The sequence below is a fragment of the Eleutherodactylus coqui genome, chromosome 1 (assembly GCF_035609145.1).
Source record: "Eleutherodactylus coqui strain aEleCoq1 chromosome 1, aEleCoq1.hap1, whole genome shotgun sequence".
Taxonomy (NCBI): Eukaryota; Metazoa; Chordata; class Amphibia; order Anura; family Eleutherodactylidae; genus Eleutherodactylus; species Eleutherodactylus coqui.
The window spans coordinates 333,938,639-334,010,727 of NC_089837.1; the positions used below are offsets into that span (position 1 = coordinate 333,938,639).

Sequence of the window (72,089 nt, forward strand, 5' to 3'; positions counted from 1 at the left end):
GGACACATGAGAACAAGGTGCATCCACAGAAGGGGCTGTGACTGTCTGAGGACTCAAAAACACCGCTTGTCTTGCCGCCTGTCCGCGGGTGTTGCAGAATATCACTAGCGATATTCCGCCGCCCGGGAGCAGGGGAGAAAACTGTCAGCCCGGGCTGTACTGCTCAGAGCCGCGGAGCTGGCAGCGCGCTCCGCACTAGTAGGCAGACCGCACGCACTCTACACGCAGCGCCGCTAACCGGTGACTCCTCCTCCACACGTGACTGATCACATGTCATAACGTCATCGCAGGTCCTTTACGCGCTAAGTCTGCTATCTGCCGTCGTCTGCTGAAGGCCGGATACGTGGACCGGACGCCGCCGCCGTCGCTCCCCTACTAGTACGCCGGTTGGTTGTTGTGTGCTGACGTGTGGTGGGTGCCGGGCGCGGTGAGGTGCGGTCACCCCTCCTCCTTGCGGGTGTATGACGGGCTGGGCCCGGGCGGCCGTACGCAGTGCTGTGGGCTCCCTGCTGGAGGCTCCTCCCCGCTGATGCCTCTGTAGAGCTGAGGACCGTCAGCTGTGGCAGTGAGCGCCCTGTGCCTGGCGGCCGGCTGCGGGGAGGAAGGTGTCCTCGGGGCAGGCTACTTACCTCAGTAACCCCTTACTGGCCGGGCCGTATCACCCCTAGTAACGGCAGTTGTTTCCCAGTTACCCACCATGAGGGTTCTTGTTGTTGCCGGGCACTGAGCGCCTGTGTACTGCGGGGCCAGCTGTGTATTACTGTGGGCAGGGGTCACTTCGGACCAGCACTGTGAAGTTTGGGGGGATCTATTGTTTTTGACTACTTGCTAAAGCTCCATGCAGACGGGTGAGCGGACCTCAGGCCAAGAAGCTGTGTGCTGGCCAGCGGCCGGGGATCGCAGTGTGCCCCATTGACGTCAGCGGGAAGCATCGCATCACACGGCACCCAATGACTATAAAGGTGCCATTGTAAACAGTGGGCGCCGTGTTCCGAGGGGCACCAGAAAGTGTGACCCGCAGCCAATCCCGACCTCGCCGGGAAACCGCGGCTAATGTGTAGGACTGCGGTCCAAAGGAATGGCGTTCATATTCCTGCACGGTTCTTTTTTCTGTGGCCCCCAACGCTCGTGCAGCATTCCCCATGCAGTTTAAGGCCGCTCTCGCACATCTGCGACTATTGCGGCGTCTTGAATGCCATGGTAACCGCAGTATAACGCCTCGCAGACATGCGCTCGAACACGGCGCGGTAATATCCGAGCACTGTCTGCTGTGTTTAGCGCACCCGTCACAATGATAGCGAGCGCTGTAGCCTGCGCCTGAAAACGGCGGTAAAATCACAGCGTTTTGCTAACGACATGTGAGAGTGGCCTTAGTCCACTCAGTCTAAGCTGTCTCTCATCAGACTGCCTGTAGACATCGAAGGGCCCCTTCACACGGGCCCCAGCGCAAAAATGCTAGCGCAGCGCAATCGCACTGTGAAGGACGCACTTTTGCGCATATTACTGTACTTATTGCGCTCACGGCCAGTTCACATTGGTACAGTGCCCCCACCCCCACCCGCTGTGATTTTAAAGGTTATTTAGCCTAATGGTTTGCGCAATTGAATGACTTGAGGGCACATTTGCGCACCTCCAATAGACTTCAATGGGGACCTTTTGGTGTGCAAATGTGCGCAAAAATGGATAATGCTGTGGGTTTTTTTCACACACTAAAAGAGTGATGAGAATGAAGCCATCGAAATCAGTGGGTTCTGTTCTCTGCGTACTGAGCGCGCAGATATGGGCGTGTGAAGGCGCCCGGGAAGAGTAGTATTTCCAGGCTATGCACCTACCTCACCAACGGACAGTGTGGGAACGGGACGGGGGAATATAAAAAGATACATCCCGACTCCCTGCACAGCACCAACTTGCTTTATGGCAGGATCCCTTCATCTTTGCATTAGGTTTTTTCTTGGGGGTATGGGAAAAAAACAAACCTCCACAAGAGGTATTCATTTTTGCGGGATGAGTAGTAGTTTCCATTGCTACCATTTCTGGGTACAAGCAATACACCTTTTTGAATTTTTTTAATTGCAGTTTTATGAGACGGATAACAACAGCATTTTAAACTTTTTTATGGCACTTACCATGCGGTGCATATGTGCTAACATCCTTTGGGTCCATACAATTACAACTATACCACATTTATATATTATTTTTTTTTTAGTACTTTGGTACAATAAAAACTTTTATTAAAAAAATCTATTTCCATTGGTGCTTTCTACAATCCGTAACACTTAAAAAATGTTTCTGCCAAATGAGCAGTGGCCCTGTTTACTGTGCGATGCGCTGTAGCCTCCATTGGTGCTATCTTGGGGTAGAGGTGACTTTGATTGCTCTTCATTGCGTTTTTTTTTTTTAAGTGGATGAATGAAAGTTAGCAATTGTAGTGTTTTTTTCATTTTTTTTCTATTTTATGCCATTCTCTGTATGGGATAACGGATAACGTGGCGATATGTTTTTTTTTAATTTTTTTTCCCTTAATGAGAGGTTTGCAGGGGAAATTTCTTTTTTTTTATTTTTTTTTTTAATCTTTTGTGTTAATAAACTTTATTTTTATTTTTTTTTTGCTGAAAATCCCAGCAAAAGAGCGCTACAAAGTCGTGATATCGCATAGTGATATTGATGCCATTTTCTCGTGGCGATATCGCCTGTGTGAAAGAGGCCTTAACAACATATACACATCAAAGGACCCCACTGTCACAATATAGTGCCAACATTCAAAGCCCCCCCCCCCCCCATACCGTAGTAGTTTAGTAATCGCATCCAGAGCTCCCCATCACAGTATATGAATCAAATTTAGGCTGTGCTTGCTCTACATGTAATCATTAATGGGGTTATCCAGCCTATAAAATTAATTGCCTATCAGGATAGTTTATCAATACCTGATAAGTGCGGGCTGTCACTCGGGATCTTCACTGATTAACTGATAGAAGGGGCCATGCGAGCGCTGCGGCCTCTTCGGCCTTTACAACGGAGCATGATTCTGTCGGTGCTCAGAAAGCTGTATCTCTAGTGGCCTTTCTCAGTACTACAGGCTTGACCCACTGACGTTTAACAAGTGCACAGAATAGCCGGTATAAATAATATGGCATTCTGAGCACTGAATAACTTCTAGATTTCCTGCTGGACTGTGTGTGGCTCGGGGCCAGATCATCTAGTACTGTGTTCCCCAACTCCAGTCCTCAGGGACCGCCAACAGGTCAGGTTTTCAGGATTTCCTCAGTATTGCACAGGTGATGTAATTCTTGTGAATGCATCAGACATTGCCACAGGTGTTCTTACTATAGGATATCCTGAAAACATGAGCTGTTGGTGGTCCCTGAGGACTGGAGTTGGGGACCCCATATCTAGTAGATATGCCTAGCCTGTGACACGTTTGTTAGGTGTAGAGACAATACTTGCTTACTGCTGGTTACAAATTGCAAGATGACAAACAAATTCTTGTATCCATTTGCAAAAATCTAGAGCCTGTTAATGACCTTTTCAGTTACAATCTGGTGCACTGGGCTTCCACATGCACTAACTTTGGGAGAATGTTGTCTGCTACATTTAATCATATAACCCCAATTCCAAAAAAGTTGTGACACTGTAAAATGTTACTAATAGATCTTAGACTGAACATGAGTGAACAGTGTGATGCAGCAACCAAAAAGGCAAATACAATTCAGGGATGTATTAAGAGAAGCATAGAGTCTAGATCATGTGAGGTCATTATCTCCCTCTACTCTTCCTTAGTCAGACCTCATCTGGAATACTTTGTCCAGTACTGGGCATACCAATTAAAAAAAGACATAGACAAACTGGAGCAAGTTCAGAGAAGAGTTACCAAGATGGTGAGCGGTCTGCAAATCATGTCCTATGAGGAACGGTTAAAGGATCTGTGAATGTATAGCTTGAAAAAAAGAAGGCTGAGAGGAGACTTAATAGCGGTCTACAAGTATCTGAAGGGCTGTCACAGTGCGGAGGGATCAGCCCTATTCTCATTTGTACAAGGAAAGACTAGAAGAAACTGGATGAAACTGAAAGGGAGGAGACACAGGTTAGATATTAGACAGTGAGGGTGATCAATGAGTGGAACAGGTTACCACGGGAGGTGGTGAGTTCCCCTTCAATGGAAGTGTTCAAACAAAGGCTGGGCAGACATCTGTCTGGGATGATTTAGTGATCCTGCGCTGAGCAGGGGGTTGGACCCGATGACCGTGGAGGTCCCTTCCAACTCTACCATTCTCTATGTAAAGAAAAATAGAATGCCATGATTTAGAAATCTGATATGACCATATTTTATTCACCATAGGACACATATCAGACGTTGGAAGTGAGCCCTTTTTTTTTTTTTTGCATTTAATAAAAAAAATATCACAATTTAGAAATTGATGGCAGCAACTTCTCTCACAAAAGCTGTGTCAGAGTAACAAAAGGCTTAAAAAGTAAGTGGTACTAATGGAAAAACAACTGAATGGTCAGTTTTCAACTAAGTCACATTGCTATGTATAAAAAGAGCATGTTAGAGAGGCAGAGTCTCTCAGAAGCAAAGATGGTCAAAGGGTCACCAATCTGTGAAATACTGCATCTAAATCTTGTGGAACAATTTCAAAAAAATATTCCTCAACGTAAAATTTGGAAGGCTTTGACTATCCCTCATATCTGCAGTACATAATCTCATCAAAAGATTCAGAGAACCTGGAGGCATCCATGTACACAAGGGACAAGACCAGCTGTCAGTATCGGACATTCGAGATCTACGGGCCCTCAGGTGGTACTGCATTAAAAATAGGCCTGATTTTGTAATGCAAATCACTGCATGGACTGAGGAATACCTCCAGAAATCATTGTCTGTGAACACAGTTCACCATGCAATCCACAAATGCAAGTAAAGCTGTATCACACAATGAAGCAGCCATATATCAACACAACCCAGAAACACTGCGTCTTCTGTGGGCCAAGGCTCATTTGAAATGGACGGAGGCAAAATGGAAAACTGTTCTGTGGTCAGATGAATCAAAATGTGAAATTCTTTTAAAGAACCACAGATGCCGTGTTCTGCAGCCAAGAGGAGAGGGGCCAGCTTGTTATCAGCACACAGTTCAAAAGCCTGCATCTCTGATGGTCTGGGGTTGCGTTGGTGCCAATGGCATGGGCAGCTTAGGTTAGGGTGGTTCCACATCTGTGTCAGTACCTCCAGACGTAGGTTCCGCCTCGGATCTGGTTGCAAATACCAGAAAAAAAAAGTCGCTGCATGCAGCACTTTTTCTTCCATCCCAAAACCAGCAGCTTGGTGGAAAATAGGCGGACCCTGTTTTGGTCAATGGGCTGTTTGGTTTTGTCCAAAGACTAAACTGTTCTACTGCGGGAATTCCCCTTTTCTGCTCCCCCTAACAATGCAGGGAAGCGAAATCCCTAGTGCAAGTGTGAAATCACCCTTACACATCTTGAAAGGCACTATCAATGCTGAGTAATATATAGAGGTTTTAGTATACCATATGCTCCATCCAGACAACGTCTCTTTCAGGGAAAGCCTTGCATGTTTCAGCAAGACAATGCTAAACACATACTGCATCCATCACACCAGCATGGTTTTGCAGAAGAAGAGTCCGGGTGCTGAACTGGCCGCCTGCAGTCCGGACCCCTCACCAGTAGAAAACATTTGGTGCATTTTGAAACGAAATATCCAACAAAGACGACCCGAGACTGTTGAGCATGTAGAATCCTACATCAGACAAGAATGGGACAACATTCCTTTTTCCAAAACTCCAGCAGTTGGTCTCCTCACTTCCCAGATGTTTACAGACTGCTGTAAGGAGAAGAGGGGATGCTACACAATGGTAGACATGGCCATGGCCCAACTTTTGTGAGATGTGCTGCTGCCATCAATTTCTAAATTTTAGTACATTTTTTAAATGAAAGTGAAAAATATTTTACCTTCACCTTCTGATATGTACTATTGTGAATAAAATATAGTTATAGATTTCCAAATCATTGCAATCTAATCTTCTTTGATTTAAACTCCTTATGCCAATTAGGCCTTGGAGAAATCAATAACCGTAATAATGGTACCCCACACTGTAACTTAAAAAATACTACTAGTGACTGCGCCCAGTCAGCTAAAAACAAATTACCTTGTGCCCCCACAAAGTAAATAATGCAGTGTGTCCAGAGAAATATAGTGCATGCTGTGCCTTCAAAAATAAATAGTATATACTGTACCCATTCACATGAATTATATACTGTGCGACATTTCATAGTTGGATCCGCGGCATTAAATCACTATGGAAAGCACAGCCCGATGTACATGAGCATGAAATCCATAGCCATTTTCAGCTTGCGTCTAAAAATCGCGGCATGCCGCAGTGAACCTCTCGTTAAGATAGGCTCATCGCTGTGACCTTTAGTGCTCGCCCTGTGGTGGAAAATCGCTTACGCTATTCCGTCACGGTTGTAGACAGGCGGCCTTAGGATGCCCATACATGCTGTGGCTCTCTGATGGCTTCCAGGCAGTACCTACACTTGGGCAATAAAACGATGACAAGTTCTGGCGTTCTGCAGAAATGTGCATGTGTTTACAGGAGAGCGCCGCAGTGTGTGGGTAACCCATACCTAGTTTCATGGAGTTCTAAATTAGATAAGTATTTAGATATGCCCCCTTTACCATATATAAAGGCACCTTTTTGCCCCTTTTACATATAATGCTACCTCTTGCGTGCTTTTAGATATACCACCGTTCACCACTTTAGATATGCCACCGTTTACATGTATATTGATGCCATCTTTTGTCCCTTTTTCATATTGATTCCACCTCTTGCCCCCTTTTTCATATAGATGCCAGGTCATGTCCCCTTTTTTCATATCGATGCCACCTTTTGCATATCTATGCACCATTTTGCCCCCTTTTTTTTTATATAGCTGCCACCTCTTTCCCCCCTTATAAATATGTGCTTTAAAAAAAATAAATAAATAAAATGGCTGCACTTGCCTATCCTGCCGCTCCCTACCTGCTGTAGCCAGGGTTGCTGTGCCCTGCTGATTTCCAGGTTGTGCGATCATGTGACACATAATTGCTAAAGTCAATCCCCTCAACATTAGTGAAGTCCAGAATGTCAACAGCGATCATGTGTGTCACATGATCACACAACTGGGAAGTCAGCGTGGACAGTGGCTTGAGTGGCTGGGGAGCAACAGAGAAGGTGAGTATATACAGGGGTTTTTTTTTAAATTTATTTTATTCAGACTTTAATTAAAATTACAATCTGGTGGCCCAACTGCAGTGCCTGATCCAGGAGCCCGCTCTGCTACCCCTCCTGGACCCCTGTCTCCAAGTGAAGTGGGCCTCAGCGCCTGATTATGCATTGAATGATGCAACTGTGTGTATGCTATTAGATTAGATTGTTTATTTAGATTTGTAACTTGGATAACAGACTACATTTTATTAGTAATCAATTCAGAAATCCAGGTAATTCCAAAGGGTCCACTTAGGCCAGCTGCACACAAACAATCCAGATTCCGCATGTGGGTTCCTACAACAGAATCTGTCTGTGACCCCAGCCGGCGACTCCCGCGTACCTGCTTTTTCTGGACTGCAGTTGACTGCGGCCGCTCACTGTCAGACATGCGCAGTACAGTTGTTTTGTTTTTTTTCTTTCAATTTTTGTTTTTCTTGTGCTGTCTCTAGGCAATGATGTGGGTATTCGCAGGCCCATCCACAATGTCAATTGCAGATGGCATGCGGGTTTGGACGGCTTCCATTGACTTCAACGGAGGCCGTCTGCAGCAAAATGGAGCATGCTGCAATTTTGTCCCCACCGTGTACGAGATGTCATAGATGTGAATATGCAAGTGTTATTCCTTATTATTCTGTTATTAATGTTATGTTTTGCTTGCATTTTAGAGGATGAAAATCTGCTCTTACTGACTACTTCTGGATTGACCTGTATCCTCTACACTTAGCCATGCAGAGCGACGTCAATACTACTGAGGAGTTAGAATTTCGTATTCCACACAAGCGCCGAAAAGTCAGCAACTTGATGTCAGACACTACAGTATGTATCTCGGTAACAGATCACTGCTGTTGCCAACTGTTTATACCCACTAATAGTATTCCAAATAACTCTGTGCTGCAGGCTATGATTAGTATTATAAAATGTACATCGTTGGGCTAACTTCTCTTTTTCCTCCTTCTTGAAACTGTTTGCTCCAATACACTTGCTATCTGAGGGTTTCAGGACTATAAGGGTGCATGAGTGTGAACATAGTCTTTAAAAGCAGAGTAAATCCTTGCCGGACTCCAGAAGGGGGCAGTAAGAGTCCTGCTTACCCTGCCTACATAGTGGTTGACAGACTTATGCATACATATACTGATACAGGGAAGGCTATCAATTACTGCAGTACTTGGACTCTCTCCTAGGAGTCATGTCATGATTCTGGGAGTGTTCACATCATGGTTGTCTGTTTCCTCTGGATGCCACTTACAGCACTCCGAAAAAAGCTGGGACAGAGGAATGAGCAGTTAGAAATAATTGAAGGTATTAATGAATCGGGTTATAGTAATGTCTAATTCTCTCTTTTTTTTATTTACTGGAAAACACTTTGAAGGCAAGCCATTTTTTTCATTCTTTCATCCTTACATTTTAAGAGCCATAAGATTTGTATGTTTTTTTTTTTCCAATGTAGATGTATAAAGGCTTGTTCTTCATTGGATGAGTTGTATTTTTTTCAGTGGCATTATTTTTTGATACATATCATTTATTGATAAGTTTTTATATTTTTGGAGAGGAATGCAAAAAATCCAGCCATTCCATCGTTATATTAGTATTTTCTTTCTGTTTACCGTAACAATAATAACATGAAATCTATTCTACAGGTCAGTATACATTTTTGGCGATTCAGTTTTAGCACTTTTGCACAATAAAAAAGAATCTAGGAAAAAATGGGTGACAGAACTGAACAGAAAGATTTCCTTTTGGTTCCAATTTTTGATTTAACAGGTCAGTTTTTTTAAATAAGCAAGAGTAGAAGGTTAGAAAGTCAAAAAATAAAAACCGGATCTGTTAAAAACGGTTGTAAATGGAAACAATCTGATTAGAAACCGTATGTTTATTTTTTAACAGATTTATCAGATCCTTTGAAAACCAGAAGTTATGATTTATGTTAAAATTCTGTCTCGCTATCTGTTCTGCTTAAAAAAAAAACCAAAAAAAAACAAAACATCCATTCAAAACTGAAATCAAAAAGCTTATGTGAGTTTAATTCACTCGCTGATTCCTCTTATACTTAGTTTAACATGCTTTTCTCATCTGTGTCATTGGGGTACACAGCAAGACTTTGGGTATAGCTGCTACCACTAGATGGTAGACATGAACTACAAAAAGTCTTAGTTCCTTCCACCTGCTATGCCCCTCCTGTGCGCACGAAGGTAAATCAGCTTCAGCTTAGTGTCCGTAGGAGGAAGATCTCCTGCTCTGCAGGTCGTCTCTTACATTTTTTTTTTCCTCTTTAAGGCCGCCTGCACACGGGTGGCAATCCCGCGGCGGGATTTTCCGCGGGATTTCCGCCACTGAAAGCCTGCATAAGAGTGCATTACAATATGCACTCCTATGCAGACGGCCGCGGTTTGGCCGCGCGAAATATCGCACGGCAAACAAACCGCGGCATGTCCTATTTCTGTGCGGGGCTCGCAGAGCCTCGCACAGAAACGTCACTCACCCGGCCGCCGGCTCCGGTCTGCGCATGCGCCGGCTGCCCGGCAGCCGCACATGAAAGAGCCGGGGCCGCCAAGCGCGGGTGAGTACGCGCTCGTCCCTGCAGGCGCTGGGGTCGGGTCCCGCGGCGAGAATTCTCGCCGCCGGATCCGACCCGCCCATCTGCAGGCGGCCTTAGATCAGGAATACAGGGTTGGCACCAGATCATCCTGTTCCCCCACATGAGGAGGGAGAACAGAGTGGCTCTAAACCTCTCTGTTGCTTGCCCTACCGCCAGAAGAAAAGGAGGCACAGACGAGCCCTAACTCCTCTGTGGCCTACCAGCTGTAGGGTCCCCCAATATGGTGATCTTCTGACCACAGCACTCCCTCCCTCACCAAGGGGAGGTGAGTCAGAGGGGGCACTGCTGGACTCTTACTATCCAGGCCAAGATCCTTATTTCAGAAATAAATATCCCAGGTAAGTGTGGAAACTTCCCTCCCATCCACTACGTGGGACACTTTTCTCATTCCCATCCATCATCCAGGGCACTTTTCTCCTTTTTTTTTTCCACCATTTGGGACACATTCTCTCCTTTCTGGGGTTTTTTTAGTGTTTCCTCATGTTCTAGGCAGCTATCTAGTGAGGAGATCATCTTCTCCATCCCCCATTCTCCTCATTTCCCCCTCCTCCTTTCCTCTTTCCCACACCTGTGCTAGGAAGAGGACTCCTCTTTTACCACCTTCATCCTCCTGGGCTTATTTCAGAGCTAGTAGCACCTGCCATGCAGACCTCTACTTCTGATTTAAGCCCTGGCTTCTCAGGCCTACACAGGCTGAAGCTGGAGGGTGAGACTTCCTGTTGGCGCCCTGGGAGGGACAGGACTTCCTCCTTGAACTATATGCAGTTGGCCAGGTCCTGTTCCACCCCCTCTGCCCCAGATCCTTCCTTCTTTCACAGTTACCTGCTCTCACAGGAGCCCTACACATTCTGGGACTCATCTGGTTCTGAGTCCCAGATATCTCTATCCCGACAGCCTTAAAGGGGTTTTTCAGGGAGAATTCTATTGATGACCTATCTTCAGGATTGGTCATGAATAGTTGATCGGCTGCTGTCCGTCGCTTGGAACCCCAACTGATCAGCTGTGCGTGCACCCACTGACAGCACCACAAATACACAGGGGTCAGAGTAGACCTCAGAGGTCGGAGCACAGACGTTCGCTGCTTCCACTCTGACCCCTGTGTATTTGCAGCCCTGTCAGCAGGTGCACAATCAGCTTATTGGTCGGGGGCCTGACCGACGGACCCCAGCTAATCAAAAATTGATGACCTGCTGACTTATCCCGAGGATAGGTCATCAATAATAATCTTCCTGGAAAACCCTTTTAATAATCAGTTTCCACAGGAGCTCTTCACAGAGAAATAGTCAGTGGAGTTCCAGATGTCCCTGTGATAATGGCCTCTTTCAGCAATGTCCCTAGCAGCAGCCACAGCAGCAATTCATGAGATTTCTGATTTCCTGTCTCGGGGTAAGCTGTGTCCTTAGGAGTGTTCTCCCCTCCATCTCCCAATTCTACAGTTTCCTGCACCTAAGTACATAGGAAGCCCTCAGACAAGGAGCAATCAGCTACCCACTGTGTGCCCGAGTACCTCTGTGTGACCCAGATGTCCCCATGGCATGATAGACCTTCGTAACCCTTACTGCCTTCATATCCGCTATAGAGGTAATAACTAGGCACAGAATGCCCAGAGAGCATATTTGTTCTGTGGGTGATACTGTTACCTTAATTCAACCCGAAGGTCAGTTTTCTCCTCCCTTAGCCTTAGCCTATCTTGGGACCAGGCAATTGACATTGGTGACCCCTTTCACCAATGAGACCGACTGAAATCCGCTGGTGTCCAGGGAGAGAGGAATCTCCACACACATCAATGGTCACATTGAGCAGCGCATCGCCCGCACCTGCTGACAAGCGCAGAATCCGCTGCTCAGTTTGCCCCGTGTACATGAGGCCTAATTACTGTGAGACGCTGTTTTAGACATGGTCTACAGCACTACTTTCCATAGGACAAATATTCTATACAGTATGCAAGCATCTGGACAGGCATCAAGGGTGTTTATGAAAACCTGATAACATGGTTTTATAACGGTCACAGATGTCCGTCAATCAATATCTTCATGGCCACACATGACGAGTACCAGACGGCTCATTTCCTCCTTCCGCAGAACAGGTTATACCTTTTGCTTCTTAACTCTGACACAGGGCTAATGTCCACGGGCATTTTTTCACTGCGTATTATGCTTGCGTAACATGCGGTGAATGGAGGCAATGAAAGTCAATAGACTTTCATTCTTACATGCACAGCAGTGTGTGGACACTGTGTCGATATGCGCGTGAAAGAAAAAGTGGTATGCTCCATTTTACCGCTTAACCCGCGTGTACAGCTCCTATTGAACTCTGCAGATGCATGTGCATACACAGAGCTTACGTAAGCCTTGCGTGTCAATCTCTTGTTGCCTAGTAAAATGCTAATTAATCACTGTATATGCTTATTTCCCAGCCTGCGTTTTGTTTCTCACACGTATGGAAACGCGATTACATAGGTAGCCATACTTGCGCAAGAAAACCTGCATTTAGAAGCAAGGAATATGCAAGCTTTGATACGCAGCGTTTTACACATACACGCGTGGACATGAGCCCTAACTCTGTTGTCGCAACCACCATACAGCACCAGTAATCTCTCCCATAGGGGACAGTTAGTTATTCTCTGTACTAGACACAATCATGCAGCTATTCCAGCTTATGCTTGTCCCTACCCAGCAGAGGTGATTGCAGACTGCCCTCTCCTGTCAGGTCATGTGTATGGCATTGATGGCAGTCAGCGCTAGTATTAATCAATTCCCTCTATAGTCAGAATATCTGCACTAGGGTCTGGAAACTCTCGATGGCACCATAGCCAAGGCTGCAAGACATGCTGGGAGAGTCCTGACTTAAAGCCCAAGCTAACACAGCTTCTTACAATATTTAACTTGGAGCTAGGTCTGCAAAGTTTTAACAGGCTTGTCTGGGTAACTCCAGTCGCTATGTTTGGCTGGTGAGTGATTACCCTCCCCTATTTCACCACACACTGACCACACTGTGCAGTCCACATCAGTATCAGTCGACCTCTGCGATATCTCCCATGAGAAGAGTAAATCGTATATTTCTGTCATCAGTAACTAAATAGCATACACATTTATGGAGTGCATCAGACAGGCACATCACCCTACCATACATTCTAGTGGTTGCTGAAAACATTAAAGCCTGGTTTAGACACGATTATCTCTCAAAAGATGTCTTTTGAACGACATTTGAGTGATAATCATTGTGTGCATTTATAGGGCAAGGTGATCGCTGAACGTTGAGCGATCACCTTGCGCTCCGAACAGGGTATGCAGAAGATAAGCAGGGCCGCTTGTCTTCTGCATCCAGCTGTTCTCTGCTCGGAGCACTCAGCTGGTATACCACCGAGCGGGGTATGCAGAACACAGCTGGACTGCTGTGTTCTTTATACCCCGGCTGTTCATGGAGTGCTCAGCTGGTATACAACTGTGCGCTCAGTGCGGGGTATGCAGAACACAGCTGGACCACTGTGTTCTTCATACCCTGGCTGTGTTCACGGAACAGGATACAGCTGAAACAATAGTATCAGCGGTATCCCACTGTGAATTACTGATAAGGCTGATCATTGTCTTTCAGCATGCTGAAACACAATGATCAGTGACGGCTTAACGAAAACTGCACAATGTCAGTGCAGTTACACACAACAGTTATCGCTCAAAAGACGGCTTTGAGCAATTTTTTTTCAGCAAGAATCGTTGTCTAAATCAGACTTAAGTCACCCATTTTTCTGCTAGTAATCATCTCATGCTAAATTACGTTGTTAGCATTACTGCAGTTTCATCCCTTGTCTTCTACTAAATAGAGCTGTCAATGCTGGCAGTTATGTCCCAATGAGCGTGCCTCTGGGTGGAGTAACTAGGCTATCCTCCTGTGCAACATCATATCCAATGTCTCAGTACTTAGATAAAAGCCCCTGGCTCATTTTAATAGCCATCCTTGACATGTCGCCATCACTGCACAATAAATCTTCACTCTAATTGTCCCTTTCAATGGCAGTTTTGTCCAGACTTGTTTGTTAGATCCTCATTCACCCTTGAGATCCAATTTTAAAAAAAGGTAAAAATCTCACACTGCAAATATGCCTTGGGTAGATTTGTCCCCCCCCACTCTCCTATAGAGGTGATCCTTCTTCCAATTTCACACTCCCCCTTTTGGGAACCATTTCAACTGGATAGCACAGATCCTGGAGCTTCTGGCCTTCCTGATTCCTTTAACTGATGGCTTTCCAGTGGGCTGCCTTCCTGCAAAAGGAGAGTCTACCGTAGTCCCCCCTCTCCAAAACTTGGCTACAGATCCCTCCAGAATTCCCCTGATGCTCACTGTCCTGTAACTTTGTCTTCCTTCTAACACTCGTTCACTATATATCCCCGCTGCCCTTTCATTTCTTGTCACAGTTGAAGAACAGTACAGTCCTAGTTTTCTTGGGATGTTAGTCTGAGTTGTGATGTCTTTCAAGAAGCTGCTTGGACACCTAATCCACATGTCTTCCCCTCCCACTCTAAAGTCGAACCATTTTTTTTTCCATGTTCCGGTGTACTGTTCCTCTGCCTGCCCTCATCTGGGTTTTGGCAGGATGTAGTCACTGAAGAGCAAGGGTGTCACGCGCCCTCATCTTCTCTTTTACCCACCCATTGGGAATGGCTTTGGAATGTGTTAACCCTTTCCAATCCAATTTTTATCCTGGTTTTCCTAGGGGTCTTACTCTGTTTCTGCTGTTATACAGTGGCGCTATCTGCTGGCTAAAGCCAATACTGCATGAGGTGACACGTTGGATAGACTCCGACAGCAGAGAGGCTGGCAATATACAGTAAGAGAACCCCGACGGGCGTCTTCCATCATCGGAGCTGTACAGCTTTAAAGCATAATGTCTTTAGACGTCAGACAGTGGATTGGAAAGGGTTAATTCCTGTTTCTCCTACTGCTAATGTACAAACTGAGCTGAGTGCCTGCAGGAGGGAACTAACACTCTTGTCTTAGTGTCTACCTCCTAGCGGCAGCAGCTATTCCGCAAGGTTTGCTGTCCCCCCCCAATGAATCAGACAAGAAATGGATTTTACGATAAGTAACAAAAATATGTTTACCAGTTTGTTTGTTTGTTTGTTTTTTTACAATGTGGCTTTGCTTTTGTCTTTACATATGTAGGTGAATATGCAGGCTGAAGAATATGAAGACGTAAACAGTGCAGAGTATGACTATGAGGCAGAATATGAGAGTGTAAGTTCTTTCCTTTTTATTATTTATTTTAAATGTAAATTGACATATTTACATTTATAACAGTATTATCCACATTATTTAAACTCATAACAAGATCACCCTATAAGGCCCAATGCAAACAGCTGGGTCGTATTCCGACAGTGAGATTCTCGCAGCGGGATGTGACTCTGTGCCCCCTGCAGTGACCCCGGCTTACCTGTCCGGCATCTTCTCTCTGCATCTCGGATGTGCAGGCTAGTGCACAGCTGCCTAAGTAAAACAAAATTATAGAATAAAATAAAAATATATGCATAAGAAGGAAAATAACCCAAAACCGTCGCCGTATACGCCCTGTAATCCAAAGCCATACATATGATATGTTGAAACATCCGAAACAAAAAGGAGGAACCTGTTCCCATACTTTATTTTACCGTAAATCTACTCATTTAAAAAAAAAAACAAAAAAAAACCTATAAATGTTAAACACTTCTTACCGCTTTTTACCCACAATAAAACTAAAAAGCTAATTGCATGTAAGGCATTAAACAGTCGGGAACAGAGGTCCCTCTGCTCCCAGCCAGTAGAGCAGGAGCCCAGCTGCAAGTAGATAACCGAGCCCTGGCTCTTGCCAACACCAGACTAATGCCCCATTTAGACACAATGATAATCACTCAAAAAATGTCGCTGAAGCGACTTCTGAGCGATCGTCGTTTACAGCCCAAGATGATCGCTCAAGGTGAGCGACCACCCTGCGCTGCCAGAGGAGGATGCAGAAGACAAGCGGGGTTATACAGCCGAGCGCTCCGTGCCGGGTATGGAGAACAGAGCTGGACCGCTCTGTTTTTCATACCCAGCCTGTCATCAGGGAGCAGTATACAGCTCAAACAATAGTATCAGCTGTATCCCGCTGTGAATCCCTGATGAGGCTCATCATTGTTTTTCATTATGCTGAAAATCAACGATGAGCAACAGCCTAATGAAAACTGCACGATGTCGGTGCAGCTACACACCACGATTATCGCTCAAAAGACTGGTTTTCAGCTAACTTTGAGTGATAATCGTTGTCTAAATGGGCCTTAACCGTGCCAGCTGTAGGGCTCATTCACACAAGCGTAACTGGGCAGCGTATTATTTGCACACTTTTTAATACACAGTGAATAGAAACCATTGATTTCAATGGTTTCGTTCACATGAGCGTATTTTTGTATGTGATGTTTGATCGCGTAAAAAAAAAAAAGGGCAGCATGTCCTATTTCAGTGCTTTTCATGCACCCCAATAGGCCAATAAAGAGAATTGGCTGGCGCAAATACACAATGAAGATGCAGGAAACTTGCGTATTTATGCAGCAAATGATTGGGCCCTCCTATGCACTGTATTTGCACACACAAAAACCCGCAGGAGCGGGTGAAACATGGGCATAAGCAATGTTTGGTTGCATTAATACACAGCGTATTGGTAGATGGCAGTCAGGTCCTGAGTAGATTGTTAGTGACTTGGCTCAACACTGAGGCTGTTTCAGTCCAGAGTCCACAAGTTTTGGACGGAAGCAGCGGTAATCGCTATAACCATAGTCAGCTGCGTCCCTCTGTTTTTGGTTCTAGTCTTGCTCCTCTGATCCTATGATTTAGTTCTTAGGTGATTGCATACAACATGTAAATAGTTTATATGCTGTATTGTTCCATTTTTTAATTTTTTTTTACTGATTTACAGTGTCAAAAAGTGAGTGTGTGTTTAACCAAGGGAGAAATCCACCATGATCCCACAAGAAAGATATCTAATGTCTTTAGTTAGTATTGAGTCTCATAGAGTAAATGAACGATAAATGTCAAAGACCATGTAACCTATTTGTTTTCTTCCGAAGAATAATTAATTAATATGCTTTAACCTGTTGTTTTGTCAGTAGCTTGGGGTTGCATCATATTTATATAACCAGCGACCAATTTTATTGACATGCCTTGATGTTTACTTAAGGCCTTATGCCCATGGCCGTGACTGACTCCGCTAGCGGAATATTGCAGCGGAGTCCGCCACGGCACCCCCCCAAAACACCCATACTCACAACTCCGGATCCGCTGTACGTGTCCTGCATGGAGGGCCAGCGCGCATGCGCAGTACAGCGCGTGACACACCAGCAGTGCTGGATGACGCGGTGGGCGGGGAAACGTATTCACGCGATACTTCCGTTGTGCTACAGCGGAAGTACAGCATGACGTCCAGCTTCCATTCCGTTGACTACAATGGAAGCCGGCCCCACGTATTCCCGCGGCAAATAGAACATGCCACGATTTCTTTCACGCTGCGGAATTCCGCTGTGGAATTCCGCAGCATGAACATTGAGCTATTAGTTTCAATAGAACCAAATAGTGGCGGAACAACGCCGCGGATTTCTGCCACGTAACACACGGCAGAAATCTGGCCGTGGGCATTAGCCCTTAAAGCTACTTTCTGGTCATGGATAAAGGTGGTCGTACCACTTTCTGACTACACTGTGTATTAGTATGCATCATTAGGTTAAGACACTGTTTTGTTTAACCCGTCCTGTCAGTAAGAGCAGCATGTAGTGTCTTAGATTACCGATACCTACTAATACACAATGTCCATCAGTTAGTCAGAGAAGCGGTGCGGCCATCTTTGTCTGTCTTGGAATGGAGGGTTGCTTTAAAGTTTACAGCAAATAGAAATCCTGTGCCAGAAATATGTTAATATGTACTATTTCTCATCTGCAGGCAAGTGTCATTTCAGATGTGTCTTACTCTGTAGACCAGCTGCCTACACTCACAGAAGTTCTCAGCTATTGCCAGGTATAGAAAAAGAAATTGTGCATGGAATTACTATGCTCTCACTATACAGCAAAGCTACGCCCAAAAATCAAAACCTAGCAGTAGATAATTTGATCTTCTCATATTTTCCGTATCTTTTTGCTTCTTTCATTGTTTCACCTCTCTATCTCCTGGTGGGAACTGGAATTTCATGTTTAGTACAATGTCCTCAAGGCTGGGATTCCACACTACTGCAACTGCATGCGGCTTAAGCACCAGCGGCGTACAGTGGGTAACGGCCATATGACTTTTTTCAGTGAAAGGGCAAAATTGTGCAGCTGTTGGCCACCATAGGTGGGCGAAGTTATGACCACATCCAGTTGCCACAGTGTGGAAGCCCAACATAAAGTTGGTTTTGGTTAAATAGTAAATTGCCTAAATAGTCTAATACAGAAGAAAAAGAGTATTCGCCCTCCTGGATGTCACCTCTCATTTGGCCATACAGCTTTCTAGTTCGCTGGTTTTGACCCACTCTATCACTTCCTTTATTCATTTGGATACGGAAAAACAACTATTGGGAGATCAAAACTTGACACTCACTCCTGTTGCAAAATTAGAAACCCCATATCCCACCATCAGTCTGTAGTAACTTTACTCTAGGCACCAGAAAAGCTTTTAAAGAATCTCAACAATCTAAAAACGTAGGGTTTAGATTGAGAGATTTATCATTCACACAAGCAAACCATGTCAGAATTCACTCATGCAGCCTGTTTATACAGGCGCATACATTGTTTGCATGCAAACCGTTCAGTCATTCACAGTACCAGTGAATAAGAACGAATGAACGAGACAAGGATTTTAATGCTTGCATAAAATAAAAACTAAGCCAGTGAATGATTGTCCGATCGTCAGTGAACGTTTATCGTTAAATTCAAACGATCCAGTGATTATCTTTTTTTTTCTTTGAACAATAATCATTCCGTGTAAATGCACCTTTACAAAATAATAGTATTTAAAGAACTTAGTTTATTTTTAGCTGTGAACATGTATGTTCACAGATAAATGGACCCCTTTATCAACACACTGGAAGCCGGTAAATAAATTCCGGCTAGCAGATTTTCTCCAAAACGAGGATAAGCTCAATTTAGCCAGAAGTCCACAAATTGCAATATATTAAAGGGGTGGTCTCGCGAAAGCAAGTGGGTCTATACACTTCTGTATGGCCATATTAATGCACTTTGTAATGTACATTGTGCATTAATTATGAGCCATACAGAAGTTATACACTTACCTGCTCCGTTGCTAGCGTCCCCGTTGCCATGGTTCCGTCTAACTTCGGTGTCTTCTTGCTTTTTTAGACGCGCTTGCGCAGATGCATCTTCTCCCTTCGGCTGGTCTTGGAAGCATCGGCGTTTTGGCTCCGCCCCCTTTTTGCGTCATCGCGTAGCTCCGCCCCCGTCATGTGCCGATTCCAGCCAATCAGGAGGCTGGAACCGGCACACGTCATGGGGCGGAGCTACGCGATGATGCGTACAAGGGGGCGGAGCCAAAATGCCGATGCTGCCGAGCGGAGCCGAAGGGAGAAGAAGGGAGAAGACGGATCTGCGCAAGCGCGTCTAAAAAGGCAAGAAGACACCGAAATTAGACGGAACCATGGCGACGGGGACGCTAGCAACGGAGCAGGTAAGTGAATAACTTCTGTATGGCTCATATTTAATGCACGATGTATATTACAAAGTGCATTAATATGGCCATACAGAAGTGTATAGACCCACTTGCTTTCGCGAGACCACCCCTTTAAATAAACACTGAAGGTCATTGCAGAAATGCAAACATAGTAATTCCTTAACCCCTTCCCGCCACAAGACGTATATACCGTATTTTTCGCTTTATAAGATGCACCGGTCTATAGGACGCACCCCCATTTTACAGCGGGAAAATAGGGGGAAAAAAATTTAAACTCACCCAGGGACAGCGCAGGGTTAGTGCCGGGTGATGGAGCAGAGGGAGCAGCAGAGGTCCGAAAAAACGGAGCTCCATGTCACAGCGGCGCGTAGGTGCAGCAGGAGGAAGGAAGGAAGCCGTTTGGTGGAGGCAGGGAGCAGCAGAAGTACCCGCCGGCGCTCGCGACCAATCAGAGGTAAGTATGGGCGGCAGTGGGGAGGAGAGAAATCTTCTAACTGATCGCACATTTGTTCGTGCGATCGCAAATTTAACGTGCAATTGCGCTAAATAAATCGCGTTCGCGCATTAAATTCGCGATCGTGCTAAAAATGGCGATCGGAACAAATTTTTGGCACATTCGCTCTATAAGACGCAGGAACTTTTCCCCCCGCTTTGGAGGCGGAAAAAGTGCGTCTTATAAAGCGAAAAATACGGTATACATCCTAGATCGGAAGTGGTTGCAGTGAAATTATGTATATTTAGGTCAATCTTCACTCCAACTTCAACAGCAGGTTGATTGGTGAGAACACTGATTCCCCCCCCCCCCCCATTGGTAACCACATAAATATTGATTGTAAGGTTCTGTAAAGGGTTAACAGAGGACTGGCACTTCCTCTGTGACATTTTTAGCCCTCCGCCATGAAATCATGGAGGGCTTATTAGTTGCCATGGCAATTGGACGCTAATCAATGGTCTCCAGGTCTTCCTCAGCCTGTCACGGGCAGGAATAATGATAATACACTGCAGCACGGAAGTACCAGAGTGTATTATCGGAGGAGTCTTGAGATGGCAGGTTAAAGTTCCATACAGGGACATGAAAAAAAACCAAGTACTATTTGTTGGTCTTTCTAAACGAAAACCATTTCTGCTGCTTTGCCCTTTTTTCTTTGTTTAAAAAAAACAAACTGTACAATAAATTAAGCACACTTTTTGTCATGCATAGCAAATGTAAAAAAGGTTAAAAAAATTGTTTCTAAAAAAAAAAATAAAAAAAAAAAAAATCCAAAAATGCTTTATTTTGTTAATTTCGCCTCCCAAAAAAGCAATAAAAGTGATTGAAAAACTCATATGTATCCCAAAAAGTACCAATAAAAACTACAGGTCTGCGGGCAAAAAAACAAGCCCTCACACGACTCTGTCCATGGAGAAATAAAAATCTCATGGATCTTGTAATGCAGCGATGCAAAAAAAAAAAAAAAAAGGCCTCAAAAAAATGTTTGTGTTTTGTATAAAAAAATTATGAATCTTGGTGTTATGTGATTGCACCAACCCGCAGAAAAACGTTTACATGTCCTTTATACCGCATTGTGAAGCCTAAAAATTCCCCCACAAACAATGGGAGAATTCATGTGTTTTCACCCTGCTTTCCAAAAAGGTTAACACAATAACAGTATATGTACCCCAAAATGATACCAGTAAAAAAAACTTTAGCAGTCCACAGAAAAAACAGACCCTTGAATGGCTATGTCAATGGAAAAATAAATAAGTTATGACTTTTGAAAAGTGTCTGCAGCCAGTAAACCCAGTGCTTATAGGGGGTATAGAGATACAATGCTAGAGGTGTAGATTCCCAGAACGGATGGCTATAGGATCTGTTGTTTTTGTTTTTAAAATGGGCATCCAAAATTTTTTCTAAAAACACTTTTGAAGGTTCTGGACAATCTTTTTGAGTGCATTGCATGTATTATATACAATTGGTTTTGCTTATAAAATTCTGCCGCTTGCAGGAATTACAATAAAATATTACATAACGAATACTTAAAGTGCCACTCCAGCAAAAACACATTTTTACATCCCTGTTCCCCTCACCTGATGGCCTGTCGCACTCTGGAGGTCTCCTATGTATGTTGTAGTCCCTTCTATGCAGTGCAGCCTCCTATCTGATACTTAACAGATACTTGACATCCTGACGTTGTTGTTACATTGACATCAAGTCTATGAGGCATCAGCACAGCTTACATGACCGTCTGCACCATCTCTGCAACACTGCCATTTCCATCTGTATTCTATATTCACCTAAATGAGCAACAGACCATAAGTATACAGTCAGGAGGATGAGCTGTGATCTCCTTCATTATAACCGTGAGACAGGAGCCTCTAATCTAAGTTTGTGCTCCCCTCTGGGCAGTTCCTGTGGTGGGGTCTGTGTAATATCATCACACAGACTGAACACATGAACTCAAGTAAATCTGAGCTGGTCAGAACTGAGATCACATGACCAAAAAGATGCTAGGAGTAGAAAGGAATAACTAACCAAGGTAACGCTAGCTGATTTATATATACTGGGGGTATAGTTACATTCTGAATGGGTAAAAAAAGCAACGGTCCCTTTAAGAGTATGCCCACCTTTATGAGGCAACTTTCACTAAAGAACAGTCTTGTTCTGCGCACTGAAACGCCTAAGCCTATGTTCACACAGGGCAGTTGGGGTGCTGCAAAAACCTCACCAAAAAACAGCATGTGTTTTTGCTGTAGTTTTTTTTTTTGCAGTAAGACTCAGCCAAATTAGAAATCACGGTAAAAGCATGTGTAAAACCAATACAGGGAAAGTTTTTAACTCCCCCCCCCCCCCCCCCCCCCCCCCCCCCCATCACCCTGTGTGAACACTGCCTCATGCTGTATTAGCTTTTGTCCCTGTTCTTTAATATTTGCACCAGATGTTTAAAGCCTTACTGTAATGTCTACATTATATATAATCTCACACATCCATATGGTATACACTCATATACACAAACATACAAGGTTATTACAAATGATCTTCCCAATTTGAAGCCCTCATAACTCATGTTTAATGACACTCCCATAAATTTGATATAGATGAAAATAGAAACTCAAAAATTTTCATTTGGCAAAGCTGTCTGACATAAGACTGTCTTTGTTGCCCATAGCAACCAATCACAGCGCAGCTTTGCTTTCTTAAACCGCTGAGGTAAAATGAGATATCTCAGGTTTCATCTTACAACAGAACTGTGGAACCTGCCCAACCCCGCATTTCACAATGAATTTGAGCTTATACTTGTAGGTGACTACCAAGCAGATGGATTGGTTGTGCAGGTTGTGATTATTTTTTTCCTGGGGGAAGTGTTAAAGATGGAGTCTATATGCCCCCCTTACCACCCACCATGCATGATCTGCGAAAACCCATCCCAGAAGCCATTGCAGCAGTCAGTCGTGACACACTACACTGTGTATGGCAGGAACTGGACTACAGGCTCCATGTGTGTCGGGTGACAAAGGGGGCTCACATGGAACACCTCTGGTGTAGCAAACATGTTTGATGTTGTGCAACAAAACTTTTTGAGTTTCTGTTTTCACTGATATCAAAATTATGTATCTGAGTGTCATTCAACTTGAGTTATGAGTAGAGATGAGCGAACGTACTCGGTAAAGCACTACTCGTCCGAGTAATGTGCTTTATCCGAGTACCTCCCCGCTCGTCCTGAAAGATTCGGGGAGCGCTGCTGCTGACAGGTGAGTTGCGGCGGGGAGCAGGGGAGAGCGGGCGGGAGAGAAGGAGAGAGAGATCTCCCCTCCGTTCCTCCCTGCTCTCCCCTGCAGCTCCCCGCTCCGCGGCGCTCCCCGAATCTTTCAGGACGAGCGGGGAGGTACTCGGATAAAGCACATTACTCGGACGAGTAGTGCTTTACCGAGTACGTTCGCTCATCTCTAGTTATGAGTGTTTCTAATTGGGAAGATAATTTGTAATAACCCATGTGTTTTATATATTTATATATATTGTACACGCATCTATATATACACACACACCTACAAACGTTACATATAAATTATTCACGCCTGAAAAAAATTTACACTTACAATTTGCAAGCTATATGGATCATTTATTTCACACTCTGTAGGGAGACCCAAGAGGTGCGCATTAGGTAGAGAAGTGGAGAACATGGCAGGACTCCTCGGCTCGGCAGTGTGGTGCAGGTACATTCCCCTCCCCTCTTATCTTGTTCTGAATAGTAAGTTAGCTCATACTCGAGCAATCTGTGTGAACCAAGTTGAAATCCCAGCACTCATCTTCTTAAAAACCATAATTTATTTCAAAAACTTTAAAAACATGTGCGCCAAAAAAAGTTACATAATTCAGATATTCTAATATACAAATAGACAAATCTGCTTTATAATTAAGACCCATAGGGTAATGAGTGTCCCATGTTAGAATCCAAAAGGCTTCAGGTATAAAAACCTTACGATTTAAATCACCTATCCTTAGGCTACTTTCACACAGGCAAGGGCGATTATCGGGTCGTGAATCACAGCCCAATATTGTACTTTCCACCATGTAAAAGCTCCGTGCATGCGAGTCGATTTCATGTGAAAATAGCCTTACATCACTGCAGGAAAATCCCTTCACCCCCATTGCTTTCAATGGGGCAGCAGCAGCGCCGGCCCCATTGAAAGCAATGGGAGAACTCTGCGATCCTCTTTAAGAGCAGCAGCAGGGGATTCCTTCATCCCAGCTGGGAATCTCTTCACCCTAGTCACATCTGAAGGGATTCCCCTTGGGGATGAAGGAATATCCTGCCGCGGCTGTCACAGAGGATCGCAGCGTTCTCCCATTGCTTTCAATGGTGCCAGCGCGGGTCCTCTGCGCGAGCGGCCCCATTCAACAGAACAGAAGAGGAGACTGCGCAAGCGCGTCTAATGGAAGGAGAAGGCAGCTTCAGTCGGCGCCATGGAGACGGGGACGCCAGCACCGGAGGGGTAAGTGTATAACTTCTGTATGGCCAATATTTAATGCACGATGTATATTACAAAGTGCATTAATATGGCCATACAGAAGTGTATAACCCCACTTGCTTTCACGGGACAACCCCTTTAAAGCCAATTTACACACAATGATTATCCTTTGAACGAAGAAACAAATTCACATGTTTATTAACAAAAATTGAATAACGTGTGAATTAGGCCACGAGCGGTTTTTGCTTTTTTTTCTCCCCCCCCCCCCCCCCCCCCCAACTGCGTTTCCCGTGGCGATAATCCGGCCGTGGGGCATGCAGTGACCGCTTTCTATCGACTACTATGGAAAACGCAGCCCTGCTGTCCAGGAGCGGAGAACCATAGCGATTCTCCGCTCGCAGGATTTAAATCGCAGCATGCTGCGATTAGATCCCAGCCACCCAGAAGATAACACCACCTCTGCTCACCTGGCAATGAGCTGTATATAGTTGGAAGGAAGCTCAACGCATTTTAGGAGAACGATGCAGTTTATTTTCATGTTTAGAACACAATTGAATGGGATTCTTGAGATGCAAATACCCCCTTTTAAGCATTTGAGTGGTAGAAGATCAAGACTGCTACCCACTTACATTAGGGAAGAAAAAATTGTATCTGACTCCACCAGTAGACGTATTCTATAGTATCTGACATGGGTTCATTCATTGTGAATGGATAGCTTGAATTACACCTTCTTTATTTCTTCCTTTCTCTATTTAAATAAAAACCAAAAACTACCAATGGATGAGAAACCAAAGCAATTTTTTTTGTTTGTTTTACTTTTCATATTGCTACATATTTCTGAATGTTTGAACACATTTTGTTAACGTACAACCTTGTATAAATCCGTTTCAAAGTCTGCAAAATCAAAGTTGCCGTGCTAAACTGGAAGTTAATCCTTTAGATTGTAAAGTCAAGCAGTCTCTACGGAGTTTAATATCTGTCAAATTAACTACATTAGATGTGTCGGTGTTTTCGCTGTTACCTACCATTTCCAGGATACTTGCTTTCTCTTTGATTGCCTCTTATTTCTATTTCTTGCCTCATCACAACTTGTGCACTTCCCAAAGGGACTGCAGTAGCGGACGTTTGTGATGTTCGTTGGACACTTATTGGGTGTAGCCCAGAGCTTTAATCATCTGATGCACTAGAATCTAAATCTGTAGTACAATAATCTTGATTCCTTTAAGATTTAAATCAGATTTTTTTTGACTGTTTTATGTAAAAACAGAATCTATATCATCTTGTTTGTCTTCTATAAACTTCCCTTGTTTATGTTCTTTTATCCCTGGTGGAAGTGGAACAATACATTTTTCTAGTTTTTAAGGAACAATGAGAGCTGATTTCCCATCCACATAGTTTGGCTTTAGCTTTACAGAGTTCTGTAGTTACATATGTATCTTCCTTCTCGTTGCGTTTCAGGATTAATGTAATCAAATTCAGAGCGTGATCTAGGTGGGCCTCGTCCACAGAGAGGCTTCCTTATAAAACCTTAAACTTGGAATGTGGCACCTTTACAATAGCATAGCAATGAGTTAATGGTTCAAAATGACCAGACCTCTTTTTTTGCTTTCTGTGTAGTTTTTTTTTTTTTTTTTTTTCTTTAAAGCTGTTAGTGCTCAAAATCTGCAGGCCATATTTTAAGTTACGCTGTGAAAAAATGCTCCTGCATTTAAAGCTGTACAGATAGTCCCCTACTTGCGAAGAGGTTCCGTTCCAGGAGCCTGTTCGCAAGTACACTTGTTTGTATGTCCGAACAAATGGTTGTATGGAGGGGATCGCGGTTAGATCCCGCTCCATACAACGTCGGGTGCAGGCTGTTCTTACAGCCAGCACCCAGTGGCACCAGTTCAGACGAGCTGCGCCGCTCATTGGAACTGTTAGCACTTTAAATGCCGCTGTCAGAATAGCGGTATTTAAAACGTTAACAATTCTGACGAGCGACGCGGCTTGTTGGATCTGCTGCCGCTGGGTTTCTGCTGTAAGAAACAGCCGGCACCCGATGTTTGGGGGTCCCGCACAGCTTGATAGGTGCTCTGTATAGGCAGCCCTAGGGCCTTTCAGAAGGTCCCCTGGCTGCCTAGCAACCGCACAGCGTCCCGCAATCTGACCGGATAGGCTTGATAGAAGCATTGCATCATACTGTGCAGGACAGATTGTTCGCATCTTGCGAAGTTCGTAACTCAAACATTCGCAAGTAGGAGACTATCTGTAGTCCCATTTGAGCAATACATTTCTGTCTCCATGGTGGAGATGTAATTATCTTGGTTACACGTGAAAAGACTGTTGCCTGTTATATGCACCTGGATTCACCTGTTTGTTCTATGTGAATGTCTGGAATGAAATGGCCTTTTTTTTATTTTTAACTGCACTTTAGTGTCACATCATTCATGCATTTATACTTGCCTGTTAGATTCGTCTCCACTCCTCCCCACCAGGCTTTTTTATATGCTACAGTGTTGACGAGCTTATACAGACAGCAATCATCAGTGATTGATTTTTCATACCCTGACGGCTAGTGAAGTAATTTTTTAATGGTGAGAGGATGGTGACGGGTTCCTTTTTAAACGGAGAATATTAAAGATAGCATTGGCTACTACATAGACAACTGACTGCAATGTTGTAACATTTAGGCAGTGTATGAAATGGTCCTTAAACTGGATAAGAAGATGGATTTGCTCCAGAGGAATATATCAGAGTTGCACCACGGCCGCATGAAGCCACATTTCAAACCTGTAAGTCAAATACATTTTTTACTGCACATGTTATTTTGAATACACAAAAGATCAAAGAACATTATTTAGACTTTTTGAGATTGCTTTGGGATTATGTACAGCACTGTAAGTCTGGGTTCACATGTATTGAGTTTTATGCCAAAACTGTTGCCATAGGCCCCCTGTACACGGGCAGAAATTCCATGTCGGGATTTCCCGCAGAATTTCGGCCCGTGTCCGCCTGCATTAGGGTTGCATTAGATAACGCAATCCTAGTCAGACGGCCGTGATTTGTCTGAGTGAAAACACAAGCGGAAAACAAATCGTGGCATGTTCTATTTCACAGAAATGTCAGTGGTGACGAGCAGGCTCCTCTCTGCGCATGTGCCGGCTGGCCGGCAGCCGACACACAAAACAGAGAGGAGACGCCGGGAGCGGTTAAGCTGCAGGCTTCTGCAGGAGCACGGGACCGCATCCCGCTGCGAGAATTCTCACAGCGGGATCCGACCCGGCCATCTGCAGGCGGCCATAGGAACATGAATTGGGGCAGGGTCTTAAGTGGTATAATCTGCAACTGTGGGTTCACAGTGCAGAAAGAGCACTTGGCTGTTGCAAAACTAGCAAGCATTTACTAACTAATTAATGCCAGAATACTGGCGTAGAAAAGATGCAAATGTTTGTGCATCCCTGATTGCACCAATAATTAGCGACTTTTCTACTTCCTGCACCACCTTTGACACATTTGTGAAAAGTAGGTGTGGCTTTTGGGAGGGCCATGGCTGCCTCAGTCTGACAGACTTGTGTAATTTATGCCACAAACTGGTGTAAATTATGGCAGAAATGTACACCTAGTCGGTAGCAGGCGTACATTTCAGTGAAGGCGCCAGAGATGCCCTGAATACATGTGCTTTACATATGTATCTGTGTACCTGGAGAGAATTAAGCCGCACTTTTCCTTCAGATTTAAGCATTTATTTTATTTTCTCGACCTGCATTCTTTGACATGATCATGAACCTGTAAGTTGAGAAGACTTGGAGAGCCCAGTGGGTGTTTCCTGGGAAGCATATTGTCTTGCTCAGTGCTCCACTGTGCCAGCCTGTGTCTTCTCCTTTGCTAATACTGACCTTGCGTCACAAGCTGTGAACGGCTCTGTCTCAGGATGGAACCAAACCGTTCCGGATGGACTCATTGATTGTCAAGCTGATTTCAACCCATCTGTTAGACTTCCGGTATTTTTTGCCGGATCTGTGATGGAACCTCCGGCTCAAGGTTCTGACGCAGAAGTGAAACCGGCCTTATTTGTAGTTGTTAGCTGTGTAGATATCCTCGTTCTGTACAGATACTGTAGGATGTTTTTTATCAAGATTATTTGCAAAGTTGCTTCATTTTTTATTTTGGATGCTTTTGGCATAAAGAACAAAATGATTGCATGAGTGAATATACCACTTTATGAACCTTGTGTTTTAATTAAAAAAATGTTCTTGTTCTACTATGCCTGCACAGAGGCCCGTTAATTTTCAGCATAGAAGTACTCGGCCACTACCCCATATGAGGTTACAGAAATTTAACCCAAGAGTCTCAAGCTTACCAAGTTTACAGTCTCTGAGAAACACTCCAAGCAATTCTGATGAAAGAAAACTGCCCCATCAGAGCACCACAAAATATAAACCTGTCCCTTCAATGCCGCTTTCAGTAGAACCTCAACAGACTCTTCAAAGATCAAGTCCTCCTCTGCCCACAATTGTATCTACCCATTCTTTGCTGCCAATCATTACTCTATCTGATGAAGATAATAGAGAAGTAAAGATCGCAACCTTGCCTGAAAGCACTTGTTCTTCTCCACCAATCATAACTGCACCTCTTGCAACTTCATCAATGGGTCGAAAAAAAACAAGGGGAACTATTGCAGAGATTGAGCCAGTGTTGGTATCCATTGCTGGGCAAAAAAATGTTACCAGTGAAGAATTGCCTTCATCTTCAGTTCAACTGGTTCCAATATATGGTGAGTTACGCGTGTAACTCTTTTTTTTTTTTTTTTTTTTTTCCCTACAAGCACAGCATTTACCAAATCGTAAAATACAATTTGTATTTGTCATGTGAGGTCTGCTGTTCATTAACGTATAACAATGCCTTACTTAGGGAGTTGTGCTGGGCCTATGGCTTCGATATTTAGGGGGTGGGGATTATTGGTAAATTCCCCCCCCCCCCTTTCCTCCTTTCACAAAGACCCTCATAATGTCACTAAAGAGTCATTCCATCATCATCTAATAATACGTGATGGTAAAAGGCTTTGTGCATTAAAGGGGATATCTTACTTATATGATGTACTTATCTGTGTTTTTGCATTGAACATTCCTTCTCATGCATTTAGAAAGCCTCATACTTCGTTTGCAGGCAGTCCTATATTTAAGTTTCTAGCTCAGGGACTTCCCCAGGACCGATCAGCTGCTCTCTCTTATGAAAACACACAAGATCAACCCCCCTCTCCTCTTTTAGAGATTGTATAGCATAATCATGACCACTCAGTACTACACAGCTCTCTCTCTGACTGTCTCATCCTCTTTTTGAGTAGCTGCTGGTCTGTTCCCCTTCACTGCCAATAAGATCATAGAATTCACTGAGTGAATTACAGTCCTCTGTAATAGTAGCTTTCTTTGATCTGTCTTCCTGAATTCCTTTACCATGCCCTGGCAATATAATACAGTCCTCTGTAATAAATAGCTCAGTAGAAAGGCAGTAAATGCAGGGTCACAACATGGAAGTAGGCTAGGGGAGGAGCTGAGAAACAACCTAAGATTTCAATCCTCCAGTCTGCAGTGCCTTGGAATACAATACAAGCATAGAAATCAAAACAATCAGACATTTTTTAATGAAAACCAATTACAAAAAGTCTGCATTTCCAAAAAAACACTATGATAATAAGAGTGCAAAAGTGTATATAGCCTTCAATTAGTATTGCCTGTACCAAAACAAAATATGCTATACTCGCCTATCCTGTCTCCCAACATATCCCGCATTTGATTTCACAATTTGCAGTCAGCCAATTATAAACCACAGTGTTTAAGCACTGAGGTCTGTCATTGGCTGCAGCAGCCTGTAATGTAACGTAAACTGGCTGCTGCAGCCTGTACACATGTCAGAGGAGACCAAAGCTGCACATGCTGGGCATGCAAGGAGTTGGGAGAGGTGAGTGTAAACTGTTTCATTATGCTTTTGGCACAGGGAACACTAACTGAAAAAATTAACAACTGCCTTAATATGCGACTACTCGCTTATTCCGATAAGTCCTTGAATCATGAGTTTACTGATGATAGAAATTAAACAATTTATGAAGATAAACAACTCGCTTTACTTTACCATTTGCTGTAGGTTCAAGTTTTTCTTCTACTCTACTATTTGCAAACATTTCTGGGTTTAGTGTTTATTTAAACCTTAGACTTTATATCCCACCCACTAATACTTGCAAGGGTCCTGAAAGTAGAGATCTATACTGCTGTTTGCCGAATTGTACTGAGACCCTATAGGGCTTTGTTCACATCTGTGCAGCCTCCAGCACAGATCTAGCACAAAGCCCCAAGCAAAATAGCCTACCACACAGTAAATAAGTAACTATTTTGTTGCTTACGAACTGTATTGTACTTACTGAATGTATTTTGTTTTGTCCAGAATTTCTTGGAGATTCAAGTAGGAGTATCAAAGTCCCAGGCAGCGTCTTGGTAAAAGCAAGACAGAAGACACAGCCAAAGTATGCTGCCCGTTACTTGGTTCGTGCCTTGTTCACTAAAGAAGCATTGTTATGCAGTGCTAACGCAACAGGTTTACAAGGATTGATGGCACTTGATGCCAACAAGGTTGCAGCAATAAGAGGTAATGAAAATTGAAGTAATTGTGAATTATTAACTTTTGATTTAATTGTGACTGAACACACAACTGATATCAGCATGGTACAAGCTAGTGAGAATCCCTAAGGCCACCTGCAGACGGCTGGGTCAGATGCCGCTGTGAAAATTCTCGCAGTGGGACCCGACCCGAGCGCCTGCAGGGATCAGTGCAGCGCTCACCTCTCCCGCGGCTCCAGCTCTTTGATCAGCCAGCTGGCACATGTGCAGAGCAGAGCCGGCGGCTGAGGAGTGACATTTCTGTGCGGGTCTCTGCGAGACAGAAATAGAGCATGCCGCGATTTGTTTTCTTTGATTTCACGCGGACAAAACGAGGCCGTATGCCTCACGCAATCCTATGACAGCTTCTACGGGCGGAAATTCTGCGGGTGCAGAATTTCCGCCCGTGTGCAGGGGGCCTTACTTTGACAGATCCTAGAGTGGTTATAACTAGAGATGAGCGAGCATACTCGCTAAGGACAATTGCTTGATCGAGCATTGTCCTTAGTGAGTATCTCCCCGCTTGGAAAAAGTTGCGGCCATGAGCAGGGTAGAGCGGGGGGGGGGGCGCACGCCGCCGGCAGCGGAATCTTTGCTCCCGAGCAGGCAGGTACTCGCTAAGGGCAATGCTCGGTCGAGCAATTGCCCTTAGCGAGTATGCTTGTTCATCTCTAGTTATAACTTATGGAGAGAGTGATAAAAAAACAATACATGGAGAATAGTTGGAAGATAGTAATTGGAAAATAGCATTACTGCACATATCTTACTTGGGCAGGTCCAACTGACACATGTCCAATTTAAGTGGATCAGAACTCTCATGCATCCGAAACAAATTTCAGCATTTTTATTTATATTAGTAATTATTAGGAAATTAACTCACCAGCATCTTCTGGTGGCGCCACTATCTAAAATAGCATAGTGAAAGGGATTGGAGTTGGTCACCAGTCCTAAACCAGCAGAGCCGGATAGCAGCCGTGAGCTTACAAGACCTGTGGTGATGTCACTGTCATGTGATGAGTCACCAGGGGCTCTAAGCTCCATCCATGATCACATGATGGGGACGTCATCACAAGTGCTAAACCAGCGAGCCGGACAGCAGCTGTGTGGAGCCCAGTGACTGATCACATGAAATCGCTCATTCAGTGCACAGGGATGAAGGACCTCTGATGACATCACCGTCATGTGATAATGGGCAGAGCTCAGAGGCTCAGTGACTGATCACATGACAGTGACATAATCACATGTAACTCACACAGTCACTTACGGACAGGTGGTTGTTAGTATTTTGTTTTATATTTCCTAGAGGAGCATGCATGGCCTCTTAAGTCTCCTAAGTCTCCTCACTCACCCTCTAGGTGCACTTCTGAAGGAGTGATGACACCCCTCCTGACAGCTGTAGCCGGTTTGTGCTACTTACTGCACAAGAAATGAAATGGGAGGGAGCAGAGGTGTGTCACTAGGTTACAAGGCACAGAGTGCAGCAACTGAGGAAAGGAGTGTGAACAGGAAGTATGTATCACACTGAGCTCCCTTAGTCCTCCCTCACACCGGCGTAAGTTGCTGTACGCCACACGCGAGTATGCAGTGACCATACGCTCATGTGATAGAGGCTGTATGCTAGCTAAGCCTCTTCTCACTTCCTATAGTCCGTCTGTTATTAGAGACAGGCATCATTGGATAGCAGACAGCGGACAGCCTCTCAGAAGGAAAGGAGACACCCTAGTAACCAACACCTTAGAGGTTTTTTTTGGAAGCCGAAAATATCAGTTTCAATAAATGAAAGTGAATTGGCTATCCTAATACTGTATTGTAGGTTTGATGAAACAACGGGGATCATTTAATTACTTTTCATTGTGTTTTTCAGAATTTCTAGCATCTGTTTTTCCTGAATGTGATCTTGCTGAATATGGAAAAGACTGGAAAACATGTACCACAAATGTTAATGCCATGATTCGATGTTTGCATTTAGAAACAAAGAAAAGTACAGTAAGTATGCCTTCATTTTTTATGTTCTCTGGATAAAATACCTTTTCCATCATCATAATTGCCCTTTCAATCTGTGTTAGATTACATTTAAAGCACACCTCTGGTTTTGGAACAAAATGCTACCTTTGGGCCGAAGGAGATATGTTACCTGCAGTTGTTCTCTTCAATCCCTCCAATCCACTGGTTTCTGTTAGTTGCTGTCGAAGTTGCTGTCGAATTTTCTAATTTACTAATACACATTGTGCAGTGCTCTCTAATTGGACAGTGTTGGGTATTAGTGTACCTTGACACCACCTGAAGCTAGGGGTTTGACAGGAGGAACATCCCTGTCACACCCCTAGCTCCCAATGGGGTCAAACCAGAAAGGTCCTAGCAGCAGGCTGTGGATAGATTTGTTGCACCGCTCAAGCCTTAAGGCAGAAGGTTACTTGTCTTCTAAGCCTTACATTATTACATGTTAATGCTGCCATGTTACCCCAGTAACAGGGCGTCATCCCCCTGTCAATCTTGGCGCCACCAGCACTTCCTGGTGGAGTCAAGATACACTAATACCACAGTGCTGATCACATGAAGAGCGCTTGCTAATCGGAGAGCCTGTATAGTGCAACACTCCACTACTGTGGAGATTAAGTAGTCTGAAGATTGCGTTAGCAATTTTGTATGATTTTAAAACCAGCGTATCAGTTGGATGGCAGAGAAGAACTGCAGATAATATAACCACTCCGGTCCTGGGTCAGAATTTTGTCCCAAAGCCGGAAGATCCCTTCTATGATTTTTTAAACGGCCCTATGCTTTTTGCTTTGCCCCTAATCTGACCTGCATTATGTGTTTCACCCACAGGATGCTGGTTAAAATGGGATACATTGTTCGATGCTTGCAAATATTGTTTTCTTTTTTACTTCCACTGCACACAGTAGAGAATATCCAATCTCTAATCTAAGGTTCTTGTTTTATTTAGGTTTTGCATTTAATATTTTGAAATAATAATTCCAAGAAATGTGAAAGAAAGGTGGATTTCTCATAGTTATTGGAATAGGTTGTTTACAAATAGTGCAAGGAGAGAAAGGGACTTATTGTTTGTATAGCGCCAATTTATTCTGCAGCGTTTTCAGGTAATTTATTTATATATTATATATTTTTAAGCTTTTCAATATGTTTTAAAATACATTAAAAGAAGCCATCAAGCAACTATATCAACAGAAAAATAAAACCTTTAGGCTGGGGTCACATGAGACATATTCCTAGCGGAAATCTTGCGCTTTTGCCGCAGCGAAAAACCACAAGATTTACGCGGGATAAGCGCAGCTTCAAAACTTGCGGCACATGCTTTTCCATTGCAGCCGGCTCCTCCGTAGAGAGCAGTGCGGCTGCTATGGGAAAAAAAATAGGCATGCTTCGTCACGGGAATCTGTGCCCCAGCGCCGGCTTTGCCGCGATGGATTGTCCGCCCCGTGTGGACGAGGTTTTTGACAAATCTTGTTCACATGGCTGGCTAACCCCGGGATTAGCGACCGCAGGCGGATTTGCCGCAGCGTAATTACGCAGGGAATTTTCACGGCAAATCCATCCTATGTGAACCCACCCTTACAGCTCTTGGAAGGCAGGAATGAAAAAATTATGACAAGCAATGACTGCGACAGGAAGGGGTTATAGGAAAAAAAAAATTGCTGCCCGTTTGTGTATTATTACTGTTAGTATGCAAGTTTTACTGCAGATTTTGTTTACCACCATTTCATGTTTTATAGTACCATTCTTTGCACTAAATACCTTCCTGAATGCATTGGCCACCAGTCGCTGGGATTATGGAAACAGACAATCTGGCTATTTATACACTTTCCATAAACTAGCTGTGCTGCTTCTCTAAATCCTGAAATGCAAAAACATAGTAACTTATTTTGATATGCTATTTATGCAGTTCACTTCTGTGGGAGTTATGAAAACATCATGGAACTGCCAAATCACCTGTGTTCATAGTCTGGGCCGCCTCAAGCAACAGAGGTGAGCCAGGATAGGTTGGAAGATAGAGGGGTCATTTTTCAAGATAGGTTGGATCTACATGATCGAATGAAAAAGAAATGTTACGCGAGATGCAGGGGAATAAAATATCCACTAATGTAAGAGAAAGTGCAGAGCTGGTGAAATAGGATTAAAATCTATAAATCGCTGGGCCCAGATGGAATGCGCCCAAGTATTCTAAGGGAACTAAGGGATGTGATCGCTAGACTGCTATTTCTTATATTTATGGACACTTTTGAGACTGTGGTTGTACCATTGGATTGACGCATTACCAATGTGGTTCCAATATACAAAAAGGAGTCTAAAAATGAGCCTGGTAACTACAGGCCAGTAAGTCTCACTTCAATAGTTGGAAAAATGTTTGAGGGGTTTCTGAGAGATGTCATCCTAGATTACCTCAAGGAGAACAACGGAATAACTCCTCACCAGCATGGGTTCATGAGGGGTCGATCATGTCAGACCAATCTGATCAGCTTCTATGATGAAGTAAGTTCTAAGCTGGACCTGGGAGAGTCTATTGATCTCGTATATCTGGATTTCTCTAAAGCATTTGACACCGTGCCGCATAATAGGCTGCTATATAAAATGAGACAGCTCGGTCTGGGCAAAAACGTGTGTATATGGGTAAAGAACTGGCTCAGAGATAGAAAGCAGAGGGTGGTAATGAACGGTTCATACTCTGATTGGGCCACCGTTGTGGGGTGCCACAGGGTTCAGTATTGGGCCCCATTCTGTTCAATATATTTATCAACGACTTGATAGAGGGACTACACAGTCAAATATCAATATTTGCAGATGATACAAACTTATACAAGGTAATTAATGGCTACAAAAGGACCTAGATAAGCTGGGGGCTTGGACAGAAAAATGGCAAATGAAGTTCAATATTGATAAATGTAAGGTTATGCACATGGGCAGGAGAAACGGACGTCACCAATACACACTAAATAGGGTACTGCTAGGGAAAAGTGATATGGAAAAAGACCTGGGGGTACTAGTGGACTGTAGGGCTTAACTGGAGCAATCAATGCCAGTCAGCTGCTGCAAAAGCAAATGGTCTTGGGGTGCATTAAAAGAGGTATAGGGGCGAGGGACGAGAACATTATCCTTCCACTATATATAAGGCTTATGTCAGGCTTCACATGGAATACTGGGTACAGTTCTGGACACTGGTGCTCAGGAAAGACCTTGCAGTGCTTGAGGGGGTCCAAAGAAGGGCAACTAAACTAATAAACGGAATGAGAGACTATCAAAATTGGGATTATTCATCCTGGAAAAAAGACGGTTCATGGGCGATCAAATAACTATATATAAATACATTGAGGACAATACAAAGATCTCCCCCATGATCTGTTTATACCCAGGACTGCGACAGTAACAAGAGGGTATCCTCTACGTCTAGAAAGCAGATTTCATCACCAACGTACAGTCTCTTTACTGTAAGAGCAGTGAGACTGTGGAACTCTCTGCCTGAGGACATTATTACGGCAAAAATTCATAGAGGAGTTGAAGAGGGGACTGGACATATTTTCAGAGCGCTATGATATTACAGGATATAGACATTAGGTGACCAGCAGGGTTTTTGATCCAGGTCTTAGGAGTAAGGTAGGAACTTAAACGTTGATCCAGGGATTACTCTGGCTGCCATTATGGAGTCGGGAAGGAATTTTTTTTTCTCCAAATGAGCTAAATTGGCTCGTTGGAATTTTGTTTACCTTCCTCTGAATCAACAAGGGGTGGGGGGTTGAAACAGGCTGAACTAGATGGACATTGTCTTCATTCAGCCTAACATACTCTGTTATTATGTTATCTGTCAGACATTTATTGCATATTCTGTGTATAGGAATACCCTTTTAACCCCTTAACGACTGCCCCATCGGGAAACTACGTCCTCAGAAAGTGGGCTTTAATCCTAGAGGACGTAGTTTTATGCATCCTCTTTGGATTAATGCCCACTTGCCTGAGGACGTGACAGCTCCATGCTGTCGGTGCCCGCAGGTAGCCGACAGCATGGAGCTGTCATCCCAGGATCCGGGCAGTGGATGGACGCATCCAATGGATAGCGCCGATCACAAAAAAGTAAATAAAAATGTGAAAAAAGTTAGATATTCAGCTGCCCTGATGGATCGGATCCATCAGGGCAGCTGAAAATACTCACCCGGCTTGTCCGTGGTGTCCCCCGTAGATCGGGTCCTCCCGGACCCGCCGCCGGCCTTCTGCGCATGCGCGCCAGACGATGACGTCGGGCGCAGAAGCCCGGGGGCCACCGGCAAATTTAAAATCTCCTGGCTCCCGGCTCTTGAAGGTAGCCGGGAACCAGGAGGTGTTACCGGGGACCGCTGTGAGCGGTCCCCAGGCCCGCGATCGCCGCTATCCATTGGATAGCGGCGATCGCTAAAAAGTTGGAAAAAAAAAAGTTTCACCTCCCCTCATGGATCGGATCCATGAGGGGAGGTGAAAATACTCACCTCGGGTCCTCTGCAATGACCCGAAGTCGCCCTCTGCGCATGCGCGCCCGATGTCAATCAGAGGGGCTCGAGCCCCGGGAAATTCAAAATCCCTCTGCTCCTGGCTGACATGTGTAGCCAGGAACAGAGAGATTATACCGGGGACATGATCAGTGTCATCCAATGGATAGCAGTGATCATGTAAAGTAAAAAAAAAGTGTAAAAAGTAAAAAAAAAAGATAAAGGGGCAAAAAGTAAAAAAAAAAAGGTTAAAGTTTTTTAAAAAGTTAAAAAAGCTTGCGTTTCATCTCCCTCCACGGATCATATCCATGAGGGAGGAAGAAATGACGTACCTAAGGCCCGCGGATTTATCCGCGGACCTTACCCCAGCTTCTGCGCACGCGCCCGTCACCAATATGGCAGGCATATGCGCAAAAGCTGTGGTAATTTAAAATCTCCCTGCTCCTGGCTACAAAACTTAACCGAGAAGCTGGAGATTTCACGGGGGGGGGGGGGGGGGCGCGGTGAGCGGTTCCTGATCACGTGTTCGCCATAATGCAATGGATAATGACGATCACGTAGAAGTAAAAAAAAGTGAAGGTTCATCTCCCCTCACCGATGCGATCGGTGAGAGGAGATGAAACTTTTTACCGGAGGCCTCCGTATCCGCACCCCGAAGCGATCTTCCTCCGTGAACTTTCCCGGATTCTGCGCATGCGACCGCCGGCAAAACAACGGGCACATGCGCAGAAGTCAGGGAGCGCAGGAAACTAAAAATCCCCTTGCTCCCAGGCGACCAATGGTCGCCGAGAGCCCGGAGCAGTGACGGGTGGCCTCGTTGAGCAGTCCCCGGTCACATGATAAAAAGGTAGCGATCTACCTTTTGGCTGGTCTCACATGACCGGATAGGAATTACGGATTCCGCATGCATCTGATCCGCGGTAATACGCAGATCAATCGCATTGGACTACACAATTCCGCTCACATTAGTGGGTCGGAATTGCGTAATCCACTCACAGAAAAGGGAGCGCAGCAGGTTCTATTTTACCGCGGATATCCGCAACATAAAGCCCATTGTGCTCCATGGTCGTGGATATACCCGCAGCCCATACACAACTACATTGTATACGGGCTGTGGGTACCCTCGTCATCGCTAAGCGGTGCGGGAAATACAAACAACAACAAAAAAAAGTGTACTGCTAATGACCGCCTGTGTGAGTAGTACATAACGCAGCCGTACGCAGGGTTATGGCCGGCTCACAGCTGGGATCCGCTGCGGGCCTCCGCAAGCGGATTCCACCTACGGCTGCGTGAGCCCGGCGTCCTTTAGACCGCTACCTGTAATACGTAATTTACAAGAAGCCCCGGGAACGCTCACCTTCCTGCAGTACTAGGAGCAGCTTGTTGAGCGTCTTCTGTGTGAGACCCCCGCACCTCATCAAGCTTGCAAAGACTCACGGAACGCTACTTTTTACACCCCATACTCGCTACTGAGGTCACGAAATACCCCCCAAAAAGCATGAGAGAAGGGGGGATACCCGATTTTATTGCCCCATGTACCCATCCCAACCAGCCTCCGTAATTACCCCTGTCTTTGGAAATATTACACAGTTCACATTTATTACTTTTATCTAAGATTTGGGGAACGCCGAAAAGGGCGCAGAGTGTGTGGGGGGAGGGGGGATATTTTTTTTTAAGGTGTCAATTTTTATTCCGTACAAGTGGGCAATGTGGCCTGGAATTTATTCAGTTGTGCCCTGCAATCCAACAGGTGTTCCCTCCATTATAGGCCTTGCCATGTTTCCTGTAAGTAGACTAGGGCCACAATGGGTATGTTTTTGAACATGGGACAAACGGGGGTATCCATTTTGGGGTGAAGGTCTTCATTCCTATGTACACTGTACAAAAAAACCCTGTTTTTAAATTGACAAAATTGCCAAAAAAATGAAAATCGTAATTTTTTTCCTTCTGCTTTGCTTAGATTTATTCAAATACTGTGGAGTCAAAATACGCAATACACCCCTAGATGAATTCGTTAAGGGTCTAGTTTTTAAAATGGGGTCATTTGTGGGGGTTCTTTATCATTTTGGACGCTCAATGGCTCTACAAGTGGGCAATGGGGCCTGGAATTTATTCCGTTGTACCCTGAAATCCAACGGGTGCTCCTTCTATTATAGGCCTAGCCATGTGTCCTTTAAGTAGATTAGGGCCACAATGGGTATGGTTCTGTACACGGGACAAACAGGGGTATCCATTTTGGGGTGAAAGTCTTCATTCCTATGTGTGCTGTACAAAAAAAACTGTTTTTAAGTTGATACATCTGCCAAAAAACTGAAAATTGTAATTTTTTTTCCTTTTGCTTTGCTTCAATTCATTCAAAAACTGTGGGGTCAAAATGGGTAGTACACCCCTAGATAAATTCGTTAAGGGGTGTAGTTTTCAAAATGGGGTCACTTGTGGGGGTTCTCTTTGGTTTTGGCCGCTCAAGAGCTCTACAAATGTGCCATGGGGCCTAAAACGCCCTCAAGCTAAATTTATGTTCTGAAAGACACCGACTACTCCTTTTGTTTTGGGCCCCATTGTGCATCCAGACATAAGATTAGGGCCACAATGGGTATATTTCTGAGCACGGTAGAAACGGGGGTATCCATTTTGGGGTGTAAATCCTCATTTTCATGGGCTTTATAGGAAAAAAAATGTCTTTAAAATGACATATTTGCAAAAATATGAAATTTTATTTTTTCTCCTCTAAATTGAATTAATTCCTGAAAAAAAAACTGGTGGGGTCAAAATACTCATGACACCCCTCAGTGAATACATTAAGGGGTGTTGTTTTTAAAATGGGGTCATTTGTGGGGGTATCTATTATTCTGACATTTATGAGCCTTTGCAAACTTGGCTTGGTGCAGGAAAACAAAGTGCTCCTCAAAATGCTGAAAAGTAATGTTAAATTTGTACGTCCTCTAAATGGTTAAAAAAAACACAAGTTTTTGGCCGCCTGCACACGGGCGGAAATCCCGCGGCGGTATTTCCCACGGGATTTCCGCCAATGAAAGTTTGCATAGGAGTGCATTACAATACGCACTCCTATGCAGACGGCCGCGGTTTGGCCGCGCGAAATCTCGCGCGGCAAACAAACCGCGGCATGTCCTATTTTTGTGCGGGGCACGCACTCACCCGGCCGCCGCAGCCGGCACATGAAAGAGCTGGGGCCGCCAGGCGCGGGTGAGTACGCGCTCGTCCCTGCAGGCTCTCGGGTCAGGTCCCGCGGCGAGAATTCTCGCTGCCGGATCCGACCCGCTCGTCTGCAGGCGGCCTTTCAAGTGTGCATTCAGAATAAAGTAAACAGATGGAAATATATATCTTATCAAAAATTTGTACAGTATGTTTAGACATATTTGAGATATTACGGTTGAAAGTGTGAAAAAATGACGATTTTTTTTTCAAAATTTTTCCAATATTGGTACTTTTAATAAATATACACAAATTATATTGGTCTCTTTTTACAACCAAAATGAAGTACAACATGTGGTGAAAAAACATTGTCAGAATCACTTGGATATGTAAAGCCTTTACGGAGTTATGCTACGTTGAACGACGCATGTCAGATTTCCAAAATTTGGCTCCGTCACTAAGGCGCAAACAGGCTTCTTCACTAAGGGATTAATACCACACATGTTGATGGCCCTTATACACCTAGAAATACAGAAAAATATGGCCTATAGAGTGTATTCCGCTGAGAACACCGAAAGTGAGTCCAAATATCGTCTTCTACCAACTTTGAAGAACCCCTGAGAAGACATCCCAGAACTGACAGTGTAGCAGTCCATGAGTCTTCTGACCACATATGGTTTACCCCCTAGAATTATCTAGAAATGTTCTTGAAAATTTGAAAAAAATTGCTGCTAAACGTATAAGCCTTCTAGCATCCTAAAAATAAATTTATGCAAATAAGGAAGATGGAACAATAATTCTGTAGCACCATCTATAGGATGGCAGCATTCCTGCAAATCAATGTCAGACCCTTTATACAGGTCTTTATAACAATGATTGGGAATTGACCAAAAGCCAGAAAACCATATACAGTGTCACATTACAGCCAGTACAATGTGAAGTGTCTGTCAGCACACCTTTGCTACTGTGGATTCTATCTTGATTAGCTACTGTTTATCTCCTGATCTTACTATTTAGGTTATTTAGTCCTGCAGCTGTTAGCTAAGGTAGTTGCTGATGATTGACAGTTCTGTCAGCTTCTCCCTTTTCCCTATATAACCTAGCTCTTCCTGTCTGGGAGTTGCTGATTATTTTCAGTGTTCCCTGATCAAGTCAGTTTGCTCAGTGCTCCTGTATGTCTGGCTTCTGTGTTCGGGTTTGTTCTCTATTGTATCTGCCTGTCTTGTATTCTGTTGTTCTTGTCTTTTAGTTTTTGTCAGTTTCTGTTTGTTCCCTGGTTTTCTGTACTCTGGTTCCCCTTGGACCCCAGACCTGTCCTCGTGGAAGTAGTGCGGTTGTCCCTTTCGGGATGGGTGCTCTGCTGCGAGGTAGGTTCTGTCTGATGGATTCAGAGTGCCCCACTCTGATCATTACCTCACATTTCTGCCACTCCCGCGTCTAGCCACCCGTGTAGCAAGCTATCATGTCAGTCCTGACTGCTCAAGTATCTATAGGGTTTTGTTTGCAATCCAGGACAAATGTAACACACATACAGCTGTTTTGGGGGGTTTGCCCCTCATCTGTGTCTAAAACAAATTGTGCCAGCTTAAATTAGACAATGTAAATGTTAATTAATAAGTAATTTGTGTGGTATGATCAGCTGTCCTACAAGCAGAGAAATTTAATTTGAAAAAAAAATTTTCCCAAATTTTCTATAAATTTTTTTTAAATAAAACAATTGACTAAAATTTTCCAATAAGATGATGTACAAAGCGGACGATTTATAAAATCTTCAATTTTCTGACATAAATCGTCATATGAAAAGGGGCATGGTTTTGTGGAATGGGGTGTTGCCTGAATGCAGCATAGCATGCAAAAAATTAAGCCAAAATCTGGCGTAAATTGAGCAATCTAATTGGTGGTATACTAATGATTAGAGATGAGCGAGCACCAAAATGCTCGAGTGCTCGTTACTCGAGTCGAACGTCCCGCGATGCTCGAGGGTTCGTTTCGAGTAACGAACCCCATTAAAGTCAATGGGCGACTCAAGCATTTTTGTATATCGCCGATGCTCGCTAAGGTTTTCATTTGTGAAAATCTGGGAAATTCACGAAAGTGATGGGAACGACACAAAAAACGGATAGGGCAGGCGAGAAGCTACATGTTGGGCTGCATCTCAAGTTCCCAAGTCCCACTATTAAGCCACAATAGCTGCAAGAGTGCCCCCCCCCCCCCCCCCCCTGCACTGTCAGCAAAAAGATTGCTCTCCTCTGCCACAGCTGTAACAGCTGTGGCAGAGAAGAACGATGTTAGCCCATTGAATTCAATGGAGCCGGCAATACAGCCGGCTCCATTGAAAGCAATGGGCTGCCGGCGAGCGCGGGATGAATTTTCGGGAAGGGCTTAAAAATATAAGCCCTTACCTGAAAATCATCCTAAAATGTGTAAAAATAAAAAATAAATGTATACTCACCTTTCCGCTGCAGCTGGAGTTCAGCCGCGTCTGGCCGGCAGTTCTCCTGAACTGCTCTCTGTCGTATTCAGCAGCCGGGGATTTAAAATTCCCGCCTGCTGAATGAGCTGCCTCTGATCACAGGTGATCTGGTCACAGCCTCACCAATTAGAGGCAGCTCTCACTCACACCCATTCATGAATGGGTGAGTGCTGCCTCTGATTGACAGCTGAGAGCTGCCCCTGATTGGTCCCTGCGCTGAGCCAATCAGAGGCAGCACTCACCCATTCATGAATGGGTGTGAGTGAGAGCTGCCTCTGATTGATGAGGCTGTGACCAATCAGAGGCAGCTCATTCAGCAGGCGGGGATTTTAAATCCCCGGCTGCTGAATACTACAGAGAGCAGTTCAGGAGAACTGCCAGCCAGACGCGGCTGAACTCCGGCTGCAGCGGAAAGGTGAGTACACATTTTAGGATGATTTTCAGGTAAGGGCTTATATTTTTAAGCCCTTCCCGAAAATTCATCCCGCGCTCGCCGGCAGCCCATTGCTTTCAATGGAGCCGGCTCCATTGAATTCATTGGGCTAACATCGTTCTTCTCTGCCACAGCTGTTACAGCTGTGGCAGAGGAGAACGATCTTTATGCTGACAGTGCGGGGGTGGGGGGGGTGGGGGGTCTCGCTCTCGCGCTCGCCGGCAGCCCATTGCTTTCAATGGAGCCTGCTGTATTGCCGGCTCCATTGAATTCAATGGGCTAACATCGTTCTTCTCTGCCACAGCTATGGCAGAGGAGAACGATCTTTATGCTGATATATATATATATATAATTTTTTTTTTTTACACATTTTAGGATGATTTTCAGGTAAGGGCTTATATTTTTAAGCCCTTCCCGAAAATTCATCCTGAGATCGCCGTCAGCCCATTGCTTTCAATGGAGCCGGCTGTATTGCCGGCTCCATTGAATTCAATGGTCAGTGCTCGTTTAATCGAGACGAGTACCGCGTGGTGCTCGTCTCGAGTAACGAGCATCTCGAGCACCCTAATCCTCGAACGAGCATCAAGCTCAGACGAGAATGCTCGCTCATCTCTAGTAATAATCTTTATTTATATAGCGCCAAACATTCTGCAGCGCTTACATAGACAGGGGGACACAGAGACAAAAAACAGTTATATAGTAATCAGTTGATGGAAGCAGTAGGGGTGAGGGTCCAGCTCCAATGAGTTTACATACTTTAAATAATGGGGGGATACAGAAGGTAAAGGGGCTGGAGATATGCATGGTATGGTGAGGTGGAGAGTGAGGGATGCTATACACATAAGCAATGGTCAGACGTGTTGCGGCTGAGTCTGTGTGACTGCAGGGGGGGGGCGGTTGATGGCGGCTATCAGGGGTTGTAGTCAGTAGGACAGGGAGCACGTTATCAGGCAGAGTACCGAGGGGTTTGGTTTAGGGGATATGGTATGCCTCCCTGAAGAGGTGAGTTTTTAGAGCACGCCTGATGTTTTGTGAATCGGGGATTGCACGGATAGTTTTAGGTAGCGCATTCCAGAGGACTGGTCCTGCTCTGGAGAAGTCTTGGAGGCGGGAATGAGAGGTTTGAATTAGTGTGGCACTCAGTCTGATTTTGTTAGTAGAGCCTAGGGCCTGGGCTGGGTGACAGATTGAGATGAGGGAGGCAATATAGGCCAGTGCTGCGCTATAGAGAGCTTTATGGATGAAGGTAGTGAGTTTAAATTGAATTCTATATTTAACGGGCAGCCAGTGCAGTGACCGGCACAGGGCAGAGGCGTCCGAGTAGCAGCTGGACAGGAAGATAAGCCTGGCCTATAACGTTAGACTAGACAGTGTGAAGATGCTGCAGATTTATTATCATCTAGCATGAGTGACTGTGCCCACGGCCAGATTTATGGCATAAATCCATGGCGGAATAACGCAGCTATTAGGTTCTTTTGAACCTAATTGCTCAGTCCTCACATGCTGGATTCTGCCACGGATTTACGCTGTGGGAAAAAATCTCGGTATATTGTATTTACTGCGTTTTTCAGCTGCGGGAGGTCTCCACCAATATAGTGTTAATGGAGACTGCGGAAAAACACTGTAAAAAGTGTGTTTTTCTGCGTTCGCCGGCGGGGACTTTTTTGTTTATCCCCGCGGTGTAAAAACCGCAGGCATATCCCGCTTCGTATGTGGGCAGGAGGCCTAAATCTGCAATCTTTAAGATTCTGTCTAGTCCTTGTTTCCATTGTCTTTTAATAGATTTACTGCAATACGTCATAAATAAACAATCTCAAAATCAATTGGATAAGTAAAATAATGTTAAAGCTACTAGCACATACAGTGACGCCGTTCAGAATAATATGACTGAATCACCTTTTTTATTTGTGTTTGTTTTTACAAATTAAAACCAGATACCGATTGATGCCTGTTTGTTAGTCCTTTTTATGTCGAGAGTACTTCTTTTTTTTCTTTAAATTCTATTTTCTCTATGTAATTATGGGCCCGGCCATTTTACCACAGCTGCAGTAGATGGCATTCAGAGATCTATTCTTTTCTAGAACTACATACACCTTAAGAACTCATGACTCATTGCATTTTATGGGAGAGTGCTCTAGGCATACTCTGAGACCTGTTCAGAGGTCATTGTATAGGGAAGAGAGGAGGTGAGCTGTGACAATCGCCGATTCTGAATGATAAATCTCATGTTCTATATAGGTCTTACCTCTCATTTTAGTCTTGTCTGTGCTGATAATAAATTAGTTTATGAAAAGTGATCTCTACAGAACAGGAAATGTTGGCTTATTATGAGGAGGCAGGAGATTTCATGATTTTTTGTTTTTTTTTGTTTTTTTTTCTTTGTAACAGTGACTTGGAAAATAAAACAAAATCACCAAAAATTCTTAAAATGCTGTACAATATAAAGATGTGATTTAAATAGTAGGTCTTTTCTGATGACACATTGCCTTTGATATCCAGCTACATTTTTCCATTCACCCATGACTGCACCATGAGAGAGTATCCAACCCCAAGGGCAGGAAACTCGTCTCTTCATCGCATCGGTGGATTCCTGTCCTTCAAGGAAGGCCTATTGTACCTGCATGGCAGGGTGAAGAGAAGATGCCTGGAGTGGAAGCAGCATCCTTGCACAGATGTTCCCAGAGTGTAGGGGCATCAGTTGGGAAGGGCAGATCGTTGACTACCTTGTAAGCTGCCTCTGGATCCCAGTGAGGTGAAGGAGATGTATGGCCGGGCTTCCTTGTCGTTCCGGGGGTGATGCGAAAGTCCCTCACAGTCCTATGTGCAAACCACTGATGTGATGGAGAGGCTCCACCTTTTTTATAGACAGGTTTCCTGTCCTTGGGGTGGATTCTCTCTCTCTCACTCTCTCTGTCTCTCTTGCCCAAAGCAACCAATCACAACGCAACTATCATTTAACCTCAGAAGTATAAGAAATGGCAACCAATTACAGCAGAGCTTTCATTTTACCTCAGCTATGTAAGAAATGAAAGTTGGGCCCTAAAAACCAATCACAGTGCAGCTTTTATCTTAACTCAGCAGTATAAGAAATAGCAACCAAGGACAGCGGAGCTTTCATTTTACCTCAGCAGTATAAGAAATGAAAGCTGAACTGCGATTGGTTCTTATTGGCAACAAAAATTACAGGGGAAGTCGGTGAGTCTTGGATTTTTAATTACGCCAGTATTCGTCGTCTGGTGCTGAAGAACGCTTATCCAAAATTTCACTCAAATTGGACCAGAACTGTGGATTTGTATATGACACAAACAAACATTTAGCATTTTTTATATTGCCTTTGCATTTTTCAGCAGCCATGTAGTTTTTATTTTTTTTCACATTCGCTACTGTGTTAGGCCTTCTCTTCTGCAGAAAATTGTATTTTATGAGGGTGTGGTTGGTTAGAATATAAAAAATAAATTACACAATTTGTATCATCTAACCGTTAGATGATACAAATTGTATAATTAATTTTTTTGTGTGCAGCATTCTAGAAAAAAGCAATTTTAGTTTTTGTTTTTTTTTTCTTTTTGTATTTGTTTCACATAAAATAGCCTGTTACATTCTTCAGGTTATTATGGTCATGCTGGTACGTAATAAATGTTGTTAATCAGTGTATGTGCAAAGAGATGCATTTCAACTACACATATAATTTATTATACACACCGCAACAATAATCTGTACAGTACTGCAGAATATTTTAGTACTGTACAAGCAGACATAAATAAACGCAGCATTTATTAATGACCTCTGTGAAAAGAAAGTGTGTTGGCGGTCATTAAGGAGTTAAGAAGGTCCATATTAAGTATCTGATATTGATAGTTCTAGTTGAGGGGAATAAATTATCTAACTGACCAAGGGATTTTGCCTTCTTAAACTTTCAGGTAACTCTTCAGGAATTTACTGTTGGGTGCACATGAAGAACAACAGTATTTTAGGTCATTATATGACTTGATTTTTCAGAAGTTTTTACCTTTGCATGCTTCATCTGTAATTGTCAGCTTTTCCTGGGCTGTTAGGTGGGAACTAGCTGCTGTGATTTCTCCTGTACACTGCTCACAGAAGTGGAGATCCTGCTCCCTATCACTATTTCTTTAAAATAGATAAACAGTAGCAGTATGGAAGACATTCTATAGACATACTGAGCAGTGTAGATGTGATTCCAGTAGCTGTAAGACCGTAAAACACTTACTATTAGCTGCAGCAGCCCTCTGTGTACCTGTCTGCTTCCTTCTCATTCAGCTCCTGCTTTCTCCATTCCCCGTAGACGTCTATGGGCAGCATACAATCTGATCTGTCAGGGAGCTGTTAGTCTATCCTGTCTACCAAGTCGAATTTTGGCTGTTTTTTAGAGTGAGTGAGCAGTTTAGATAGGGGCACAAGGAGCCTGGTAAGTGAAGAAAGAAGCCTTTTTCTGTGATGAGATATATTGCAAAGTTTCTTAGATTTGCCTATACTATTGATTTTATGCAAAGTGTGTGGAAAGCTCATTGACCAATTAACTCTTTATATTTTCTGAAGGTCAATGTCTATCCTAAAGCTACATCTCAAGTTCCAGATGATTCAATTTGCTTGGACTCTGATGATGCGACTGAAGAGGACAATGAGGTGGAAGTTCCTGTTGCTATCCAGGATGTCACACAGACCAGCACCTTATCTGCTAATACTGTGAATAAGCAAAAGGATAACAGGTCAACTGCACCTCAGAAGATTGGAGCGTCTGCAAAACAGAAGGCCTCAGACCCTATAGGTAATGTCCCTGGCTAGTCTGTGTTTAGAGGGAGAATACTTTTTATTGTTTTCCAGAAACATCGCTACTCTTTACACCAAGCAAAACTGTGATATCACATGTGCGCTCTATTCATCTCTATGGCACAGTCAGAGATAGCAGAGCGCAACGCTCGTCTGTGTGTCTGCGCTATTGCATGGAATGGAACCGCTGCTGCTGCGCATGTCCGGCCAGTGCCTCCATTACTCGCTACATAACGGGAATGGGTGCCTGTATCTTGAACTGTAAAATAGGGGGGACACCTTCTCGGGGATTAGTGGGCATCCCATAGAGAAGTTATGTGCATTGCTAAAGGTGCTTTTGCAAAATGTTTGGCACTGTTGAAAAACTGGTGTACAAGCAATAGGACTGTCACTCGCTGCACCCACCATAGGTACATTTTCAGTGGGACATAAACAACACAATCCCCTTTGCTTTGGGAGGGCCTAACTGCTTTTTATGTACATACATAGCTAGTTAGTCCAAAGAAAATATCAATTAACCTATCGTGATAACTTTTAAGTCCTACTATAAGGTAATTTTCTTTATTTTTTTCTCTTTTCCTCCATCTAGAAAATTTTGGTGAACCCTGGAGAAATGTGCAGTTACCCTTCTCAGTCATATATATTGGCAAAGGAAAGTCTCGGCCAGAACTCTCTGCTAGATATTTGATCAGGCATCTCTTCACGGAAGAGGTTCTTGTGAAGAGCAATGTTTATGGAAACGTGGACCGTGGTGTTCTTCCATTAGACTCCAACAGAATTGCTGCTTTAAGAGGTATTGCTTTTTTTATAGTGAAGGATGTTATGCTACTGCAGCTCCAGTAATTGCAAACATGACATAATGGTCAGGCCAGATGTATTTTATGAAGTCCCTGTGTAAATGTTTTTGCAACCTACAAATGTAAAAAGTTGGTTCAGAAGCACGACTTTTCTAAGTGGAAATATGGTGGTAAACAATGCCAGGTCCCACCTCTCATTTAATGCCTATGATATATTCATCTCTGGCACACACTGCATAGGGGAGACTTGGGGCTTATTCACACGAATGTATTTGCACACCAAAATCTTTTTGCGCTCAATACGCAGTGAATAGAACCCAATGATTTCAATGGGTTTGTTCACAAGCGCATATTTTGCTGCACAATCCCATTGGACTAAAAATCATGCAGCATACTCTATTTTCATGCAGGAAAATAGAACATGAAACTAATTAAGCTAATAAGCCATCTCAATGTATAGAACCGTGGCTGCAGTTTTTTGGGGGGTGTTTTGCATGCAATTACAGTAAAAACCACAGTTGCGCACACAAAAATACGCTTACGTGAATCCAGCCTTACTGGCAAATAACAAACACCATGTTCTGCTATTTAGTAAATGTAAAATTGGTGCTTTTGTCTTATACCATCTGTCACAAAAAGACCAAAAATCCCTTTATTAGCCTAAGAAATAGAAAAGTTATAGCGTGTCTGGAAAATGTATGCCCTTGGTCTGCTAATGTACATGTAAGACTAGGGCTACACAGTAACTCAAGTAGCGCAACAAGTTTCAGAGAAGCCTCTCGATGAAAGACAGTTGTGTAATGTACTGCCATGTACCATTTTAAGATGTGCATTTTGGCTGATCACAAGCAAGTCACAGTTTGCTGGCATGGATCGTAATGCAAGTCAAGTAACATGCAACTTTTGTCCAAAAAGTATTTAATTATTCGCAACAGTCATGCCGAAATGAAACGCTAATCATTAGCATGATACTGCCCAACCAAAATCACCATATAGCCTTACATGACAGTTGGCCGAATCACAGAACTCACTATATATAGTGGTGACTTAATAGGGGTGTATCAGAATTGCAAATTATCAGCTAGAGAAAGACTTGCTGATCAGTGGGGGTCTCACTAATGAGACCTCCCTTGATCTCGAGAGTGGGACTGCAGTGTCCTGCTCTGCCTGTCATTGTGGGGGTCGCTTTTACCGCTCACGTCACAGTGAATGGAGCGCTGGCTGAACATGTGCGGTCAGAACTCCATTTATTTCAATGGGGCTGATGGAAATAGTCAAGCAGCACTCGCTTAAGTATCCCCGTAGTCCCATTGAAAGTGAATGGAGCGGTAGTGTGCTTGCATGACCAGCACGCTTTTTTAGTCTCCTTCTCACTGTGAAAGGTGCAGTAACCCTGTAGTGAGGAGGGAGTGGATCTAGAGAACCCTGTTCTTAAGATCGGCGGGGTTCTCCAGCAGTGAGACCCAACCGATCAGCAAGTAATTGCATACCCTGTGGATAGAGGGTAACTGGCAATTGTGGTACAAACCCTTTAAATCTTTACTAATGGCAGATATCAGAGCTTTGTGCGTGTTGAATTCCAACATGCAGGAGATAGGCCACTGCAAAATGTGCCTCGAGGGGTTGTTTTCTCATAATACAAGTATAAATATATTCAATAGTAATAAAAAAACAACTTTGTTATAATATCTTTAGAAATCAAAAAAAGAAAAAGCTGAACATCTGGGAGGAGACAGACTTTGTTTCAGAGGTCAGAGCTGCAGCTGTATAGAAATATGAGTGGCACAGCATTTAAAATAGTCTTACTTTCCATTTTACTTTTTCACAGACTTTCTACAGCAGAATTATCCCGCATTTGATCTGAAGGAAAACGGTCAGGACTGGAAAGCATGTGTGGCTGCCATTAACAGTACTATTCGGAGCCTTCGTCATGACCAGAAAAAGGCTACATTGCAAAGTCGGAAAAGGAACTCTCTTGGCTATGTAAATCAATTTTGACGGTCTGAAGTAACCACCTGATACTGACACTGTCTGCCATGATTTGACTGCTGTCCATCGGGTTCTGGTTGGTGCCGAGATGTGCCTTTTTATCTACTGAATTTTTTTTTCTACTGACGGTTTTATTGACTACTTTGAAATATAGTCCAGTACAAAAATGTGGACACATATTCATGTTTATTTTTAGTATTAAAACGTACGTTTGTGATGGGTATTGTGATTATGAAATTAAGCATTATGGCCATTCCATTGTCGTCGTCGTCCCCCCCCCCCCCCCCCCTCCCCTCTCCAGCTATAGAATTGTCTCAGAGCAAGTTTTGCTTCTTTACATTTCTTTCTGTAGAAGTCATCCCAGAGCCCCACGCATCCTTAACTGGTCACTTGAGACACCTTGTGTTAATATGATCGCCAATGTGATGACTAACATAAAAGCACATCACTTTATTTATCTAAATGCCATTTTTTGTGCTGAAAAATCACAACATGCTGACCACTACGGGTCTCCTGCTCTTCTAATTCGCTGACCACTCCCTGTTATCGATTTACTGGAAATTAATTTCACATGACAAAACGGAGCAGAAAAAGTGATGGAGGGTGTTTGTCTTATGCTGCCCATAGAAGTCTATGGACAGCAGGGATAGAAATTCGCACAGATATTACAGCAGCTGACTGAGAATTTGAGATACAGCCTGCTGAGGTGATAACTGGTGAAAAAAATGCATGAAACAAGTCATAAATTGTGTTCCTTGTGTACACAGATTGGAGTTTTATATATATTTTTTGTTAGATTATGGTTCTGTCATTTTAAGGCAATCTATAATCTCCTTTTTTTATTGCAATTAAAATTGTTTTAGTGAAAAAAAATAATCTTTTGAACAAGAGAGAGTACACCTCCTGTGTGTGAGGGAGAAGGGGGGAAGCTGAAAAGTATTGGTTGTCTGTAGCAACCAACCGGCTCTCTTCTTTCATTCTATGAGCAACATAGATATTTTTGTTACAGAACAGGTTTTATACGTGAAGCCAAGTTTACATATATAATATATTTTACTTCTTGCCACAGTTCACTAACAGCAATATGATTTCATTGTGTAGCTGCTCAAATTAGTGAACCCTTTATTTTGAAAAGGGTCACCAGATATACATATAGTTGCAAAAAAAGTAAGTGAACATTTTGCAATCACCTGGATTTCTGCATCGATTAATATTAAAATATGGAAATATGGTGCTGCTTTCATCATGCTTCACAGTTGGGATGTGGTTTTGATGTTGGTGTGCAGTATTCTTTTTTTTTTTTTTTTTTCTCTCTCTCCAAAGATGTTGATGTGTATTTATGGTATAATGTTCTATGTTTGTCTCATCTTTCCATAGAACATTTTCCAAGAAGCATTGTAGAACATCCAGATGCTCTCCGTCGAATCGGAGATGGCCCACAATGCTTTTGTTGGACTGCAATGACTTTCGTTGTGGTTCCCTTCCATGAACACCATTTTTGTTCAGTATTTTTCTAATAATGCACACATAAACTGAGTCTTCAGTAAGTCTTTTGCTGTTACCCTTGGGTTCTTTCTTATCTCTTTTTCAGGAGTGTTCACCTCTTTCTTGGAGTGATCTTATGAGAATGCCCAGTCCTAGGGAGAATAGCAATAGTCCTGATTTTTTATCAATTGCAGATAATTTAACTAAACATGGATTGATGTACATTCGGGTCTTTAGCAATGCTTTTGCATCCTTTTTAAGTCTCATTTGTCTCTATAAACCGTCTCCTGAGACTTTCTGGAAATTCTTTGCATTGGTTAGTGTGAACCATGCCTCAATCTTTCTTGTGAAAGTCAGAGAAATCAGTAATCAGGCTTTGTATGCCTTTAATTAACGGGCAAAGCACCTGCAAAACCCACACTTCCAATATGATCTCCTTGATGTAAAACACCTTTTGCCAGCCCTTGGAAAAATAATTTACACAGTGGTTAACTTACTTTTTTTGCAAGTAACTGCGGATGCTTACTCAACGAGACAGATTTACTATTGAGATAGTACCAGAAAATAGTCTTGCATGCTTTACACCATATTGATATGTGTTTTAAACCCTTTCTGCAAAGGCATATTTGCTTCTAGACACTGGAGACCCATGGCCTAGGGTGTCTATTTGTGGGGGGTGCAGGGGCAGTCATGGTTGTGTTTTTTTTGTTTTGTTTTTTAAACAACCTATGCCTGTGACTTGTCTTTTGCTGGACAGGGAAGGGGGCACCGCACGAGCCTTGCCGCCCACAGATCAGATATGATTGCTAGATGAAGGGAAGAAGGAACAAAAACAAGTGAACTTCATTGATTGGTGGAGCAGCACACTGCAGCTCCACCAATCAGAGATACAGAGCTCCTTTCACACAGCTTCTTCTGCAGAGGAAACCTATGACTGATGTGGGATTACTGCGTTGCCACCTGGGGGCAGTTATCTTAATTACAAATAGTAACTTTGCTTATTATGTTGATACCTAAACTATATGTTATCAGCTTTAACCAGACTCGGTAGGAGGAGTAAGAACTAAAAGTGCCTTGAACAGTATGAACTCTTAAGCACAGCGCTGACTTTTGGATGCTTTGGTTTCTCCACTTATGTCCAAAAAAGGCATGTGACTTCATGAAAGGAGTGTGGCCTGCTTGTGGACAAAATATGGCATAAACCAAGCCAACTAACAAGTATAAAGTTTGTTGTATAAAGCTTGACTAGACAGTTTAAAAATGCACCAGATTTATCATTAAGCATGAGTCACTGTGATGAATCTGGCACCTTTTAAGACTGCCTAAACTAAAACGTAAAAATCCTTTTTGTGGGTATGGGCGCAGCAGGTAGGACATTTGAGGGAAAGCCTTGTCCGATACTATAACAAAGAGGACTGGATGTGTGATTCACAGAAGTCGTCTGGGGGCTGGGAGCATAACTCCTTCTTGGAAGAATTTGCATCCCAATCGCTGAAGTTCGCAGCACCTGAGAGTCTCCAGTACTGCCATAGGTGCCAACATCGATGCAAACAACTGTTGTAATGAGAGTCAGCCGATGAACTCAACACCACAGATTTGTTTTTGTAATTGTAGAAGCATGAACCTGAATGCGCTGGCTGAATCACCTGTAAATGTTTGCCATCGACCGTACCCTGGCAATTGGGGAGTGTGGCTACCGCTGCTACACTTAGCCATGTCCCCTCAGATGGTGAAGGCATCGCGATGGTCTGCAACGTTTGCCAAATGACATTGCATGATAGTGGATTTACCAACTTGAAATTGGAGATGCAGGGATGCATAGCTTTCTCTTGTTGCAAGAAATCTAAAAAAGAAAAAACCGTTATTGATGTAGTTAGCAATAATAGGAACAAAAAAAAATTTAAATTGCACCTATTCCCAAAACTGCACCTACAATACGAAAAATGGGCCTGAGATGCAGACTTTCCAAAAATTATGCAGCTGCACCATTCCCATTTATGCACATCAATCCTGCTTCCATTTTACACAAAAACGCAAATGTACACTATCAAACGAAAGCTTTCCTTATTAAACAGATCAACGTTTTTGAGAATAACAATGCAGAATGTACGCACGGAAAATGGGCAGAAAGTCCACACAGGAAAAAGCTGTAAATCCACCCCGTGTGAACCCAGCCTTTAGCTCCCTTTACACAGGCTAATTATGTGGGCCAGACTTTTACTACAAATGCTTATTTGCCCAATAATTGGGCTGTGTAAAGAGCGATCAACTGACGAGTGAACAAACACTAGTTTGTTGGCAGATTGTGTCACTTCGATAAGTTGGTTGGCTGCATACATTCTTCATTGTGGAGAGAGTAAATGCTGACCAACATGCAGATTCAGTCAGTGTTCGTTAGCGTGGGCAGATTAAGGCCTCTTTCAGATAGGCTACAAAGTCGCAAGATGTATGTGAAGCCCATGGTCTCCAATGGGTTCGTTCAGGCTACAAAACAATCTCATGTCGAAGAACCTATTAAAAACCATGAGCTTCTCATACATGCCATTTTGTAGCCCATGTAAGAGAGGCCTAACTGCCTGTGTAGAAGGACCTTTAAGCCCCATCTTCACGGAATGACTATGACTTGAACTCCCACGGGAGTGCGAGGATTTGAACAACTCTGAACGATAATGCTCCCATGTAAATGGGCCTTAAAGGGGTTGCCTCACGCCCAAACGGGTTTTTTTTTTTTTCAATAGGCCCCCCGTTCGGCGCGAGACAAACACAAGGGATGGGTTTAAAAAAAAAAACGTTTAGTACTTACCCGAATCCCCGCTCTGCGGCGACTTCTTACTTACCTTACCAAGATGGCCGCCGGGATCTTCACCCACGATGCACCGCGGGTCTTCTCCCATGGTGCACCGTGGGCTCTGTGCGGTCCATTGCCGATTCCAGCCTCCTGATTGGCTGCAATCGGCACACGTGACAGGGTGGAGCTACGAGGACCAGCTCTCCGGCACGAGCGGCCCCATTCACCACGGAGAAGACCGCACAGCGCAAGCGCGTCTAAAATCGCCAGAAGACGGCGAATTTAGACGGATCTATGGCGACGGGGACGCTAGCAACGGAGCAGGTAAGTGAATAACTTCTGTATGGCTCATAATTAATGCACGATGTATATTACAAAGTGCATTAATATGGCCATACAGAAGTATATAACCCCACTTAATTTCATGAGACAACCCCTTTAAGTTTGAATTGCCAAACTTTTAGACAGTATTATTAAATCTTTCCCATTGTGCTTAATAAAAGACAAAGGTTTGGTACAGTGTTAGCCAGCAGAGTGATTGTTCCCAGCAAGAGAAACCAAGTAATCTTGTAGATATGATACCTTTTAATGGCTAACAAAAATACATGATGTTATAGCGAGCTTGCGAACCTCCTGGGTTCTTGTTCAAGCTAAAATCTGATTTTTAGCTACTGGTTTTAGAAGGATCAATAGAAGACCCGAAAGCTCGCTATAACATCATGTATTTTTGTTAGCCATTAAAAGGTATCACATCTACAAGATTACTTGGTTTCTCTTACTGAGAACAATCACACATTGATAAAAGACATGAGCGGTAGATCTGTTTGTGTGTTATCAGTTTACTTAGATTAAACCTCTCTAAAATTGTAACGTGGATAACAATTGGGCCAACTAGTAATCAATGCAGAAATCCAGGTAATTTCAAAGGGTTCATTTACTTTTTCTTGCAGCTGTATGCCATTTTGTTTCATGTGCTGAAAGCCTAGTATACATATGTCTTAAAAAGAAAAATATTGCACTCACTGCAGGACAAAGCTTCTGTTCATGGGTTTAAACTGTGTGCTATTGCCTTTATTGGGATACTGAACAACCAGCAGGTATTTATCTTGTATCATTTAAGGCTGTACTATTTGATGGCAAACCGGCATATTCATATTCATGATGGAACGGATAACAGGTGATTCCTCAACTCTTTTCGGTATCTTATTAACAGGAAGAACAGCTGCTGGGCAAGGGCCATCCAAATTTGCTAGCCCTTTTTACTTTTTGTATTCAAGCACAAATGTCTGTCTTTAAAGGGGTTATTCCACCATAACAACTTATAACCAATCTTGTGAATAGGAGATAAGTGTTCGATTGCTGGAGTTCCCACCTCTGGGACCCCCACTGCAAACCAGGTCTTAAGTATTCCCATATGAATAGAGGTGCCATCAGGTGTGCAGGACTGCTCCATTCAGCTCTGCGGGACTACCAGAGAGCCAAGTACAACACTTGACTATCTTTGGCTGTCCCCTAGAGATGAAGCAAGTGGTACAGTGTGACTGTGCCTCCTTTCACTTGGGACCCCTGCTCTCATGGTCGGAGGAGCACAAGCACTGATAATATATACGATTTTAATTTTGTATAATGCAATTGGGACTATATACTGTAGGTGCAATTATCGAAATAATGACTCTTATTGTTTTTTTTCTGTAAAACCTTCTGTATTGCAAGAAATGCTACTACTGCTCCAGAGAGATTTATGTCATCTTTGTAGAATGATGTTACTTGCAGGAAATTTTTAATGACCTTTTTAAATGAAAATACCTTAAATATATGTTCCTCAATTGTGTGAACTTTTGCAAACCATGCTTGGGAGTAATGCGCATAGCAGCCAGTCTGGATGTTGTCTGCACTAGTTTACAGAAATGAGTGGTGGTGTTGTCACATATGTCCAGATACAAGGATTAGAACACAGTATGAAAATACTTATTGGAATGTTCTAAATTCCCGTAGTGTTTGCGTTTTACATTGTATTTTTTTTTATAATGGATTTTAGTCCAAAGGCTATTTAAAGGAAACTTTTATATTTGATGACATGTTGTATATGTGTAAGCACCTCGTAAGCAAATTCTAGTGCTGTATGTACTATTTCTAGAACACTGCAGGGATTTTTCAGACATTTTGTTATAATCTAAATTGCAAAACACCAATAATGTGATTATGTAACAAATGTGAATTTTTTTTTAACCATGTTTTTAAACTAAATGCATGATGAAATGAGAAAAAATTATATATTTTCGTAAGGCCAATAAGATTGCTCAAAGACCCTGTTCTCACAATTAAAATGCAAGTCAACGTTCCATTCTATATCGCCTAACCGAAAACGGATCCTAGGAGAATGATCAATCATTTGCAAACCTTTCCAGTTGTCCTTGTTCCCTCTACTGAAATCTTGTTTAAAAAGATAGATTGAAATGGAACACCTTAGGGCTCATTCACATGAGCGTAAATACACAGCATAATCCGCAGTGAATAGAACCCATTGGTTTCAATGGGTTCATTGACAGCTGTGTATTTTTCATGCAGCTTTCAGTCGCATGAAAAAATGCAGCATGTCCTATCTTGGTGCAAATTATGCATGGCAATAGCCCATTGAATTCCACTGGCATGCGTAAATATGTAGGAAACCCACTGATTTAGTGCTGTTTTACGCAGAAGGGAACTGCAGATGGGCAGAGAAACGTAGGAAAATAGTGTATTTCGGCCCATGAATATGCTTTGTATTCATGCACAGAAATACACAATACACCCATGGGAACAAGCCATTCTACATCATGCCTTTATTAAACCTATTGGTGTGCTGCAGCGTGGGCAGATAGGTGTGTTTTTGGTAACACCGCACATTTCTCCCTTTTTTTTCCCAGCAAAAAAAAAAAAATTGAACAGATCATTGGGGGTTTTGAAGTGCAACATAAGTGGTGCACTTTGTTTTGCTGTCTGTAGATTTTTGTGGCAGTGCTCCCCACTTTTGGTGCATATTTCAGTCCATGGCACTTTTTTTTTTTTTTTTTTTTAATTTATTTTCAAAGTGCAGCTTACTTTCTATGGCTTTTTTGGGGAGAGGTGGAGAGGTTATCAGCATTTTTCCATAGGCTTCTCTTAAGGGCTCCTTCACACTGGTGATTGCGATTTTGCTGCGAGAAAATAGCAGCTAAATCGAGTCTCTGTTCCCGCGATTTTTTTTCCACCCGAGAATAATCTGCATTCACATCGCTGCCACCTGTGACTCTCTCAATAGAAGTTTCTAATGTTAAATATGCATCACACAAAAATCGCAAGATCATCCTTTGCAATGCAATAAAAAGGAGGCTTCATAGGGAAATATGCGAGATTAGAAAAAAAAATAAAAAGCAAAACACAATAAGATAGGGCATGCTGCGATTACATTTTTTTTTTTTTTTTTTTTTTATCACTCCACATCGCATGAGTGAAAACACATATTGGAATGAAACCATTGAAAATCATTTGGTTTCCTAATTCTGCGTTTCCACTCACTCTTTCTTGCCCTTTGAAGAAAATAAATTGCATCTGTATAAACAAAAAGGCCTGTATCTTTGTTAAAAAATGCCATCAATTTTATGGGTTTTTATTTAAAGTGTGTGACTGAAGCCAAAGCAGTCTTTAACGCAGTTCAAGACACTTTTTTTTTTTTTTTTTTTCTTTTCTTTTTAACCAAAGCTGGAAGTGGATCCGGCAAAAAAGATCATTTATATTTTTAAGTCCCTTTGAATCGCCTTCTGGCTTTGGCACCAAAAAGCTTAAAAGCTAAAGTCCATGTTATTATTGAAAATGCCACATTCAGAAAGGCAAACATGAAGTTAGTGACTTAAAACTTTTGAAACGTAGTGGGAAAAAATCTGCCCGTAAATCGGAGAATGCTGTTGATTTCTAAATCTGCAGCATTCTTGTGCAAATATGTAGCAGCTTTTTCCCATAGATTTCACTTTTGGAAATGTAATTGGTGAAATCCATGGCAGAATCCAAGACCAAATCTGTAGTCAACTCATGAAGTTGTTGCCACAGATCTACAATGGAGATTGTCTACCATGGATAGGCATCCAAATATAGGATGATGTATATTTGGAATTGGAGAGAGAAAATATGAATTCCTGCATCAGCCATTGATTTACTATGTCTGTTAGTGAGCTGTAGCATTTCAAGTAATTAATACATGACTATGTTTCGTCAACCTGTTTGGCATATGTGTTAAGTAAGCTTTCGAGGCCTTTACATTAGTCCATTGCAAAAAAAAGTATATACCATGCGAAATATGACTTTAACATTGTGGTTGACCTATACGGCTATACAGTGGCATGCGTTAGAGGGTGCTCCCAACATATGCCTCCAACGTATAGTTCTGATGTGAATAGAGCCTACGCAACCCTATTGCTTCTATGTGACGGCACATGAAAAACGTGCCAGGGCTTTCTAGCACACGGATGTTCAAGTTGTTACTTTGTGACTGTGTTATCATATGAAGCATTTAGACTGGACCGCCATAGACAAGCACTATACTGCCGATTACTACCATTATATACTTGCAAATTATGTCTAATAAATGGATCTAGTTTATACCAAACCTTTGGACTATGTAAGCAAAAACCATTCGCCCTCACTCACACCGTGAGATATCGGCATTCGAAAAATCCAAAGCTGATTTCAATGACGTTCCACGTGGTTATTAATTTTCATGATGCAAATCCACATCAAGACTTGAAATGTTTTGTCAGTTCTTTTTATTCTGTGACACGGACTTCAAATCCACACATAGGAAAATCCATGCTTTATGAAAAATGGTGTGGGTTGCCATTGAAGTCGATGGGATGCACCAAAAAGGTATTTGGGCTGTTCTTCTTTTTTTTTTTTTTTTTTTTTTTTTTTTTTTTAGCATGTAAAAAAGAAAAAAAAATTGAACAGAAGGTTTACTATGTGCAAAATATGTTGTGTAATCTCCTTAAAGCTGGCATCATTTTATTAGTGGGTCTGATAACTATTACAGAGTCATACATACAGTATATTTACTATAATACAATATACCTTGATGAAGAATCTGTAACCGTCCAGAATTTACATATTTTTGATATTGTGTTCATATTGCTGTTTTTGCATCCTTGGACGTACGTATCAGGACATAGCCATATTGCTGCCCATTTTCACTTTGTAATGATATGCTGCAACACAAATTGAAATAGTGTAAATGGGTTGTCCAGTTACCGGACAACATTCCCCCTATAACACCAACTGTGCTAAAATAACAAAATTGAACTTTAATTGTTTTTAGCTACCTCTGCACATCAGGGCTGCAGCCCTGCGATTCTCTGTGTTTGTTGTTGAAGGTGATGTCGCCAGATATCACATGACTGTTGTAGCCAATTAGAGGCTGCAGCATCACTCTCTGTTTACCTGGCATCAGAACTTCAGAACAGTGACACTGCGGTAGCAGGGAATGATAAGTATAGCTGATTTTTTTTTCGTTTTAGAACAGTTGGTGTACTAGCGGGAATGTTGTCCGGTGACCGGACAACCCCTTTAAGCCTCTCAAGCTTAGATGGCTCAAGAAAATTGAGTTTTTTCCCGGCGTCATCCTGACGGCAGACATGGAGGTTGCACCTTGACCTTGTAGGGACAGGAAGCAAGAGACTTCAAAAGGCTCCTCCTGCCTCCCATTCACCAGTGCTTCCTGTCCCTACAGGGACATGCAAGAGGTGCTCCCTCCAGGGAGCTCCAGGGTAACACCGGGATTGACGGTCCACAGGGCCGCTTCCCCTCTCACCTTCCCAAGAGGAATCCTGCTGACAAGCGGGGATGACGGTCCACAGGGTTGCTTCCCCGTTTACCTCCCCTCCGGAGAGTCAGCGTGGTCCGGGAGCACGGCGGGCCACAGGTCTGACCGCCCGGGGATCACCACCGCAATGGTCGGAGCGGCGGACCACAGGTCCCTGAGTCCCCTCCTTCCTCCTTTCGGCTCCGTGCAGCGTTTTCTCAACAGGGGAGAGCGGCGGGCCATAGGCTCAGATGCCTCTCCCAGGCATACCGGCGCGTCCCCGCGCTGCGGCAGGGGGCGGAGCCAATGACGCGCCGTCGGGGGGCGGAGCCAAAAGACGCAGCGTGATGCGGTGACGTCAGATGCCGTCGGAGAACCCGGAAATGGCGGGAGATTTAAAAATGGAAGCCCCCGGCAAACTTCCACTGACAGCATACCTTCAGTGAAGGATTTATCTGTCTTTCTGGTCCTGTCTATCGCTACTTAGCATGATGACTACTAAGGAACCAGAGATGGAAGCCCTGCAAACCGTAAGTGTGACAAATTGCAGGGGTGATATGCTGGGGATTTAGCATTGTATGGCGGTTTATTTCCCTTATGTGCATGCATATATTTTTGCAGGACAGGGAATCTACCCGGTCTAAACAAGACCTTAAAAAAAGATGCAGGAAATGCGCCGTGTCTCAAAAAATTCGTCGAGACATATAAAAAGCCGCTATGTCCCGATTGTACCGCAAAAATCCTGACGGATGAACAGGCCGCCTTCAGGGAGGATATTAGATCCCTGGTCCGTGAAGAGGTCCGGGCATCAATCTCTAGTCTCCCCCCAGCACAGCGGGAAAAAAGAGCCACTAAGAGAGACTGGCAGCGCAGGAGGGCGGCCAGAGAAGGCAAATCGTAATTAGGGATGCAATGAGGCTCCTGGGCCTCATGACCTCCTGTATCGGCATTATCCCTTGGGCCCAGGCGCACTCTAGGACACTACAGAGATCCATCCTGGGTAACTGGGATGGGGCATCCACCTCTCTGGACAGGAGAATGCCCATGTCTCCAGCTGTCTTAAGGTCCCTCCGCTGGTGGCGGTCATCTGACATCCTTGAAGCAGAGTCCCCATGGGTGGCAGAACCCTTCATCCCCGTAGTAACAGATGCAAGCCAGTCTGGTTGGGGAGCGCAAGTAGGGCAGTGCCTGCTCCAGGGCGAGTGGGGGCCGACGTTGCGTGCCCAGTCATCGAACTTCAGAGAACTTGGGGCCATCTGGGAAGCGCTTCACAGAACCCAAGACATCTTAAAGAAGAAACATGTAAAAATCTTCTGTGATAATATGACCGCAGTTTCACTTATTCGCCACCAGGGAGGCACCAGAAACCTTCACCTGCTGAAACTAACAGCGCGGATCTTCCGATGGGCCGAGACCACAGTACAATCCCTAACAGCGGTCCATCTCAAAGGGTCCCAGAACCAGACAGCCGACTTCCTAAGTCGAAGACGCCTGGACCCCAGGGAATGGTCCCTGAACCAGGAGGAGTTTCATCATATTACGGAAACCTGGGGCAGTCCACAGGTGGACTTGTTCGCGACCAGCAAGAACTCAAAATGCCCAGCCTACTTTTCCCTAGATCCAAGGGACAGGGCCGAGGGGTTAGACGCCTTCTCCCAGAGGTGGGACTTCAGTCTGGCTTATGCCTTCCCACCCATACCCCTGATCCCGAGAGTTCTTCGGAAGGTTCAGCAGAGCAACATCACGCTGATCCTGATCGCCCCACACTGGGGAAAAAAGGGCATGGTTTCCGGTACTTCTAAAGCTCGCCATCACGAAGCCAATCCGCCTGCCATCCAGGAAGGACCTTCTAGTGCAGGGCCCAGTTCTGTGCCCCAACTCAGAAAGGCTGAACCTAGCGGTCTGGATATTGAGGAACAGACGCTAATAAGGCAAGGTTTATCCTCCAGAGTCATTGCGACATTACGCCAGTCCCGAAAGCCCGTGACTTCAGCGATCTATAATAAAATCTGGAAAAGACTCTCCTCCTGGAGAGGGCTGGAAGTCTCCAATCTCGACACTTCGGTGGCGGAGATTTGGGATTTCCTCCAGGAGGGTCTAGACAAAAACCTGAGACCGGGAACCCTGAAGGTACAGGTATCAGCGTTCTCGGCCATTCTAGATAAACCCCTGGCGGAACATAGATTGATCCGCAGGTTTATAAAAGCGGCAGAAAGAATTAGATCAATTAGCCGTAGTACGGTCCCCCCATGGGACCTAAACTTAGTCCTCCTAAGTCTGTGCAAAAGCCCCTTTGAGCCTATTGATCAGGTACCAATTAGGTTCCTCACGCTTAAAACGGTATTTCTGGTAGCTATTACTACAGCGAGGCGCGTAAGTGAACTCCAGGCCCTATCCTGCAAAACACCCTACCTACTAGTCCAGGATGATAGTCATACTAAAAACAGACCCCTTCTTTCTCCCCAAGGTAGCCTCAAAATTCCATAGGCAACAAGAAATTTATTCTTCCTTCCTTCTGCCAAAATCCCCAGAATGATAGGGAAAGAGACTACCATAGCCTGGATGTAAGGAGGGCCATTTTATGCTATCTAGAACAGACCTCCTCTTTCAGGAAGGCTGATTGTTTTTTTGTCCAATTCCAGGGGCCGGGCAGAGGAAGAGCGGCTTCTAGAAGATCCATTAGCCGCTGGATAAAATCCACCATCCAGCAGGCCTACTCTTCCGGCAACAGTTCTATCCCTGAAGGACTCAAGGCCCAGTCAACCAGGGCAGTATCCTGCTCCTGGGCAGAGAGGGCCATGGCGACGCCAGATCAAATTTGTAAGGCAGCCACATGGTACCTTCACCAACCTGCATACCTTCACAAAACACTACAGGCTGAATACGGACCTCTCCTCCGATCTCTCTTTCGGGAGAAAGGTCCTGCAAGCAGTGGTCCCTCCCTAAGAGTTAATTTGGTATACTCCATGTCTGCCGTCAGGATGACGCCGGGAAAAGGGAGTGAATTTCTTACCGAAAATTCCTTTTTCCCGAGTCATCCTGACGGCACGTATTTCCCTCCCAAAAACTCACACGGTTGTACCTACGTCGGTGTGGGCACGAACCAGTAGCCCAGAGGCTCCTTTATTGGACATTTCTGTTTATGCGGTAAATTTGTGCATATTTCCTTTGTTTAATCCGGGTAAGCTACCCTCTTATTGTTTATGTTCAAATAGAACTAACCATGTTAATTTTGTCTCGGAGCAATAAAAATCTTCCTTGGTTAACCGCGACATGTCCATGTAAGTAATTTAGAAGACACTGGTGAATGGGAGGCAGGAGGAGCCTTTTGAAGTCTCTTGCTTCCTGTCCCTACAAGGTCAAGGTGCAACCTCCATGTCTGCCGTCAGGATGACTCGGGGAAAAAGGAATTTTCGGTAAGAAATTCACTCCCTATTATGCTCACAATGGTGTACTAAGCTACAAAAACAGTTTACTCCAACTCCACATTTTATCAATGCATCCTGTGTCTAAGATGTATTTTATTAGTGTTCCCAAAAGTAAGACCTATCCCTAAAATAAGCCCTACCCCGTTTATCTTTTTGGTTTTGTGGGGGGGGGAGGCTTGCAATATAAACCCCAACACAAAAATAAGCCATAGCTACACTACGTGGGGAAAAAAAAAAAACCACTACCTAGCAGGCGCTGTACGGGTTTCTCACGCTGGTCTCCGCAGTCCCAGGCAGGCTTGCTTTCAGTTCTCAGCACCAAGGGAACATCGCTTTCTGGTATTGGGGTTTGTAAACCCCGCCTCCAGCAAGCAACTGTTCTGGTTCTTGAGCGCTGTGGCTTAGTCAATCAATCAGAGCCAGTGCTCGAACCTATCGCAGCCGTTCAATTGGCTGAGCTGCAGCGCTTGAGAACCAATCAGAGCAATCACTTGCCGGAGAGGGGGTTTACAAACCCCCTTACCAGCAAGTGATGTTCTGTCAGCGCTGAGAACTGCAAGCTAGCCTGCCCAGGACTGCAGAGACCAGTGGGAGGCACCCGCACGGCGCCTGCTAGGTAACTATAAGACATCCACCGAAAATAAGACCATGTGCCTCTTTTGGGGCAAAAATGAATATAAGACAGGGGGCTTATTTTCAGGAAAATGCAGACGTTTTCTACACTCAGTTTACTCCTATTGTAGACTGGAGTAACGTGTGAAGTTCTTGAGGCATTTTTTTTTAGCCAAATCCAGGAGTGCATACAGAGAGAATTCTGCTTGTAGACTATAATTCTAAATATATTCTATATAATAATGTCTTTCCTTTCAGGACCCATAAATGGCTTTAGCACAAAAATAGCTATGAAATCTGCATGTCATTGATTCCTGCCTTATACTGTAGGATAAGGAGTGTGGATGTGGATCCATTCCTTTCAAGCGTTCAGAATGGCCTTTCTAACACTTCTCAGTTTAATTTTTGGATATATTTTTGCATGACCTTTTTTCCAATTCTGAATGTCACATGATGAAATCATATGAAGCTTTAAGTTCTAAAGAATGAATTAAAATATAAAAACATATTAATATTTGTGACCATGCAAATACTTAAAAGGGTTGTCCATTTCTAACTATTGATCACCTATTCTCAGGAAAAAGCAGATTGGCAGAGGTCAGCTGCCCAAGACCCCCATCTATTAGCTGTGTCCCTGCCCGCTGTTCTAGTGTATTGAGTTTCTGTAAGCAGACAGCTCCATATGATGTGACGTGATCTAGGTTGGTAATGCAGGCTGAGTCCCAGTCACATGAGTAGGACTCGTCCTGTAATACCAGCTCTCTCCACTACACAATATATGGAGCTTTCTGCTTCCAGCAACATGGCAACTCTGTATACTAGAACAGCAGCCCAGACACAGCTGATCAAAGGGAGATCCTGGGTGGGGGACCTTACTAATCTGCTAATCCTCATAGAACCTGCCCTGAGGATAGGTCAACAATAATTTGGAACTGGGAGAATCCCTTCTGAAGGGGTTGTCTGGTTACTTTATGAAAATTAAATGTCAAGTGCAAATGGTCTAAAATGACAAATCAAGTAGTACTTACTCATCCTTGGCCCTGCTAATCCAGCGCTGCAGCCCTACTCTTCATCTGGCCTATGTTGGCAGTGGAAGTGAGGTGACTGCTGCCTGCTAATCAGAGGACGAGCATCACTGCCCATTTTCCTGGCATCAGTAATCACATTCTGGGCGCCATGATGCCAGGAATTCCAAATGGTGGCACTGTGGCTTCTGATTGGCAGACAGCGGTCACTTGACTTCTGCTTTCAGAGATCGGGTGAACAGTGGTCTGCAGTGTAGAATTCCGGAGCCTTGGCCATTTGTCCTGACATTTAGTTTTTAGTCAGAAAAAAACTAGGAGAACAGCGCCCCACAACGGCTAATAATCAAACCAGACTGGCACTCGCCAGGTGACGAGCGTGAGCCTCATATGGTCCAACCTTTGCACCACAAGCCATGTATGCGTGACAAATTACAATCTTGGCTTACATTGGTTTCCCCTGTGCAGTCCTGGACATCCACTATTGGAGTGCGCTATAAACCCGTAGGCCACACAGTCTTGGTCTAATAGCATACAAATCAATAGAAAAAACACCTGCTCAGAGGACAGTGGTAAACCGTAAATCCAATCAAACAGAAAAGTATAATGGGATAAGCACCAGCAACTTACCTTATAGAGGGGATTTCAGACCCCCTTCCTAGAAGACCTCACCAATTTTCTTTCTTCTTAATCCATCAATCTCAATCTTCAAATATGTGTCAGCATTATCCAGTGTTTTAAAACGTATTTAATTGGCTGTAAATGGCAAAAGGTTCTAGTCATGTAGCAATGAAGAGGTGTAAAAATGCAATACATTTCAGGGTATAACAAATCGTATATAAATAATTACAGAAGAGGTAATCCCCGTCATCACCCAGAGTGAACTAATGGATCGTAGGAGTTTGCCCCTTCATGGTGCCGCCAGTGCAGTGTACATCTCTCAATGGGCAGTGCACATGCGTAGATGTAGTGGTCACGTGATTCTATTAGAAGGTAACAGGCTGCCACCTGAGAAGTAATGTGGCCTCTGACACAGACCTGTGATGATGAAATGGTCATGTGCCTTGTCTGCGGCGCTCACAGGATTCTATTCCCATGGCAACGAGCAGATGCCTGAAAATTAACCCCTTAAGGAACAGACTGTTTTGGTCCTAAAGCCCAGACATTTTTTTTAAGGAATTTACCCATGTGGTTTTACTGCCCTATTTTTTTTTCCTTTAGTTCTCAAAATTATTTTTGCAGCATTTTTTTTTTTTTATATCTTTTTTTTCACTAACTTTTTTTCCCCCCATTTTTTAGTTTTGTTGCGGATAAAAAAACTAAAAAATCTTTTTTGAAATTTTATATTTTATTTTAGTGTAAATATACTGATTTTAAAAAAGCATGAAATTTGGTTCCTCGTTTTGTTTTGGACGTTTTGATATATAACCTGTATGGTTTCTGATTACAGGGCGCATACCTCAACGGTTTTGGTTGGTGTCAGCAGTGGGTCATTTTATTTTTATGCATATATTTTTATTTTATTCTGTAATATTTTTTTTACTTATTTAACTATTTTTGTTATTGTCTGTCCCCCATGACATCATATAAGACTTCTGGGGTCATTGCCATTGTTAATCTTCTAAATACCTATCACTCACTGAGCGTTCTCTACCCGGGAAAGGAGAAGGCAGAAGCGGTTAGAAACCACTTCTCCCTTCTCCTCTGGGTCCTCAGCTGTGCCTGAGCTGAGACTTTAATCCCATGCTTTACATCTGCTATTGGCAGGGATTAAAGCCCAGTACCGTAGATTTACAGCTCTTTAAGGGATTAAATAAAATATTTAGTTTTTTATGAGTTTCCTTCAGTTGCAATTCATTATTTTGTCTAAAATGTGTGTTCTTGATTAACCTAAATCATACTATCCTATTTGTATACCAAACATGACTGGGAACTGTAAAACATACTAGATACTAGACATAAATATATACACAATATCTACATTAATAAAAGTGGCCACAATTAAATACTAGAAGATAAAGAAGTGCTAAAAATGTAATTGGTAATATTGTAAAATTCACCATAAAATAAGATTAAAAACAACAAGAGAACCAAAGGGGATTATACATTTTCAAGAACTTCATTAAGCCCTCTAGGGCCCAAAGTATTAAAGCAGATTAATCCAATACATCTCTTTGGTTGTAGGCTGTTGGAATTTGCTGTATAGGATTTTTTCCAGTGGAATTGCCCTCATCCCTGCAGGGTCTGTATTGTGATGAAGGGAAAAATATTCGGAAATCGTATGTACTTATACTGTGACAATCGATATTTAACCTGTCTCTTAATGAATGTGTTGCTCTTCCTACATACAATTTTCTACAAGGGCATTCCAATATGTAAAGAATATAATTTGATTCACAATTCATATCCTGTTTCACTTTAAATGGTTCTATTTCCCTTTCACATAAGGACTTGCATCATTTGGAACCACATATAAATGCCCCAATGCCTTGTCCCAGGGCAGCCGGTCCACCCTCTTTTTCATTATACCATTAGTAATTCTACAAGACATCCGTGGGCACGAAGGGGTATCAAGTTCTGTAGGGACTTTACAAAAAATAGTGCGAGGTTATCTAAAATGAGTTGGCTCAAAATGGGATCCATGCTGTTTGTTTTACATACGCCATTTTATTATGAAGCAATTTGAAGGCAACGCAGACCATCCCACCCCAGTTCTTGGGGTCTAGGTGCGACACTACATTTTATCAATGTTAAAATTATTTTGCCTCGTTCTTTCCCGCACTGGCAGCTTATCCAGTGTTTCTGTAATGTTCTACAGTCAGGCTGCATTATATTACATATTACTTTCAATCTCATCCACAAGTTCATTAAGCAGATAAAGTATAATTTGGCCCAATGCTGATACCTGTGGTACCCCACTGCTAACGTAAGGCCATTTTGAGTTTCTACCGTTTACAATGTTTTGGTTTTTTTTGTCTCTTACCAAATTCTTTACCAATGTACATGCATTGTTCCCTAATCCCTTCATTTACAGCTTCAGCCCAAGGGTGTGGCTTGAAATACTTTCTAATATTTAGATATATCACATCAGCCGCATGATCACCATTCAGATTTGCACTTGCCTCTTCATAGAAACCAAGCATGCATGACCACTCCTCTATTTGGACTTCAATTTGGAGTAATCGCTGAGGGCCCTACCACTGAGACCCCATAAACTGACATTTATTATTTATCTTGTGGATAGGTGAAAAATGTCTTTCTAGGTATGTATTCTATGATGTAATATGAATTTAATTAGCAATTGGTGATCACAGTGCAGCAACTTGAGTTTACCCCCTGAAATTGCCTGCCACCTGGGCTGTTTTGGCCAGACTGCTAGGAGGTGTTGGGACCCAGTGGATGCATGAGGGCACACAAGGCGACCGGGTTCAGGATGCCCTTGACAGACAATCAGTAGAGAGAGGAGTCTCATCATCCAACAAGTACAAGCAGCTCCAACTGTTTCGTTGTCCACCATCCAAAGACATTTGGCACCATTTTTACAGGTTCTGGATCTGTTGGATCCATTTCCTGGCACTTGGCTGAAGGACATTTGGTATCACAGAGCCCATTACATAAACTGACTTTGACTTTGACACTGGGGAAGGCAATGGCAAACAACCCTGCAAAAACTGTCTTCCAAGAAAATGTCACGATGTGATGTCACCGTTTATGAGATAAAGGATAGATGGATACTTGTATACATTTTTTTTCTATCACTTTTTAAAATTTTTTTTTAAATATTCTGTGCAAAAAAAAAAAAGAATGTTGAAGCTACCCCAATGTCCAAAGAGCAGTCCTAATAAATACTGCACATTACCTGTATGGAACATTTTAAGTTGTTGGTGACTTGAGTTTGAGGGTATGTATATTCACATATGGCAGATAGCCCATCTCTGTGATTGCTACATAAATAAAAAAAAGTTTCTACATCGCTGAAATTTCTACTACTGCTGGCTATCTGAATGTAGTTTGCTGAAATCCATATGATTCTGCAACAAATCTGCCCTGTGTGAATACACCTATCAGCCAGATGTTCTGACAGCAACCTTTATTGTATAGCAATATATTGGTAAATCCAACCATTTAAAACCCTGTTTAGGTGTAGCCCTAGGTGTCACTATAGCCTCACATGAGTATGCTGTAGATAGGACAGCTTCTAGGCAATGCTTCCTGGGAATATATGCGAGGACATCTATACAAAACTGCTTATTATGCAGCATTCGTGTGTTACTAGCGGTACTTTAAGGGAGTTTCACTTTATATTGCACTTGTACAGAGTTATAATGAATCTGTTACTGTTCATAGCAGTAGATATTGTGATATAGTAAATCTAGGGCTGGTTTACATTTACAGTTTTAGTTTAAAATATTTATTGATTTTATAATAGTCAATACATATCAATCAAGACTTATTACATTCAGGTAGAAAGTCAGGAGGCAACCAGGTTGAACAGGTAAATCAAGAGTTACACTGGCAAAGGTTATTAAGATAATCAAAATAAAATGAAGTACAAATTTCCACTTCAATAACTACAACTCCTAATAAAATAGTATAAACATAAGAGGACCATAAACTACAGTAATGAATAGGGGAAGACAAGCAAAGTGGGAAGAACACGTGAGGAAATACCAGAAGGGATAAGGCTGTAATCTGACTTGTATGCATAAACCTGAGATAGGAAATTAAAAAGGAACTACTTTTATTGTCCTGGTCAGAAATTATGTTTCTCACAAATCTATTGGGGAGTAGATTAAATGCTTGATTGTAAACTAGATTGCCTTGGAAGAGTCAAAGCTCCGGCTGTTGGATTCCATAGATGCAAGGTCTGCGAATAATGGTACCAGAACGACAATGTTTTTTCGTACAACCCTTCCCGATCCATAAGGATAGCTGACAACTTCTCATTGACCATAATCCACGATAATTTTGTTTTCACAAAATCAATACTAACTGAGGTTTTCCTCCAGGAGCGGGTGATTGCTATACGAGCAGCTAGGAAACCATAGGAAATCTATTTGTGTGTGTGTGTGTGTATTTGGGGATGTTAGGGATTCATTTGTCCAGTAGAGCTGCCCAGGACGATTTTTGTAGCAACAGGTTTGTGATGAAGAATATTAGAGCTTATACCTGGATCAAGAATGTACGAAGCCTTGGGCAATTCCACCAAATGTGTAGGAAGGAACACTCGCCTCCACAGCCCCTGAACCCCAAGCCTGATGTCCCTAGGAACATACTGGCCATTTTTGGAACCAAATACCAACACATTAAAAGTGTATAGTTCGCCTCTGTGATTGCTACATTAATAGAAAATTTTGCAGTTGAAATGACCATTTTATGTCAGTCAGAAATTGGCAATTCCTCGCCTAGCTTCTCTTCCCACCTCCGCATATATGGGGGTTTATCCATGGGTGTTGTAAAGTAGGAGTACCATTTAGCAATTGTTCCTGGACCCCTCCTGTTTGTGTTGCATAGGCTTTCGAAAATAGTCAACTCAGCGAGACTCCATCTATTTTCAGTAAGTGCTAATATAAAATGCTTAATTTGTTGAAGACGAAACATCTTAGAGTTTGGGATGGAGTGGACAGCCTGGAAAAACTCAGACTTGGCTTCAGACAATTTATCTAAGAAATTCCTAGGGAGTTTCCTGGATATCCACATCTACAGTTTTGATGCAGTCTTTTTCATGCAATTCTGTAGAGCCTAAATGGATTGGGA

General features: G+C 43.3%; 1 protein-coding gene across 5 annotated transcripts; it reads left to right on the plus strand.

Moving 5' to 3' along the window:
* The first annotated feature begins 279 nt into the window (after positions 1-279).
* On the plus strand, positions 280-58,896 carry BEND2 (BEN domain containing 2). 5 transcript variants are annotated; one of them, XM_066575691.1, is made up of 11 exons: positions 280-386; positions 7,925-8,075; positions 15,016-15,087; positions 17,794-17,868; positions 27,129-27,230; positions 28,714-29,212; positions 30,877-31,077; positions 32,953-33,074; positions 48,175-48,403; positions 48,995-49,198; positions 51,031-58,896. In XM_066575691.1, exons 2-11 carry the CDS (start codon positions 7,986-7,988, stop codon positions 51,198-51,200), a joined length of 1,764 nt encoding a protein of 587 aa, XP_066431788.1. In that variant the 5' UTR covers positions 280-386; positions 7,925-7,985; the 3' UTR covers positions 51,201-58,896. The 5 variants fall into 5 exon arrangements, with proteins under 5 accessions (XP_066431788.1, XP_066431782.1, XP_066431805.1 ...); XM_066575685.1 differs by having other exon boundaries at positions 281-378; XM_066575708.1 differs by lacking the exon at positions 280-386 and having other exon boundaries at positions 7,940-8,079.
* Positions 58,897-72,089: the final 13,193 nt, after the last annotated feature.

Bases quoted from the DNA above. Each gene is read 5' to 3' on its own strand.
- BEND2 (XM_066575691.1), top strand. From the start codon at position 7,986: ATGCAGAGCGACGTCAATACTACTGAGGAGTTAGAATTTCGTATTCCA. The intron at 27,231-28,713 runs GTAAGTCAAATA...ATGCCTGCACAG, and splicing joins TGAAGCCACATTTCAAACCT to AGGCCCGTTAATTTTCAGCA. The intron at 29,213-30,876 runs GTGAGTTACGCG...TGTTTTGTCCAG, and splicing joins TCAACTGGTTCCAATATATG to AATTTCTTGGAGATTCAAGT.